The 72,089-nt window shown below is 40.5% G+C and overlaps 2 protein-coding genes and 1 pseudogene across 2 annotated transcripts; all 3 read left to right on the forward strand.

Annotated features, from left to right (window-relative positions):
• Positions 1-16,190: 16,190 nt before the first annotated feature.
• Positions 16,191-16,775, forward strand: LOC113323971 (major latex protein 15-like). Its single transcript, XM_026572316.1, has 2 exons — positions 16,191-16,392; positions 16,486-16,775. Exons 1-2 carry the CDS (start codon positions 16,191-16,193, stop codon positions 16,773-16,775), a joined length of 492 nt encoding a protein of 163 aa, XP_026428101.1.
• A 1,521-nt stretch (positions 16,776-18,296) lies between these two features.
• Positions 18,297-19,203, forward strand: LOC113320281 (major latex protein 146-like). The gene is made up of 2 exons (XM_026568210.1): positions 18,297-18,547; positions 18,671-19,203. The coding sequence occupies exons 1-2, from the start codon at positions 18,346-18,348 to the stop codon at positions 18,943-18,945; spliced, it is 477 nt and encodes a 158-aa protein (XP_026423995.1). The 5' UTR covers positions 18,297-18,345; the 3' UTR covers positions 18,946-19,203.
• Positions 19,204-24,372: 5,169 nt separating this feature from the next.
• On the forward strand, positions 24,373-41,997 carry LOC113321685 (annotated as a pseudogene).
• The last annotated feature ends 30,092 nt before the right edge of the window (positions 41,998-72,089 follow it).

Consider the following 72,089-nt stretch of genomic DNA (forward strand, 5'->3'; position numbering starts at 1 on the left):
ATAGTGTAGGAAAATGTTTATAGGAAAAGGGTCATCGCCATAGGCATTAGGCAGTAAACATATAACGGTTATTCAGGCCTTGAGAACCATATGCCCGGTAAACGTGTATGATTTAGTTAATATAAGTGCCCCTCCAATCAAATAAGTACACGCAAGAACTAGTTCTTTTTTTTTTCTTTTTCTTTTATTCTTTTTTTTTTCTTTTGAAGCATAAGAACTAGTTAATTAGAGTCCAAAAATTTTATATGTTTTACTGACAATGGGGATTTTTAGTGATCACTGCATCACCAGTTGGTGATGATTTCTTCGGTGTCTAAACATCAATCAGATACCCAACACCCTAACAATTCCAATCTACACCCAAAACAACACATCTTAAATCATCGCAAGATCTTCCGCAACAAACTACCATTTTTTAAGTGGAAATGTTATAAATATCCTCCATTTTTATTGACAATGCACGAATACTTCGAGGAGTAAAAAATAATTTTTTAGAATCAATTTGAAAAAGTTTCTCAAAATCACTTTTTGGAATCAACTTGTATAAAGTTGGGTCCACTTCTGAAACAACTTGTGCTAGTTGCATCTGTTAAAATACGGGCATCCAACTCAAAACCAATTGACAATGAGTGGAAAGGTCCTAAGAAATTATAAGGCGCACGATCTTAGATTGCCCAACAATGTGGGACTAATAATCTCAACATCGTCCGCTTCTGAAAACAACTTGTGCTAGTTGCTTCTACTTTTCAGAAGGTAAAGATATTTTTAAAAATTGAATAAAGATATACATTTTAAGGTGCAAATTTTGAGGGGTATCACACGGATTAAAGTTGGCGATAGCCTTGGTGAATTTATTATAACGCCCAGAAAAGCAAGACCTACGCGTTTCCAGCTGATGAGCTTGCCCCAAGGTGGGCGTCTCATGTTGGTGCCTTGATGCTGAAATATGGCCTTTTAGCTGTTCAAATCACTGATGCCTACATCGTCAATGTTCACTGGAAAATTCTACACACGAAAACAATTAGTGCAGACCTTGTAACTGCACATCCAAAATGATAATAATCAAGATTTAAGTCATATTAAGTAATATAAACACAAAAATCTTTATTGATGAATCATTCAAAGTAACAAAGATACAAATTCTTGAATACAAGGAAATCTTAATCTCTCTCTAGGCTAAGCTCTCCCACTCTCCAAAAATCCGATCTCTCACATCTTGCCCAAGGACCTCTATTTATAGTACAACCAACCCTAATGGTGTACAGCTCACTTTACTTCGCTACGTTCTTGCAGAGGTGCCTTATATTTCCCCTAGACCATTTTCCATAAAGTTTTTCCCTTTCTTTCGCAATCCTCACATGGTTTTGTCGGGACACCTGTCTCTTCCTTGCTCCATAATTTATCTATCTCGTGGCTTGTCTTTTTAGCCAAGTAATCTTACTTCGTCCCTTACTACTTTGTCCTTGATATCTTGTAGGATCTTCAACTTGGTGGGAGGCTCCTCGCTTCCGCACGCACTCTCTTTGTACTTCGCAAGGGAAATCGACGACGAGATAATTCTGACATTTGAATCGACAAGTCTCTGACTGGAATCTTTTAGTGAGATTTTCTATCCCCGTTTTTTCCCTTTATGTACAACACATGGCAAACCTATTTCGTGTACTTACATTTTGCCTTTTCTTATTCTATTCTTGTCACACGAGAATGGAATAAGAACCGCTTCAGATTCCTTAGCCGCCGCGTTCTCCACTTCCCTGCCTCCACGTGACCATGTTCTCTAGATAATCGTTTATTGCTGGTTAGTATACCTCGAACGTGCTGTCAACCCTTTAAGCCAGTCATCTTTTTCGTGCTATCTATATCCAACTTTGACGTAGGTCTGGGGTTTCTTCTCCCCTTTTCCTTTTCTGTATTTATCTAGTTTTTGCGCTTTCTCCTTCTTCTGCCATTGTTATTCCCTTTCTCAACCCTCTATTCTTCTGCCATTGTTATTCCCAAGGAGGTTTCCAAAACTACTTTACTCAAATCCCTTGAGAATTTCCAAGAAGATTTTCAAAAGATGGGCTTAACCCTAACTCCTGTTGTTGATTCTTATGTGAGTCCACATGTTACTGCTACTCAGGACATGGAACTTAACTATAGGTGGATTCAGTTGGATACTTGGACGGCCGACAAGATGATCATCACTGTTGGTCAGTTGAGCGCTGGATTATCTTTCCCACTTTACGATCCTTCCAACCCCATCTTCCTTGAGATTCTTGGAAAGCTGCAATGCGGGGTTTTTCAGCTTTCTGGTGATGCAATCCGCATCTCCAACGAGTTTAAAATTCGTTCTGGTAACGGTATTTCGCAGATTCCATTAACGGATGAAGAATTTGATTCTCGCGACTTCAACGTGGATTCCTTCGTGGCCAACTATTCAGCGAGGTTCACAAGCATGAGAGAGCACCAGGAGTGGGGCATTGAGCTTGTTCAAAAGACTGTCATGTCTCCGATCAAAGCTCTCTTGTTAGATGCGGATTCCCAACTTCGCCTTTCTGGTGATGATGATTGGGCAATGTTTCTTCTAGTGGTCGGTGGCCCTTTTGTTCGAGGTTTTGACGAAAAAGGGGTTCCTCGTCAAGGCCCTCTTCCTAAACATTGATATCTCGCTGGTTGTGGTCCCTGGATACTTCGGTGGTCGGTTCCAGCCAAAGTATGGCTTATTTCCTTACGATCCACCTTGTTTCGGGATTTATTAGTTCTCATGTTTCCCCTTTTCTTTCATTTCGTGATGCCCGCCTCTGGCCTTCTCAAAACGTGCAGGAAGAGTATCGTTATTACTGAGTCTTCACCTCTCAACCAGGTATTCACTTCACCCATTATCCTCCTTCTGTGATAACCTTAAATTATTTCTCTTTACTCCTTGTAGGACAATACTCTTCTCGTTAAGCAGTCCACTTCGGGGTCATCAAAGGGGCGAAAAAGACGTGACCACCCTACTCCACCTCCTCCTTCTTATCGGGTGTTTTTATTTCGTCGTCATTATTTCCTCTCTTGTTTCAACCTTTTAGTTATTATTTTTTATGCTAGTCTTATTATTTCGCAGACGGGTGCCCTTTCTTCTGGCGATCCCAAAAGGAAACGAAAGGTCTTGGATCTGGCTGTTTTGGCCGCAATTCCGAAAGCTGCCATTCTTACCAATCTCACTACTCCTTCCAAGATTCAACCCTCTCATTCTCGCACAACTACCTCTGTCAAAGTAGTTGACCCTCATGTTCGTCCTGAGGTTGAGCGCCCCGACGAGCCCACTGAGGATCCTTCAGCCGACAAGAAGAAGAAGCAAGTAGCTCCGTCGGTGATGTCTAACCTTATTTACGATCCTGATATGAAGTTTCTACATGAATTCTATGACAAAGATCGCGAAGATCCATCCCTGAGGTCTCGTTCCTTAGAATCCTTGGTGACTCTTAGCGTTGGTGACTTTCTTTCCCAAGATTCTTTTGTGTTGCTAAACATCTCCATGAACTTGTATTTCAGGCAACATTCCGCCTTAATGTGTCAGGTGAATCCTTTGTATCTCGTCAGTGCAGCCTTCCTCTTGCTCTGAGGCTTACCTCTAACTTTTGGTTATTTGACTTACAGGAGGTCAATCGTCATATGGCCAGTCTCGTAGAAATTAGATTAGTCCGCGAAAAGTCCAAGAAGGAAGGAGCTCAAATCAAGAATTTTACAAAAGAGCTTAAAGAGGAAAAAGAACATTCCAGCAAGCAAAGTCAAAAAATAGAGAAACTTCTGAGTAAGTTCCTTCCCTTTGCAGATTTGTTCTTTGCCTTTGCTTTTACTTCTGTTATTTTCTTATTTCGTATTTTGTTAAGTTCGATGCATACAACGCCAAGAGAATGCCTCCGAATCATCCGCCCTGCTAGGAGATATTCGCGCTGAGAATCTGAACCTCCTGACCCATAATGATTGCTATGTGTCTGAGAATCATATTTTGAATGAGAAGGTTGAAACCTTTTTTTCGCAAGTGGATCGTCTGTTTGTCGATGGTTCTCGTAGCGAAGAACTGGATTATCATCTTCATGATGAGAATGAGCGCTTGAAGCTAGAACTTCAACGAATCAACAATTCCCTCCTTACTTCCCGGAAACTTCATTCCTCGTCACTAACTTCCTACGAGCGCATCATCACTAACAAAAATAAGGTTGTGATTGATCTTCGTAAGTCTCGGAATAAGGTAGTTGGTCTAAACGAAGAGATTGAGTGTCTGAAAAGGAAAGTGGAGCTCCTTCAGTCTCATCTAGATAACTCCTCTCGCCCAAAGTCCATCAAATCTTCCACTCAAGCTAAGTCCGCAGATCCTCGTCAAAACAAGGGTGCTCTTATCATTCATTTTGATAAAGATACTTCGAAGTCTGGCCACGGTAAAGGTTGGGACAATTCATATCATGAGTTGTGTGTCCGACTCCAAGAATCGGATCCAACGATCTCCAGGCTGGATCATTTGTATATCAACGTCCAAGGAACCTTGAATACCACTATTTTGCAGATAGAAGGTAGATTTTGGTGCAGTGCGAAATACTATTGGTAATATTAAACTTCTAGTTTATGACGAAGTTTTGTTTGTTTTTTGTTTTTGCAGAATCCGAAGAGCGCCATAAGAACCAAGTCCTTCGCCTTTCCCATGAAAGGTATGAATTTCGCTCGGAGGTTTCTCGCCTCAAGGATGAGGTCGATGATTTGAACGTTGATATGGATGAGATGATTGAGACTTCTGGGAAGGTGGCGAAGAAAGATCGCAAGAATACTCAAAACTACCTGGTTTCTCTCTTTGGCAACTTCTGCCACGAGCAAGGTCTTCCTTAACCTATTTTTCCTCTGGAGGTGTTCTCTGATGACGAGCAACCAAAGGATGATAGGTTCATCTCGGGCGAAGAAGATAGATCCTCTGAAGATGGCAAGGAGCGGAAGATTGATGACAAGAAAGTTGAGGAGGAGGAGTCCAAGGGTTCCTTTGCTAATACTGGTGCTGGTCTTGCTGGAATGGGTGATGAAATCCTTGAGACAACAGTTACTGACGACGTCCTTCCTCAGCAACAGTCTTAGTTTTCTTTTTTTATACTTTGGTTTTATGCTTGACTACTCTGGACACAGTTTATCTTTTTGGGCGCTCCCAAGCTTGGGGGGCAAAACATCTTAACTTTTTTGGGTAAAACTTTGATTGAATTTCATGTCAATGATTTTTATTTCGCCAAGTATGTCAAGATCATGATTTTTTTTATTTCGTCAAGTATATACTTACCGAGGGAATACTCAAAAGAATAATGAAATTAAAAGTATATACTTGCATCTTATTCTTTTGTGTTTCCGAGGCATAGTATATAGTTAATCAATTCCTTACCAACTTTGCTTCAACCTTGCTGAATCCTTTACAAAGTATCTCGCCGCATCTTATCTTGTATTTCACCTCCATCTTTCATGTCATCTCCATCTTCATCTTTCTTGTTTCGTTTGCTCTTGTCTTTGCCTCTTGGCTTTGCCTTCACTTTTCTCGACGGGGTGAAACGTTAAGTTTTTCCAGGATAATGCTTCTTTTCTTTTGAAATCCATGAAGCATCTCGTCTTATTTAGTTTATATTCACTTTCTGACTGTTATATGTTACTTTATACAAGGTCTTAGCGCGCCTCCTAATTAAGTTCTTATTTTGCCTCATCCTTTTTGAAGAATTTCAATTCGACGAAGTCTCAGGCGCTTATTACTCTTTCAAATAATAATCCATCAACCTCGTCTTAACATTTTCTTTGTCCCCATCTCGCGACAATACGACAGTCTAGCCATTCCCATGAATGTTAGCCCCATGACATTGCCGTCTTTTTTGGTCACACAACTCCCTAATCTGGAGGGTGCCATCCCTTTATATTCCCCTTGATTGCCCGTTCAAGGAGGCTAATCCTAACATGCATGTTGGTCTCCTCCCATCCAGTTATTACGACATTCAGTTGTTTTCGTGGCTTCTTATCACCTTCGCCGATACGTCTTGGGGTTACGAAGACATACTCTAAGTGAGGTTTCTTTGGGATCGAGTGCATCGTAGCCAAGACTTTCCATACGGACATGGACGGTAACGCTCGAGACGTCCCATGCACCCGCAACTCAACCGAATAAGTTGGCGCCTTGGTCATATTTCTGCACCCCTTACTAAAGGCCATCATAAAAAGGGACCCTCAGCGGATAGGTCTTATCATTTCCCCTAGCTCATCTCTCTGAGAGTTGTTCACGACATGCGTTCGGTCTTGCCTCTTGCACTTTCATGCGAACTAGGGTGCATGCAATGGATTCTTATCCTTCCTAGGCGAAGGTTTTAAGTTTTCCTAGAAACTGCTTATTTCATGAATCTTATTTTCCTCCTAATGTGAGGTCTTACCTTGCTCTTGTGAAATTCATATTTATGATACGATTTATCAAAATTCATAAAAATTTCATTGTTATCCTTTTGAAATTTGATACATTATCAATTGATAGATTGAATTAAGTACATTCATCTGGTTTCTATCACTCTTCCTCGATCATCAGTGTTCTTCTTCCATGCGAATGTGCTCAGACTGATATATTTTCAATTCCTTCATCTTTACTTCATTTCTGATCTTAAACAACGTCGTGAATAATGGCTTCCTATTTAACAACGCATAGATGAATGAGCGCACTAAATCTTCCTCTGAAATCCTTCCTTTTAGTTCTCTGCAAATCGCGTCCCATCTTGCCACTAGACTTCGCAGATTTTTCATTTTCTATTTTCCTTAACGAGAACAGTGCTGATATTTCTGGTTTTCATGGTTCGTTATTTGCACATTTGTTCGTCAGTTTGGGTTGCAGCCCGGTTGCCTTTTCTATTATTTGGGTACTGTTTCCTCTCTTGTCGGCCATCATCGATTGCTTCATTAGATACTCTCTTTCTATGAATTCCCTCATGCTATTCTTTATGGATCTCTTTAGGTCTTCTCGTTCGTTTTGTTCCTCTCGCCCCTTGCTATCTCGCCGATAGTCGCCACATCCTTCAGCTATCCTTTTCGGAGCATATTCTCCTCTTTGTGCACTACTCCCCTCTTACTTTCTTTTTAAATGATTGTTCTTAATTATAATCTTCTCATTTTGTCTTTCCAACCTTATGTGTTCCTTCACTAAGTCTTCCTTATTTCGTCTTTCTTGGTAGAGTTCCTCCTTCAATCGCTCCATTTCTTCTTCCTCATAAGACTTTTTCCCTTTACCTATAGAATCATGCAATTCAACGCTTTCATCAGCCTCTTGTTTCAACGCCTTTTTACGCTTAGAAGTGTTTATCTTTGATCCTCCTCGCGGGGTTCGTTTTTCTTTAATGGTAGGGGTTTCTATCTCACTTCTCGATGCCTCGCTTCTTTCAGTCGTTTTTCCTTTCTTTGCCTTTCCACTTTGCTTTACCTCAGCTTGACTTCCCTTTTATGGAGTCATCTCTCGTTCCTTCTCACCATCACTCGTCATTTTTACCTCCTCGTCTAAGTCCCTCTGTGTTGCGTCCAACTCTTTACATGTCCCGATTGTGAATACCATCAGTTGCTCCGCTCTTATCTCTTCGCACGCCTTCTTCCTTTGCTCGATTTTCTTTCTTTGTTTCTCCTCATAGTTATGGACATCCTTCTTGACGCAATCTTGCGTGTCCAGGAGATATCCTCTTATCTCGCGAATCGCACTTGGCATGGGAAATTGTATTGCCTGATGATATGTAGATGCAATCCCGTTTATCCCGTGTATCGATGGTCTCCCTATGAGAGCATTGTAAGGTGAGTCTATGTCTATCACGCAGATTGTGACTTTCTTTTCCAGCTCGCCAGCGAAATTTTTTACAACTAATTCTCCTTTCGGCTTAGATGCAACTCCATTAAACTCATATATGTTGTACGTTGATGGCACGAGATGCGAGTCCTTGTACCCCATGGTTCTAAAGGTATGATAAAAGAGTATATCGACCGATCTCCCCGTATCTACCAAGATTCTGTCAATTGCCCAGATTTCCTTCTTTTCGGCTTGATCTTCTTCCCACTTTGAGTATTTCTCAAAATTCAGGGTTACAACCAAGGGTTTGTGTGAGAATTTCCTCCTTCGGGTGCATCCTTTGCTGAGAACGTTATTTCCCTTTTCTTCCATTCCTCAAATGGCTCTCTTGTTGTAACGCTGAATATTTCGTTTCCCTCGAAGTCCCTCTTATGTACTCTTTTAAGTATCTTGTCATGGAAATTTTGGATGCTCTTCGCTGCATGTATTATCGTATTAATATTTGGCTTTTGTACTCCCCGATCTATTTCAATTCGGTGTATCTGCTGATTGTCACGAAGTGGTGGTGGTGGTGGCACATAGCCTTCCATAAAATGTGCGAGTTTTCCCTGCTCTATCAGACAAAGTATAATTCGTCGAATGTTTTGACAGTCCTTTGTGTGGTTCCCATGAAAACGATGATATCTGCAGAATTCATGACTCCTGGTCCCTGGGGGTGGATCTCTTCCCAAATTGGGTGGTGGTGGTATCTTCTCTGTTAATACTATTTCCTCCCACACCTTTTCCACATTTGTGTTAAGCCTGGGGAGCTTCAAATCCTCGAAATCTGGTGCATCAGGTCTCTGCTCTCCGAATCTAGGTCCTTGATTATTCCTTTGTTGATACCTTGTATTGTAACTTCGTGGATCGTAATTCCTTCGCCTTGACTCCTCATACCTTTATTGATCGATCCATTCTTGATATCCAATTGATACAGCTACAAGCTTCGCCGGGACTGGAGTTGAAGGATCTCCCTTTTCATATTTCGAATCATTCTCCACGACATGCACTGTCCTTGGTAATAGCCTTGAATTTCCTTCTTTCGCTGGAATCGGTGCCACTTTGCTAACTTGCCTCTGCTTTTCTTCCAAGGCTATGTACTCCTCTTGGTACTCTCTTAATTCATTCATCGTCAAAGAATTTCGAATAATGAATATTTGAGTGTATAGCAGGTCAGTTGGGATTAAAGCGTTCACGAAAGCTAAGATGAAAATTTTCTCGTCAACTCTCCCTGCAAGTTCGCTGCATACCGTTCTCCACCTCGTCACTAATCCTCGCAAGATTTCTGTTGGTCTCCTTCTCAAATTGAATAGAGTCTCAATTCCTGGACTCAACATGTTGTTAGTTATATAAGTGGTCAGAAATATCCTCTGTAAGTCTTTGAACGACGAAATCGATCTTTCTGGTATCCCATCAAACAATGCCAACGCTTCCCCGGAAAAGCTCGCGGGGAAATATCGACAAAGTACCGTATAATTTCGTCCTCATTGCATCAAAGAAAGTGTGTATTGTTTCAAGTGTTGCACAACACTTTCAGATCCGCTGAATATGCTTGGTAGCGTTGGTAGCACGCATTTCTCTGGGATGCCCGCGTACATTATCTCATAGGTAAATGGAGATTTATCGGCCTCTTCTATTGCCTCCACCAGCTGCACTCTGCTGCCTCTTCACGAATTGTTTATCAGTGCTATCATATCTCGCAGCTCATCCAAGACTTCCTGGTTCAGGTTCCCTCTGTTTCTCTCCCAACGGTCTCCCCTCATCACACTGAGCCTTCCTTCACCATGTCTCCTTTCTTCCTCATCCTTCCGGTTGAATTCGCGCTATCTTTCATCTTCTCTTCTCCTCTCATTTTCCTCGTGCCTCTGCTCTTCTTCATATCTTCGCCTTTGATATTCTAAGCTTATTATTTCCAGTGCTCTTCTTAGTCTTCTCTCTTTACTATTTTCTCTTCGTCGCTTCCTTCCTTGCTCTCCTTCGTCGTCCTCGCGGGTGTATCTCCTTTGTCGTAACTCTTCTTCTCCTGATGATATCATGTTCACCTATGAGTCTGTGGCGTCAGCTGCCTTTTCTTCGTTCAGTTAGAAATTCTGCAACATTAACCTGGCATTTTTCCTCGTCAATCGGGGATGCTGCTCCGCTAGATCCCTGTCTCGTTCCCTTTCAATACAGAGTGTTTCCCTCAGCTGATCCAACGTCATGTCTTCTTCACTGATATTCTCCTTCAATTCATCACGAGTTGTTTCTTCTTCTATGATGGTGTCCGTGTTAGAAGTGTGTGCAGAACCCTCTCGAAAATGATCTTTGTTGGCCTCTTCAGTCTGCCGCTGGTTCACGCGTTGTCTTTCTCCTGCAACTTATGTTCCTCTTTTTTCCATTCTTCCTCCTCGTTTGGCCTCTAGTCGCTTGATTCTCCTCGTTGCTACCATGTGCATCCCGATCTGGTGTTCAAGTCATCAACTTATCCTAATTTCAGTATTAGTCTTTCTCTAAAATCTAATCTTAAAAGGGATGTCTCGCTAAAATATCTTACTCCTACAACTTTAGCTAAGATGTAATATCTATTACTCCTAAAACTTTAGCTTCTCTCCACTCCTTAGATGAGGATGAATCCCCAATCTAAGTTCCCTGTTTCTGGATGCCAAAATGTAACTACTGGAAATCCAGTAGCACACCCAAAGTGATAGTAACCAAGATCTAAGTCATACTAAGTAATATAAACACATAAATCTTTATTGATGAATCATTCAAAATAACAAAGATACAAGTTCTTGAATACAAGGAAACCCTAATCTCTCTCTAGGCTAAGCTATCCCACTCTCCGAAAATCCCTCACATCTTTCCCAAGGACCTCTATTTATAGGCCAACCAACCCTAATGGTGTACAACTCACTTTACTTCGCTACGTTCTCGCAGAGGTGCCTTATACTTCGCCCATACCATTTTCCATAAAGTTTTTCCCCTTCTTTTGCTATCCTCACATGGTTTTTTCGGGACACCTGTCTCTTTCTTGCTCCATAATTAATCTATCTCGTGGCTTGTCTTTTCATCCAAGTAATCTTACTTCGTCCCTTATGACTTCGTCCTTGATATCTTGTTGGATACTTCAACTTGCTCTGAGTCTCCTCGATTCCGCCTGCACTCTCTTTGTACTTCGCAAGGGAGATCGACGACGAGATAATTCTGACATTTGAATTGACAAGTCTCTGACTGGAATCTTTTAATGAGATTTTCTATCCCTGTTTGTTCCCTTTATGTCCGACACATGGCGAACCTATTTCATGTACCTACATACCTATTTTGGAGATTAGAGGAGGCGGAGGTGGGAATTTTGGGGTCGTCTTATCATGGAATCTTACGTTGGTTCGTTTACCAGCTACTGTAACAGCTGTAAGGTCCAAAAATCACTAGGAAAGAGTGCAAGAGACCTTGTAAATAAATAACTCAATTTCAGCGGTGTCCAAAAACAATATTAACTTCTCTTTGATTTTGTAATTTATTATCAGATATACACAATATTAGCTTTAAAGTTTAGCTAGTTTCCTCTGTCTGTTATATATTTGACTGACTGATATGCACAGACTAATAGTTCGATAAAACTATGATATTTGTACCCCATTATAGATTTGGCTCATAATGTGATATCTTGATATCTAATAGACCATATATTGACCATATATTTGGGTCACCGTATTTTGGGAAACTATGTCAAACATATATATCCTAGTCTATGGAATAATAAAGTTTATGGGAAAATATCTTTCCACATGGTATTAATAGCCAAAAATTGATTCATCTTATTCTTCTCTAACTACTTCAATGGCGGGTGATAAAAAAACCCTACATCCGTCCTTTACCGTCACCAACATCAAAAATCTCATACCCATATTTTTAGACATCAAACAAGATGAGTATTCTTCATGGGTTTTCTTGTTTAAACTCCATCTTCAAGCACACAACCTAATGTTTCTCATAGATGCATCAGTCCCGCCGTCGGATCTAGACGCCTCTACCGTTCTTCAACTAGATGCTCTCTGTCGCCAATGGATGTTCTCCACCATGGCCAAAGATTTGATGCTTACTGTTCTCAAATCCGGAAACACAGCGAAAGAGATTTGGGATCATCTTCAACGTCTTTTCCAAGACAACAAAGGTAGTCGTGCCGCAACCCTTGAGAGTAAGTTTGTAAATCTCAAATTTATTGATTGCAATGATGTTGATGATTACTGTGATAAGCTAAAGGCGCTTGCAAATCGATTGAGTGACCTTGATTTTCCCATGAATGATAAACGTTTGGTAATACAACTTGTGAATGGACTTCCGGAGGAGTATAATACCGTTGCCTCTTTTATTAAACAATCCATGCCATCGTTTGACGCCGCTCGGTCTCAACTACGCACTGAGGAGATCCGACGATAACAACAATCGAATTCCGGCTCCCACACTGCCCTTGCAGCTGCGAACGAATGGTCTTCACCTGCTGCAGCTGCTTCTCTTCACCAGCTGCGAACGACTGTTGGTCAGACGCCTTATTCTTCTGTACACCGTCAGGCCCAGAGCGTCACGCCTGATGACCAGCCCAGGTTCCAGCTGGGACGATAACCACCTCTCCTGCCAACCCCAGCAGGGCCAAGACGACAATACCCAACTCCTCCTCACTGGACTCCTAACTTGGCCTCTCCACCAAGCTTGTATCCGGCTGCACCAAGCCCATATCACGCTGTCCAGTCTCCACAGAGCTCGTATCCTTATTGGGCTTCACAATACCAAGTTTATGGTCGTGGCCGAGGTCGCCAAAACAGTGGGCGTGGTCGTGGTCGTGGGCGCAACACTGTGACAACCCGTTCACCACAAGCTTTCCTCACTCCCACAACTGAATACCTACAGCCGACGGACATTGCCGAAGCCTATAGTTCCATGAGTCCACACACACCGGATGATGCTTTCTACATGGACACGGGTGCATCATCACACATAACGTCCGATCCAGGTACTTTACAAAATGTCTCTCACTCTAGCAGTCTTCGTTCTATCGTGGTAGGAAACGACAATAGCATTCCAGTCTCCGCTAGCAGCTCTAAGTTTCTAAATATTCCATCCCATCCTCTTGTCCTCAAAGATACTCTTGTTGTTCCTTCCATCATCAAAAACTTAGTCATTGTTCGTAAGTTTACCAATGATAATCATGTGTCTGTTGAGTTTGATCCTTATGGTTTTTCTGTGAAGGATTTGAGTTCGAGGAAGACTATCCTACGATGTGATAGTTCTGGGGAGATCTATCCTATAACCACTTCTGTCGTTTCTACCTCATCGTCGTCATCTCGCCACCTTTCTCTTACCGTATGTTCACCTGACATTTGGCATCGTCGCCTTGGTCATCCTGGAAAGGCTGTTTTAGATGTCTTAAGATCTCAGTCTTTTATTCAATGTAATAAAGATCATTCTCCTGATCTATGCCATTCTTGTCAAGTTAGCAAACATGTTCGTCTTCCCTTTTATGACTCTCAGTCTAATAGTGTTTCCCCTTTTGATATTATTCATAGTGATTTATGGACGTCACCATTGAATATAGATACAGGATTTCGTTATTATCTTCTTTTCTTGGACGATTTTACAAATTATTTATGGGTGTTTCCTTTAAAATTAAAATCCCAGGTTTACACCAAATTTCTAGAATTTCGATCCTTTGTTCAAACACAATTTGAACGTCCCATTAAATCTTTCCAATGCGACATGGGTCGCGAATTTGACAACTCCTCTTTTCACAACTTTGCTACTCAAAATGGCTTGGTTTTCCGTTTCTCTTGTCCTCACACCTCTTCTCAAAATGGTAAGGCCGAACGCATGATTCGCCGTATCAATGACATTACTCTTACTCTGATGTCTCATGCTTCCGTTCCCCCAAAATATTGGGCTCATTCACTACTTATGGCAGTCTATCTTCACAACATTCTCCCAACTAAAATTCTCCATTTCCGCTCACCCGCATCAATTCTCTACAAACGACAACCTACATATCATCATCTTCGCACCTTTGGTTGTCTTTGCTATCCTAATCTCTCTTCCACAACACCGCACAAGCTTGCTCCTCGCTCAACTAGATGTATATTCCTTGGTTTTCCACCTAATCATCGTGGTTATCGTTGTCTTGACATTTCCACTAAGAAGTTTATTATCTCCAGACATGTCACTTTTGCTGAAAATGTCTTCCCTTTTTCCGAATCATCATCTCCAGAACTGTCCGCCTATTCCGACCAACTACAGTCTCCCATCCATCTTTTGTTGCGATAGCTGACGCAAATTTCCGCATACCCTTCTAATGCTGGTCCACCAGCCAACACCTCCATTTCCCCTCCTACGCTGTACACACCTCCTCATCGGCGTGTCAGCTCCTCTTGGGGTCCTTCGGCGCCCACTCAGTCTTCCCCGGCCTTGTCTCCAGTTCCCTCATCTCTTGTGTCCATCCAGTCTTCGCCAGCGTCAGCTGTTGCCACTCCTCCAGCTGATCCCCCGTCAACACGACCATCCACTCGTGCTTCTCGTGGCATTTTCCATCCTATCCAGCGGCTCAACCTTAATGTTCAACATACCTCTTCCATTTCTCCCCTTCCACGCTCTCACCTCCATGCCCTTAGCGATCCAAACTGGAATCCTGCCATGAAAGATGAATACACTGCTATGATTGACACACATACCTGGGATCTCGTCCCTGGTCCTCGTAACGCTCATATTATTCGATCGATGTGGTTATTTCGTCACAAATTTAATTCGGATGGCACTCTACAGCGTTACAAGGTCCGACTAGTGGCAAATGGCAAATCTCAACAGGTTAGAGTTGATTATTTTGAGACGTTTAGTCCGGTTGTTAAGCCTGCGACTATACGTACTGTACTCAGTATAGCCGTTTCACGGTCTTGGCGTATTCATCAGTTGGACGTCAAGAATGCCTTTCTTCACGGCGACTTGGTCGAAACCGTCTATATGCATCAACCACCAGGTTTTGTTGATTATGCTCATCCTGATTATCGCATTCGACGGTCCCTTTATGGCTTCAAGCAGGATCTCCGAGCATGGTTTCAGCGTTTTGCACGTTTTATTATTGGTTGTGGTTTTCGTGGCAGTGTTTGTGATCCACCTCTATTTGTTTATCACTCTGGTTCGAAGATTGCGTACTTATTACTGTACGTGGATGATATTGTGCTCACTGCTTCTACGGATGCTCTTCTGGATCGTTTCATTGCTTTGATGAAACGAGAATTTGCTATGACTGAACTCGGTCTGTTACACCAATTTCTGGGTATCACTGTCACACGCTCTGCTTCGGGATTATTTTTGTCCCAGCCTTCTTATGCACAAGATATTATTTCTCGTGCTTCTATGACAAACTGTAATCCAGTATCCACTCCAGTCGACACTCAATTCAAGCTGAGCGCTGCGTCTGGCCCTGCAATCAAGGATCCACCGTTATATAGAAGTCTGGCTGGTTCTCTTCAATACTTGACGTTCACTCGTCCTGATATCTCCTATGCAGTTCAGCAGGTTTTTTTATTTATGCATGATCCGAGAGAACCCCATATGCAGGCTCTAAAACGCATTCTCAGGTATCTTCAGGGCACTATTGACCACGGCTTATGTCTTTCGGTTTCACCTGTGACTGGTCTGACTGCATATTCTAAACGACAGGCTATTGTGTCTCGTTCTAGTGCAGAGGCGGAATACCGGGGGGTTGCTAATGCTGTTGCTGAGACCACTTGGCTACGCAACTTACTTCTCGAGCTCCACATCCCTCTCAGGCGTGCTACTATTGTTTACTGCGACAATGTCAGTGCGGTGTACATGTCTGGGGATCCTGTTCAACACCAACGCACCAAACATGTGGAGATTGACATTCATTTTGTCTGAGAACGTGTACGTATTGGTGATATTCACGTTTTGCACATTCCATCTGACAGCCAATATGCAGATATCTTCACCAAGGGTCTTCCACAAGTTTTATTTATTCGTTTTCATTCTAGTCTAAACCTTTGCTCCTCTCCCGTTTCGACTAAGGGGATGTAATAGACCATATATTGACCATATATTTGGGTCACCGTATTTTGGGAAACTATGTAAAACATATATATCCTAGTCTATGGAATAATAAAGTTTATGGGAAAAATATCTTTCCACAATATCATATCACTAATTTGATTTTCATACGAATAATCAAGTAAAAGAAATTTTACACATGTATGTACTGTTAATCCACTTATTACTCCCTCTCTATATAAACCAGTTAAACCAACATGGATTAATTCATTTTCAACTGCTCTAGTATTCCATATTTCTGTGCAAACTTTAGCAAAATTCATCAACTGTGTCGATGGGTCATCATGCTGTTTCCGGTCTAGTAGGGAAACTTATGACAGAAATAGAGGTACATTGTGGTGCAGACAAATTTTACAATATTTGGAAGTACCATGAAGAAGTTCCACAGGCAGTTCCGCATCTTTTTACTGGCGTCAAAGTTATCCAAGGAGATGGACTTGAATCCGGTTGTATCAAGGAATGGGACTACATCGTTGGTACAGATAAACTCATAAACACAACAGTGTGCGCTATATCTTGACTTTTCACTCTGTAATTTTATCTCAATACGTCTATTTTTGTACATGCAGAGGGGAAGGCGTTGAACGGTAAAGAGGTATCAACATACAATGACGAAAAAAGGACGATTCATCACCTTTCACTCGGAGGAGACTTGAAGAAGGATTATGAGAAGTTTAATTACAAGAAGATTAATTATATAATTGAAGTTAAACCGAAGCCTAGTGGAAATGGAAGTATTGTGAGTTGGTCTATTGTGTATGAGAAAGTAAATGAGGAGTCTCCAGTTCCCTTCGATTATCTAAAATTCTTCCACCAGAACATCGTAGATATGAATTCTCACATTTGCGAATCTGAATAGAATTTCGGTACTATAAAACTACATGAACACCACTTTGGTACTGGATGTACGCTTCGATTTATTTAATTGCGTCTGCCATTGGTACAGGGCGAGTTATTTGATTGATTATCTATGCTGTGTCATTACGTTTGTGTTTGTAAAAATAAAGAGAGTACTTGCAAGCTACCTATATGTATTATCTCTGATGATTCTTATTTTATATGTAAAGAGAGTATTTGCAAGCCACATGCATCGTTATGATCATGTGGTTTGAAGAGAACATTGTATTGAAGCTGAAGGCCACAATTTTCTCTTGGGAAAGAGTGTTAAGCAAGGAAATTGGATCTCCATTTGTTTCATTGGTCTTCAACTGGAATTCCCTTCTCATCTGGGATCTCCCATCTGGCGAACGATCGATCAATCAGTAAACCTGACAGACCCATTAATTAAGAACTTGTCTTCTATCAAAAAAAATTAAGAACTTGTCTGATAGCTTATCTCTATATATTAAACCCATTTAGATTTTGTTCTTTGTTAAACTTGGAAACCATTCTCATCAAAATCAAAAAAATATTTGGTCTTTTGACTTCACTGGAAATTAGTTTGATACCATGCAAACTTGTTGGGTTGAAGAGACATTTTCCATCTCAAGCAGGGAGGATTATTCAAGTTGCAGCAGTATTGGTCGGGTACTACATATGTATCCATTTAAACTTTAAAGTAAACGTAATCAGTGAAAGAGCTCGCTTTGTTTAATTCGAGTATAGTTATCATGTTCATTTTGGGTGTTTCCATTTATTTATGTAACCAGCATGTTACGCTGCTTTGACTAATCATCTGTCGAAGGAACCAAAATGCATTGTGAGCCCACATTTGCATTGAACTCTAAGTTTATCTGAAATATACACTGTATTAATCTAAAATCTGGCCCATATTCTAAAATCCACCGCTTGTTGCGTGCTCGTACTCGATCATGTGGTTCGTGCATCCGAAGAATCAAAGACCCCACAATCTTGTGCTCGAGTAATCTATTATAGGATGAATATCAGGTCCAAGAATAATAATAATCAACTCAATGACTCAACGGTGTCAAGCAGCAGCGCGGAACATGCGACTTCTGTACACTAGCTGTTCCATAAACATCATTTTTGATAAACTAATTGTCAGACATATATTAGCTTTGAACTTAATAAACTAATTCCTCGGTGTATAATTTGACTGACTGACAGATATGGATTAGTCGTTCGATCTAGCAATGATATTAGTACCCCCACTATAACAGAGTTGGCTCATAATTAATGTGCTACTTTGATACTATATTATCATTTGATTTTAAAAAGACTATTCTCTTATTCCTTATTGTTTAATCATAAAATTGGTTAAAAAGATCAAAATCAATAATTCCTTATTGTTTAATCAAATAAAAAAACTTTACACATGTATATCCTGATGGCACCACCATGGGATGTTAATCCACTTATTCCATGTCTATAAAAACCCGTTCGACCAACATGGATCAGTTCATCATCCACTTCTCCAGTATTTCATTTTCCTGTGCCTACTTAATATAGGGCGAAAATCAACTGTGTCGATGGCTCATCATGGTGTTTCAGGTTTGGTTGGGAAACTTGTAACTGAATTGGAGGTCAATTGTGATGCTGACAAATTCTATCAAATTTATAAGCAGTGTAAAGATGTTCCAAACGCAGTTTCTCATCTATTCCCTGACGCCAAAATTCTTGAAGGAGATGGACTTCGTTCCGGTTGTATCAAGCAATGGGACTATATTCTTGGTAAATATAAACACAACCTTGCAATCCTAGTTTATTTTACATAATTACTCTCTCAATTAGTATTGCCAATTGAATTATCACTTTATAAATTTAACTGACTATGTTTTATTTTTGTGCATGCAGAGGGTAAGGCAATGAGCTGTAAGGAGGAAACGACACAGAATGATGAAAAAAGGACGTTGCACCACCATGTAATCGAAGGAGACCAGATGAAGGATTACAAGAAGTTTGATGTGATAATTGAAGTTAATCCAAACCCTAATGGAGAAGGATGCACTGTGACTTGGTCTAATGTGTATGAGAAAATAAATGAGGATTCTCCGGTTCCCTTTAATTATCTAAAGTTCTTCCATCAGAACATCGTAGATATGAGTTCTCACATTTGCGCTTCTGGATAAGATATCGGTACGGTAAGTACATGAACACGACTTTAGTGTTGGATGTACGCACATCTATGTGAGTGGTGGTACAAGTTGGTACAAGTATGCCTATATCTATGTGAGCAGTTGTGTGCTTTACTCTCTTGCAGTATGCCTATATCTATGTCATGTGAGTGTTGGTACAAAGTGTTGGAACAAGTGAGTTGTTTGATCTGTTATATATAATACTATGTGTGGTTTGTTCTAAAAATAAAGATTACGGGGACTTGCAAGTTACAAAGGTACCTTTCGTTTTTGCAAATTGAATTTTTTTTGATCAACAAAGCAAAATTTTCCATTATGAAAAAAGGGAGCACAAAAGAATTGTACTACCCAAAGAGAGTACAGGGAAGAAAAGAAAGAGAAAGAATAAGACAGGAGAAGAAATACAAGACGCGGAGAAAGCAAACCAAAACAGCTGCACCTAATTAAGGAGATTGAAAGTACGTCAATTTCTAGTTCTCAATGACAATTTCAAAAGAAATCTGCTGAAACTCAATAAAACATAATGTGCATGTAAAAAAACAGTATTTCGCTTTAGATATAACCCCATGAAGCTCCAATTTCTTCTCCGAGAAGACTCTAGCATTCCTTTCCAACCAATTTGACCCAGTCGCGACTTCGTCAAATCCTTCGCATGTCAGGGGCACATCAGAGTCTTCATCGAGGAAGGGAGGACAAAAGAAAATTAAAGTTCGCTCCTAAAATGGTGCCACAACCATTGAGCAGAAACACAGTGAACAAATAAATGATCCACAGTTTCGGTGTCACCATAAAACACACAACCACGAACAATTTGCATAGTTTATCCCTAAGAAAATCCTTCGTTGGAATTTTATTTTGAAGAACACATCAAATGAATAAAGCAATTCTAGGAGGATATGGCATCCCCCAAATATGCTTGAAGATCCGGCTATCAAGACATGAAATAAAATCTCGATGAATAAACTCATAACACGAGTTGACAGAAAAAATCTCGTCTTTGTTGAGTTTCCAACTAATTTCATCCTCATCAGACCAAATAAAATTCACCCTATTAAGCTTGGCCTTTATGGTCTTCTGCTGAGCTCTCGAAATAGTATCAAGTATGTTTGGGATTTCGAGATTCCAACTAGTTGGAATAGTAGACCCATTACTAACCGCAGCAATAAACTTACCTTTGAAACGAGCTTTTTTATAGATATTAGAGAATTCAGTCTTCATATATCTCTGTCCAACAGCCAACAATTTTCCCAAAATCTAACTTTGGATCCTTTATCAATCACTTTGAAAGTAATATTCTCTTTGAAGATTTAAGCTCTAGCTATAATTCCCTTCCATATTGGGACCCCATAAGAACCTTTAGGCTGCATAGAAATAAAAGGTTGTTTACTAATGCCATGCTTCTCATTTATAATCTTCCTCCAAAGTATGTCACCCTCTAATGCAAATCTCATAACCATTTCACTAACAGAGCATCATTCATATGCCTTAAACTCTTAATCCCAAGCCCCCTATTGCTTTTTTTTTCTTAGTTAATTGGGACCACTTCACTGCAAGGATTTTCTTCTTATTATGTTTCCCATCCCACAGAAAATTTCTCACTATTTTCTCAATCTTATTAGCCATAGAAACAGGAATATCAGATAAAGACATGAAGTATATAGGTAAACTAGCTAACACACTTTTGATTAAAATAATTTTGCCAACCCTAGAATTTCGATTTATTCCAATAAGATAAACGTTGAGTGCACTTATCTATGACTCGGTTCCATTTCCTTGTACCTTTATACCTATTACCAAGAGATAATCCCAAATAAGAAATAGGAAGAGAATCGCTAAGACAACTCAAAATAGAAGAAAAGTGACTCATATCAGCATTCAAAGCCACGCCAGATAACTTACTTTTCGCGAAGTTGAATTTAAGACGAGATAACAACTCAAAACCTATCAAAATCATTCTCAAATGTTTCAACTGATCTTCATTTGCATCTAGAAAAAACAAAGAATCGTCTACGAATTGTAGATGCGTAATTGAAGTCCCATTATTTTTGACATTAAAACCGTTAATATAACCTTCCTCTTTAACTTTTAACATTATCAAGGAAAGAATTTCAATGACAATAAAAAATGAAAAGGGAGAGAGAGGATCATCTTGACAAATTCCTCTTTTACTAGTGAGGTAAAATTAATCATGCTTTTAGTGAAACTTGTGATGAAATTTACTTGGAAAAAGAAAAATAGAATATTTTACCTTTTAGCTAGGCTTCATTCTGGTCCAAACTTTCTCACGTGACCTGAAAATGTGTTGTGGTCAAAAGTCGATATTAAATTGCTTTGTGACTCGAAATGAGGCTCATCACCTAAAATAATTATCCAGCCTAAAATATCTAGTGTGACTTAAAATTTGCATTGTGATCACCGATCAAAAGTTGTTTGGCCACCCAACTTTAACCTTATAACCCTAAAATTTCATCATGTATGACATAAGCTTGATGTGTGATCCAACGTTTGATTTCCGACTAAAATGGACCATCTCCCTGCGACTCTACCTCTGTGACCCATAATTTGCAATTTGACCAAACTCTCCTCATGACCCAAAATTTGTCATGTGGTGCGACCTCAAATTTGCCTTTGATATAAAATTGAGTATGAATCTGTCAGCCAAATTAAGTTTCTTATAATATTCTAAAATCTACCATTAATTAAAACCTAGAATCTAGCAGGGTCTTACAATCTGACTTGTGGCTCAGAATTTGTTCGGGGACCCAATATACATCATGGTGTGAGACTCTACGAGATTCCTAGTGATCCAAAATCTTCCTAGACACAAAACGTGCCATGTGAACTAACATAAGAAACCTGTTTTGACTTGAGCCATACTTTTTTCTTTTTTTTTTTTTTTTTTTTTTTTTTTTTTTTTGAGGCATACCTAATGGTGCCAAAATAGAGTCATTAGATAAAAATACCATCATCACCCCTTATCCACTTATTTTGATAATGACATAACTATCCTTACTTAATTAGAGTAAATGATTATGATTAGATTTAATGACAATGATTAAATAGTAGTGTGAATGATTGATTAAATTAAGTTTTTAGTGTTACATTAGTAGAAAAATCAGATCTTTGTTAGAGAGTTGGTTTTTTTGACGGAAAGAAGAAGTGAAAAAAAATCCTAGATTTTTGAGATTATTGAAATTTAATATGGGTGATTCAAATGACGAAGGAGAATCTTCATCTTGTAAACAGAATATAACATATAATTATGTTTAAGGTCTTTTTTATAAGTTAAATTCCTCAAAAAACTCATCTTTCAGATGCAAGTTCGGTGAACCAAAAAGAGGTTCGGCTGATAACTGATACGATACATAGATGAACAGTTCGATTCATTCGAAAAATAATACTTGTTAGCCGACTTCTATCTTTAGAAAAAAAACACAAGCATATAAATTGAATAATGAATCAGCCGAACCATTTTTAAATAACAAGTTTGGCTTATAAACTAAATTATCAGCCGAACCTTATATACATATATAAACATCTTAAGAAATTAGTCACAAGGTTCGCCGAATAAATCAAATTTTTCGAATCAGTCGAACCTGGAAAAAACACATCTCTTACCTTATTGTATGGTTCATCTATATTTTCATATTATCTAATCAGCCGAACATGCAGTTCACTAAATATATTAAATTATATTTGGTTGATAACTGAGATAAACATATAAGACGAATTGTTCGTAATCACCTTTAGGGTGACAGACATAGTGAAGTTCGGCTGCTAATTCGTCTTAATTATAAGCCGAACTTCACTCCGTAGTCGCAAAAAACTAGGATTTTTTATTTATTTTTATGATTAGACCCATTCTAGCAATCAAAAACAACAAAATAAGAAACATGTTATAGAAATATCTTTTAATACTCATTTCAGGAGTCGGTTTTTCACTCGGTTAAATTTCTTATTGAATTTCAGTTTCAACACCTCAACTTTTTCTTGTTCTCTAGATCTTCATTAGACGGATTAGAAGAAGAATTTAAGAGCCTACCTAGTGTTTGTTTATTTGTGCAAGTCAATTTTTATCTATGTTTAATCGACGATCAAATTTTTATGAATCGATGATTAATTGCGGCAATTAAGAAAATGTCAATTTTGATTCGGAAAATGGGTCATTTGTCCAAATATTTTTAAAACATGGTTCAAATGAACGCGTAAAAATTATTATGGGTGAAATGGACACCAAAAATAGCAAGGATGAAACTAGATTCATCCTGACTTAAACTTAAATAATAGCATGGATGAAACTGGATGCATCTTGACGTAAATTAAAAATAAGAAAAAGTATTCGAAAATGGGTAGGATGAAACTGTTTACATCTTGGCTATTTTTACATTTTTGTCCATTTAAACAGTATCAAAATCTAAATGTCTTTTTCACCCAAGAATTGTTGATTTTGGTCTTTTTAACAAATTTTGTGATTTTGATTTTAAATCTAGAGAAGAAGAGAATATGTTTAAGTTTAAGTGTGGTTTTGATTTTTTATTTAAGGTTTTAAGCGTAAGGGTACTTCAGAAATTTAAATCATTTAAGGATATATAGGTAATTGCACGACCCTTTAGACACCACTTATAAACCCACCCAAGATGGGATAATGATATCTCCAAGGTCCAAAACTTGCTTCCTGGCCCAGAAAATTGGTTCACGACTCAAAGTGCGTTATGAAAAGCATGAATTCCACTGTCACGATGGCAAATTCATTAGCCAAAGCAGAAATTTTTGTATGAGAAACAGAAATGGCTGACCATATACTTAAACCACCCTCCAGTCCTGTGATCGTAATCACCTGCAGACGATCTCATAAAAGAGAGATCACTTACATTTGCAGTATATTTGTGCCTTTTGATCCTAAGTTTCATTTAACTTAAAGGATTGAACATGTAACAACTCCGGTAGCTGTATATCGTGAGTGGTGCTCGACCACTCTTCTGCTACACAATAACATGGAAAATTCACATTGAAATACAGAATTTATCTGCCATTAGCTGTGGCGAACTAAAATCTAAAAAGATTGCTACTAACTAATCAATTACGAAGCATGGACCCATGATTATTGCTAAGGCATGGAGCAAAGATAAACTATCACTCCTCTGTACCAGCCTAATTTCCATTAATTGCTCCTTCACGCGGCCACTAATAGCACTGCCTTATGCCATAAATGAGTTTGAAGATATAGCATAATTGGTCTGTGAACAATATCTGTAAATATTGTCTCCCATAACCAATAATCTTAGCATTGTCTCCATAATCAATCAATCAACAGTAAAGTTTGGTACCGTCATCATGAGCTGTTAATCCACTTCTTCAATGTCTACATAAACTCGTTCAAGTAACATGGATACAATATCAGTTTTTCTATTTCCCCATAGTTCCATATACTTTTGTGCATGATTTAAGGCAACAAGCGTCAACTAGCTATCAATGGCTCATCATGGTGTTTCAGGCCTAGTTGGGAAGCTTGTAACTGAATTGGAGGTCAATTGCGAGGCTGACAAATACTATAAAATTTGGAAGCACCATGAAGACACAGGCTGTCTCTCATCTATTCACTGGCGTCAAAGTCATCCAAGGAGATGGACTTCTTTCCGGTTGTATTAAGGAATGGGATTATATTTTTGGTATATAAAAACACAATGTTGCAACAAATTGATCCCTTTTTATTCTGCATGATTATTTTCTGTATGAATTGATCTAAAACTTCGTAATTTAATTTACCTCAATATGTTTATTTTTGTGAATGCAGAGGGTAAGGCGATGAACGCTAAGGAGGAAACTACACATGGCGATGAAGCAAGGACTTTACATCACCGTCTTTTTGACGGAGAGTTGATGAAGGATTACCAGAAGTTTGATTCGATAATTGAAGTTAATCCAAAGCCTAATTATTAAGAGATACGTAGTGTTGGGCTCAAGAATATGTCTTGAGACCATGTTTTGAGACCACCTTGGACAGTCCATCTAGATGGACTGATTTGGACAGTCTATGTAGAGAGTCCGTTTCCGTACGTAGCAATCTTGAGACCCAAGTAATCGGTCTCAATTCGGTAGGTTTAGGGTTTGTATCTTGGAACCCAAGATGAGTCTTGTATAAATTGAAACGTGATGAATGAATGAAACAGAGGGAATTACCAAACTTAACATGGCATCACGAGCCGGTTAAGAACCCTAACAGAAAACAATGGAGGGTGAAACAGGATCATCCAAAGGGAAAAATATAGAGTATGATATACAGAAGAAGAACCCAGTCTACCATCTAGGATCAAGTGATGGTCCAGGTATCATCATCACGCCGATTGTTCTAAAGGGGAGTAACTATGAAGAATGGGCTAGAGCCATAAGAAGATCATTGATAGCTAAAAGAAAGTTTGGTTTTGTTGATGGAACAATCACGAAACCTGAAGATAGTGACCAGTTGGAAGAGTGGATTGTTGTCCAGTCGATGCTTGTTTCATGGATTAGCAACACGTTAGACTCATCAATTAGATCGAGCTTGGGAGACTATGATGATGCAAACTTGCTGTGGACACAGTTGAAGAGAAGGTACTGTGTTGTGAGCGGAACAAGAATCTGTCAGTTGAAAACTTCGTTAAGTGAGTGCAAACAAAAGAAAGCGGAAGGTGTAGCTGAGTACTTTGGGAGACTCAACAAGATATGGGATGAGATGATGACATACATGAAGGTACCTCAGTGCAAGTGTGGTTATTTGATGAGTGCCAAATATTGTATATATTTATCCCTTTTTGTTGGCATTTTAACTCATCTTTTATGCGTTAATTCTACATTTTATCCCATATTCTGTATTTTCATTGTTTTCATGAATAAATATTTTTATTAATTAATTTTGTATTTTTTAGGTAATAAATAAAGTTCGGATGAGTCGCGGAGCGAAAAGAGCAGAAAAGTAGTGAAAAGCCGGGAGAAATTACGCAAGGAAGCCGCGAAGAATGGTGCGCACAACCTCATTTTCTACACACAAAAGCGCCTCCGTTCTCAGCCATCAGATCATTTCTCAGAAGCATCCGACGGTCGCTCCTTGCTGAGCATCAAAATCTGATGTCTCTGCCAAGCACCACAGCGCTGAAATTCCAAGCCTTCAGATTAGATGGTAGTTGAATCCAACGGTCGCTCCCTTGCTGCGCATCGAAGTTTGATATACCCGCCTAACACTACAGTACCTAACTCCATCAAGTACCATTCATTTTGTTGTATCATACAATCCAACGGTCGCTCATCGCTTGCCTCCACATCACCGTCCGATCTACCTACCAGCTTCGCATCCAATGACTCAGCGTCACAGAACATCATAACTAGATACACCCGCCTCACACCCTAGTGACCGAACCCATACCACCTACCCAAACAACCACCTTCTCCCAAACAATCGAGCCATCACCTACACCACCCCCCCCCCCCCCCCTGCAGAGCCACCTCCTGCAACTGCCGCACCACCATCATCACCACCAACTCACTGCCACCACCATTTCTTCTCAAATCATCATACAACCTAAACCCATCACGTACCATCCCTTTAATCATCATTTACAACATCAATTTCTCATCTCTCTGCCTAAAACCCTAGGTGAGAAATTGGTGATATATATGATGATTAAAGCATCAATTGGAGCAGGGGGAGGAAGGAGAAGGAGCAGGAGAAGATTGGGTTGATGAGATGGAGCGAGAATTTCATCAATAGTAGGTAAATTATTTTTTTTACCAAAAACCTAATTCTACTGACTTTGGAAGAATTTGGGGAAAAAGTTATTTTTGTGTAATGAATATAAATTGATGCTTTGGGAAGCATTAGGGGGACACTATTTACCTCTCTGGACTAGCCAGTAGAGATTTGAACAAAATTTTTATGAACTGAAAACTTTAGCACTTGTATGTTTACTGATGCAATTTGCTTATGTGCTGTAGTCATTTGTTATGATGCTATCTGTGTTTAACTTATCTCATTCAGTGTATGCTTGTTGTCACAACATGGTTAGCATGAGCTAATCATCTTCAGGCCAAGGCTCAGTGAAGCCTTGTGCACTGTCAAGTGTGAATGAACTAGAGAGTTGCTTCCTGTTGCTGTGTTGTGAAGGTGTATTTGAGAGAGGCCAATGCTTATAGAGCCTGTGATTGGCTGTACTGTCAAAAGACAGCCAATGCTAGGGGTAGCCTAGCAAGCAAGTTGGTGTTCTCTCATTTCTAGTTGTATGCTTAGGAAAGAACTTAACCTAGACCATGTTACTTGATTAGGATACAAGGTGGATCATATGCTTTGGCTTGCCCACCACTTCTCTTTTAATCAATCTTAATTTCAGTCACTTTTTCAAGTTCTGTGTTTTTGCATTTCAGCTTTATTTTCATGCCTTTTATGTTCCTGCATCTTGTAGCTACTGTGCACTGAAGGCAGTGCACAATCTTGCCTCTTGCCCTTGGCTGCCAAGCCTTGGTAGTTTGTTGCTTTTTCTTAACTGCTCCTTTGTTGCCTTACCCTGCATTTTTGGTTCTTGCTTATCTTTCCTTGCTTTGGTTCTTAACCTGCTTCTCTTTTGCCTTACTTTATGTTCTTGTTTCTCTGCCTGCAACCTTGCCTGCCCTTAGCTTATTACACATCTTAGTTAGGAAAACTTCTCATAAGCTCCCCTCCCTGTGGACAAACCCCTATTCACTCTTTTACTACAAATATTGACCTTGTATACTTGCAAGCATATTGTCTGCATCTTAGAATTCACACCAAGTTTTTGGCGCCGCTGCCGGGGAGCTGGCTGCCTTATCTGTGAAGTTTTCAAGGTCTGCTGTTGGTGTGCAAGTGTTGGTGATTCTGCTGCTGGTGCTGTTGCAGTGCTGCTGGTGCTGCTGGTGCTGTTGCTGTGCTGCTGGTGCTGGTGCTGTTGCTGCCAACTTGCAACTGCTGCCAACTGCTGCTGCTGATCTGCTGGTGCTGTTGCTGCCAAGCTGTTGCACTTGCCAAGCTTGCTGCCAGCACTTGCCAAGCTTGCTGCCAACTGCTGCCAGGCCTGCTGCCAACCTCTGCTGTTGGGCTTGTGCAATTTCTTCTGAACTGGGCTTGTGCCAACTGAGCTGGGCTCAGTAACCTCAACTTCTGCTGGGCTTGTGCAACTTCTGCTCTTGGGCTTGCAACTTCTGCTGGGCTCCGTTGCTGCTGCTGCTGGGCTCTGCTACACTTGTTGCTGCTGGGCTTGAACTGAGCTGCTAGGACGATCCTAAAGCCCAACTGGGCCTTGCAACTAAAAAGGGGATTAAAAGCCTATTTTTGGGCTTCCCTCCAAAAACAAGTAAGCCTAACCCATGAGTTAACCCACTTGGGTCTCATTTAAATTCAAATTTGGGCTTGTAATAATTTTTATAATTATTCATTTGGGATTGTAATAATTTTTATTTTCTTTTTCTTTTTTTATTTGGGATTGTAATAATTTTTTTATTATTTTCTTTTTGTTTTTCTTTGTTTTTCTTTTATTTTCCTTTTTCTTTTATGGGTGTGTTTAAATTATTATTATTGTTTTTATGAGTTGTGATAATTTGTGATAGGTTTAGTTCAAAAAATTTTCAAAAACCCAAAATTTTTAAACCAAAAAAAAAAAAAAAAACAAAATCCCTTCTTCAAACCAAAACCCATACAAAACCAAATCTTCATAACCCTTGGGCCGAATTGTTTCCGATTGCTCTGTCTGACCAACATGTTAGTTAAGGTACCTACTAGGACATGATTGTGACCTACAGAGACCAGACAAACAGACTTGTTAGAATTAACCCAGACGAACCTATCGAAATTCTAAGTTCTGAGGGAGACAGTCCAGATCAACCAGAAACAATGGGAGAACCACGTACCCTCAAGGATTACATGTACCCAACTAGAGCCAGTCAACCATCCTGTATTTTGCTGCCCGAGGCTAATGGCCATTATGAGCTGAAATCTAGCACAATACAGATGCTTCCAATTTTTAGAGGTGTTGAGAATGAAAACCCTTACCACCACGTGAGAGAATTCGAGGAAATTTGTGGAACTCTGCGTTTCACTCAAATGACCGACGAAACCCTGAAGTTAAGGCTTTTTCCTTTTTCCCTGAAAGATAAGGCAAAGGCATGGCTCTATGCTTTACAGCCTCAATCCATCATGACATGGGATGATCTCACAAAGGAGTTTTTCAAAAAGTTTTTCCCGAACCACAAGACTGCGACAATTCGTCAAAGTCTGAATAGCTTTGTGCAATTAGAAGGTGAGACCTTAGCTAGATACCTGGAGAGATTCAATGAATTATTGCTCCAATGTCCCCATCATGGTTTTGAAAAATGGAGACTTGTGCAAATCTTGTATGAAGGTCTAGATGTGTCCACCCGAACAACGGTTGAGTCGATGTGTAATGGTCTATTCGTAGATAAAACTGCTGACGCGTCTTGGGACTTCTTGATTGAAGTAGCTGAAAAGACGCAACAGTGGGAATCCATCCGTGAAACCAGAAAGACTACATCTGAAGCAAAGGCTTTTAGGATTGAAGAGGATTTTGAGGGTAGAACAAACATGGCATCAATAGTTAGGAGATTAGAAGAGTTAGAACTACATAAAAATTCAAAACCTTCCACCACTACTCTCCGAGAACATGTCGCTTCATCTATTTGTGCTGCTTGTAACGACCCCAACCATCAATTCCAAAATTGTCCAGATTTGCTAGCGGTCCAGGAGTCTAGACTTGAACAGGCACATGCCATGTTTCAGAAACCAGAGCATAACCCTTACTCTCAGACCTACAATCCAGGATGGAGAAACCACCCTAACTTTTCATGGTCAAAAGGGCCCACTCAAGGAGGACCATCTCAACCCAATCAGAGCTATCAGAACAATCAAGGATATCAGAACAATCAAGGTTATCAACACCCGAGAAACCCCCAACAACAATCAAACTCCCAACAACAATCAAACTCTCAACAACAATCATATCCTCAGCACAATACAGACAAGAGATTATCCACCTTAGAGGAAATGTTTCAGAGTTTGATGCAAAGTCAGAAAAATATAGATCAGAAGATGGATCAAATATGTGAGAGAGAAAAGGGTAAACTTCCGAGCCAACCCCAACAAAATCCAAAGAGGATATTTCAAACAGGCACAACATCCTGCACTGAAACCTCATCTGATCAAATCCATGCCATTACCACCCTCCGAAGTGGTAAAGTCATTGAGAACAACGTAGGCGAACCTAATGAGTCTGATACCAATTCCACGTTGTCTCCACAACCCCAGAGAACCAAAGAGTCTGAGCAAGTTGGAAAATCTGACAATTCTACTGCTGTGAATGTCCCTTTGCCAACTCATCTTCCTGTTGCTCCATTTCCTCAGAGATTGATCTATCAACAGAGAAATACCCATTACAATGAGATGTTAGATCTGTTCAAGAGAGTTAACATCAACATTCCTTTTCTTGAAGCAATCAAACAAATCCCTGCTTATGCCAAATTTCTCAAAGACTTGTGCACTCAAAAGCGCAAGCTCAATGTGCAAAAACGTGCTTTCTTAGCTGAGCAGGTGAGTTCCATCATTCTGAACAGAACTCCACCTAAGTTTAGGGATCCAGGATGTCCGACAATTTCTTGCACTATAGGAGAACACACGGTCAATAAAGCGTTATTAGACCTAGGTGCGAGTGTTAACCTACTGCCATATTCTGTTTATGAGCAGTTAGGTCTTGGGGAGCTGAAACCAACACCTATCACTCTACAACTGGCAGACCGATCTGTCAAGATTCCTCGTGGAGTGGTGGAAGATGTTTTGATCAAGGTTGACAAATTCTATTTTCCTGTAGACTTCATTGTCTTAGACACTCAACCTGTACAAAACCCAGACTGTCACATTCCTGTCATCTTAGGACGTCCTTTCTTGGCTACGTCCAACGCGATCATCAACTGTCGGAATGGAGTGTTCGATATTAGTCAACAACCTGTGAATCTTGATGATGATGATGTACACGAAGTTAATATGATCGAAGGATTAATGCAAAATTCGTTGACTAACATTCTATCCGTTGACCCCTTTCAAGCCTGTATGGAGAACTTCAACCCTGATTTCTATGATGATGCATACTGTAGTGACGTCCTATCTCTGCTCGAATCTGTACCTCAAATGGACGTCACGGAAAGGAAATATGAAGTGGAACAACCCCTATTCTCTGATTCCGAGCCTCCTCCATCCATTGTTGAGCCACCCAAGCTAGAATTGAAGACATTGCCAAGTACGTTGAAGTACGCATTCCTAGGTTCTTCTGATACTTTACCTGTCATTATTTCATCATGTTTAGACACGGAACAGGAAAGTAAGCTTTTAGAAGTACTTAAGGAACACAAAGAGGCCTTAGGATGGACCATCTCAGATCTCAAAGGAATTAGTCCCACCATTTGCATGCACCACATTAACCTTGAAGAGAATGCCAAACCATCGAGGGAAATCAAAGGAGACTCAACCCTAACATGAGAGAAGTAGTCAAAGGAGAGATCCTGAAACTACTTGATGCAGGTATCATATACCCAATTCCCGATAGCAAATGGGTTAGTCCCATTCAAGTTGTGCCTAAGAAGTCAGGCATTACTGTTGTTCAGAACGACAAGAATGAATTATTCCCTACTCGTACAATCACAGGATGGCGAGTATGCATAGACTACAGGAAGTTGAACACAGTAACAAGGAAGGATCACTTCCCGCTCCCTTTCATCGACCAAATGCTAGAACGTGTGTCTGAACACAGTCACTACTGTTTTCTAGATGGCTTTTCCGGTTATAACCAAATTCACATTGCTCCGGAAGATCAGGAAAAAACTACATTCACGTGTCCATTTGGGACGTTTGCTTATAGACGTATGCCCTTCGGGTTGTGTAATGCACCTGCTACTTTTCAGCGTTGTATGATGAGCATTTTTTCTGACATGATAGATAGTTTTCTCGAGATCTTTATGGATGATTTCTCTGTTTTTGGTTCTTCGTTTGACGAATGTTTGAAGCATCTTGCCCTCGTGATATCCAGATGTAAAGAAAAGAACCTTGTTCTCAATTGGGAAAAATGCCATTTTATGGTGAATTCAGGAATAGTTCTAGGACACATCATCTCAGAAAAAGGAATTGAAGTGGATAAAGCTAAAGTTGACCTCATTCAACATCTACCACAACCTTGCTCTGTGAAGGAGATCAGATCATTTCTAGGTCATGCTGGTTTTTACCGGCGATTCATCAAAGATTTCAGCAAAATTCCAGACCTCTGTGCAGTCTTCTCTCCAAAGATGTTGCCTTCAATTTCGATGCTGCTGTGAAGGCATGGGAGGAATTAAAAACCCTTCTCACCACCGCTCCTATAGTCCGACCACCCGATTGGAAGCTTCCGTTCGAACTTATGTGTGATGCCTCTGATTATGCTGTTGGTGCTGTTTTAGGACAGCGAGTTGATAGACTACCTATGTGATATACTATGCTAGCAAAACCCTTAATGATGCCCAACTCAATTATTCAACTACCGAGAAGGAATTGCTTGCCGTCGTTTTCGCATTAGACAAGTTTAGATCTTATCTGATAGGGTCTAAGATCATCATATACACAGACCATGCGGCTTTGAAGTATCTTCTTTCCAAGAAGGATGCTAAAGCTCGCCTTATTCGATGGATACTCTTATTACAGGAATTCGATCTCGAAATCCGTGATAAGAAAGGTTGTGAGAATGTGGTTGCTGATCATTTGTCTAGATTAACTTTAGAGTCTATTGATGATTGTGAGCTGATTAGAGAATCATTCCCAGATGAACAGCTGATGTCTATCTCAGACCTTCCTTGGTTTGCTGATATTGTTAACTACCTCGCTACAGGTAGATGCCCTCACGTTGGTCAGACAAGACCGCTCTAAATTCCTGGCTGAAGTCAAACATTTCCTTTGGGATGACCCATATTTGTTCAAGTACTGTCCAGACCAAATCATTAGGAGATGTGTCCCCAACACTGAACAGAAAGATGTGATATCTTTCTGTCATGACCAAGCATGTGGAGGCCATTTCAGTGCCAAGAAAACTGCTGCAAAGATCTTGCAGTGTGGATTCTATTGGCCATCATTGTTCAAGGATTGCCATGATTATTGTGTTGCTTGTGAACGCTGTCAAAGCTAGGAAGCATTTCGAGGAGAAACATGATGCCATTGAACCCCATTTTGATTGTGGAGATTTTTGATGTTTGGGGGATAGACTTCATGGGTCCATTTCCCATGTCTGACAGCAAGTTGTACATCCTAGTCGCAGTTGATTACGTTTCTAAGTGGGTAGAAGCCATAGCAACCAGAACAAATGACCACAAGGTGGTACTTTCATTTCTAAAAGAAAATATTTGCACGTTTTGGTACCCCTAGAGCTATCATCAGTGACGGCGGTTCACATTTTCGTAACAAGTACTTTGAGTCTTTAGTACGCAAGTATGGCATAACTCACAAGGTTGCTACTCCACCGTACCACCTCAGACTAGTGGACAAGTGGAAGTGTCTAATAGGGAAATCAAGCACATTCTGGAGAAGACGGTCAACCCGTCCAGGAAAGATTGGTCATTAAGATTGAATGATGCTTTATGGGCCTATAGAACAGCTTATAAGACACCAATTGGCATGTCCCCCTATCGTCTAGTGTATGGAAAGCCGTGCCATCTACCTGTGGAATTAGAACATCGTGCCTACTGGGCAATCAAGAGCTGAACTTTTCTCTGGACGAAGCTGGAATTCAAAGGAAACTTCAACTCAACGAGTTGGAAGAATTGAGAAATGAGGCTTATGACAGTGCCAAGCTGTACAAGCAGAAGATGAAGATGTTTCATGATAAGCGTATTCTGCGCAAATCCTTCACTCCTGGTCAGAAAGTCTTGCTGTATGACTCCCGATTACATCTTTTTCCAGGAAAACTGCGTTCCAGATGGAAGGGTCCGTACCTAGTACGCACAGTTTTTCCTCATGGAGCTGTAGAGTTGGAGGATGTCTCCAACAAGAACGTTTTCAAAGTCAACGGCAGAGATTAAAGCCATTCCTTGAGCCATTTCCACCCGACATTGAAACAACCGACCTGGAGGACCCAGTCTATGTGGACTAAACTGGTCCACTCTTTCCCTAAATAACCAAAAGTTTTCCAAATGTTTCCCTAAAAACCAAAATTTTTCTTTTCCCATCAAAACCAAATTTGTCTTTTTCCCAACAAAACCAAATTTTCCAAAAGTCCAATCCCATTAAAAACCAAATTTTCTTGTAGATAATGTGTTAGTTAAATTTCCTTTTGTGTATATTTTGTGCTCATCCATTGTGACTGCTAATATGTTGGATTTTTGCCTTGAATAACGGAGTTTTAATTCTGCTTTCGCCGAAATCGGGTATTCTCTCTCCTTTTACTCTACTCAGCATGTCCCTTTCCATATGTTGCATTTTAATTCTTTCCATATTTTGAAACATTGAGGACAATGTTTAGTTTAGGTTTGGGGGTATAGAGTAGATACCATGATAATTTGCCATAATTGAAAACGAACTCCTTCTTCTTTTTGAAAAAATTGAAAAATTCCAAAAAAAATTGAAAAATCAAAATTCAAAAAAATTAAAAAAATTAAAAAAAAAAATCATAAAAAATGGAGCTCATTTACCTTGAAATGTTGACTCTTGTGCAAATATGTATTTTTATTAGGAGTCTTAGTCTAGATATTTAGGCACCCTGATTCTAGCACAATTCACATAGTGATAAGAAATTTGCACGCGCACGATCTACCAATACATGTATGGCCTCGATCTTCAAGGTGTTTGATAGGAAGTTACGATTGCCAATCACTTTAGAATACTGAACGAAACTTGACTAGCTTGTTCTTTGGTTGGTTGGGATAGAAGGTGGAGGTTACATTAAGAAAGACAACCATCGAATTTAACTGGGTGCATCAAAAAGGGCTACCTCTTGCAAAGTGTCATGTAATCTTTTGTTTCCTTTTGTACATGTATCAAAAGTGTTTCCAAAAAAATCAAGTATTTATCAATTCCATCATCTCTTGTTCCAAAAATAAAAAGAGAATAGTCAATGTAAATAAGAGTCATGTAAAGAGTCATTTTGTTGTTTCATTGTAATAAGCAAGGAGGGTGTATGCCATTGATGTACAACGCGAGTAATTGTGAAATACATCCAACTCATTCACAATTCTCGTAAAGTCCGGACAGCTAGCTAGATTTCGACCTCAGTTCTTAGCCTGAGAAACTATCTCTTGGTGATTAGTAGTCATAACTTCAGATCTTTCTTTACACATGTGTAGATACACTTTACACTCTTATCACATGTCCTTAATTGTTATCAGTGCTAGGATTGTGCCTTCGATAGCTAGATTGACATCTCCATTTTGCTGTGAGCTTAAACTGTTTTGCACATGTCACGTTTGATGGAATCTGAGCTTATATTTTGACCTAGAACTTTGTAGGTACGTTCTAAGCAAACCTTCACGAGACTTCAACTCGTCCACTAGGGACACTTAGTGGTTTAAAAGGCTTAGTGCATGCGCTAAATGCATTCGAGAGACCAGCGACAGTGGTATAGTTAGGATTTCCTTAGTTTTGTTTTACTTGAGGACAAGTAAAATTCAGGTTTGGGGGTATTTGATGAGTGCCAAATATTGTATATATTTATCCCTTTTTGTTAGCATTTTAACTCATCTTTTATGCAGTAATTCTACATTTTATCCCATATTCTGTATTTTCATTGTTTTCAAGAATAAATATTTTTATTAATTAATTTTGCATTTTTAGGTAGTAAATAAAGTTCGGATGAGTCGCGGAGCGAAAAGAGCAGAAAAGTAGTGAAAAGCCGGGAGAAATTACGCAAGGAAGCCGCGAAGAATGGTGCGCACAACCTCATTTTCTACACACAAAAGCGCCTCCGTTCTCAGCCATCAGATCATTTCTCAGAAGCATCCGACGGTCGCTCCTTGCTGAGCATCAAAATCTGATGTCTCTGCCAAGCACCACAGCGCTGAAATTCCAAGCCTTCAGATTAGATGGTAGTTGAATCCAACGGTCGCTCCCTTGCTGCGCATCGAAGTTTGATATACCCGCCTAACACTACAGTACCTAACTCCATCAAGTACCATTCATTTTGTTGTATCATACAATCCAACGGTCGCTCATCGCTTGCCTCCACATCACCGTCCGATCTACCTACCAGCTTCGCATCCAATGACTCAGCGTCACAGAACATCATAACTAGATACACCCGCCTCACACCCTAGTGACCGAACCCATACCACCTACCCAAACAACCACCTTCTCCCAAACAATCGAGCCATCACCTACACCACCCCCCCCCCCCCCCCTGCAGAGCCACCTCCTGCAACTGCCGCACCACCATCATCACCACCAACTCACTGCCACCACCATTTCTTCTCAAATCATCATACAACCTAAACCCATCACGTACCATCCCTTTAATCATCATTTACAACATCAATTTCTCATCTCTCTGCCTAAAACCCTAGGTGAGAAATTGGTGATATATATGATGATTAAAGCATCAATTGGAGCAGGGGGAGGAAGGAGAAGGAGCAGGAGAAGATTGGGTTGATGAGATGGAGCGAGAATTTCATCAATAGTAGGTAAATTATTTTTTTTACCAAAAACCTAATTCTACTGACTTTGGAAGAATTTGGGGAAAAAGTTATTTTTGTGTAATGAATATAAATTGATGCTTTGGGAAGCATTAGGGGGACACTATTTACCTCTCTGGACTAGCCAGTAGAGATTTGAACAAAAATTTTATGAACTGAAAACTTTAGCACTTGTATGTTTACTGATGCAATTTGCTTATGTGTTGTAGTCATTTGTTATGATGCTATCTGTGTTTAACTTATCTCATTCAGTGTATGCTTGTTGTCACAACATGGTTAGCATGAGCTAATCATCTTCAGGCCAGGGCTCAGTGAAGCCTTGTGCACTGTCAAGTGTGAATGAACTAGAGAGTTGCTTCCTGTTGCTGTGTTGTGAAGGTGTATTTGAGAGAGGCCAATGCTTATAGAGCCTGTGATTGGTTGTACTGTCAAAAGACAGCCAATGCTTGGGGGTAGCCTAGCAAGCAAGTTGGTGTTCTCTCATTTCTAGTTGTATGCTTAGGAAAGAACTTAACCTAGACCATGTTACTTGATTAGGATACAAGGTGGATCATATGCTTTGGCTTGCCCACCACTTCTCTTTTAATCAATCTTAATTTCAGTCACTTTTTCAAGTTCTGTGTTTTTGCATTTCAGCTTTATTTTCATGCCTTTTATGTTCCTGCATATTGTAGCTACTGTGCACTGAAGGCAGTGCACAATCTTGCCTCTTGCCCTTGGCTGCCAAGCCTTGGTAGTTTGTTGCTTTTTCTTAACTGCTCCTTTGTTGCCTTACCCTGCATTTTTGGTTCTTGCTTATCTTTCCTTGCTTTGGTTCTTAACCTGCTTCTCTTTTGCCTTACTTTATGTTCTTGTTTCTCTGCCTGCAACCTTGCCTGCCCTTAGCTTATTACACATCTTAGTTAGGAAAACTTCTCATAAGCTCCCCTCCCTGTGGACAAACCCCTATTCACTCTTTTACTACAAATATTGACCTTGTATACTTGCAAGCATATTGTGTGCATCTTAGAATTCACACCATTATTGCACTTGTAATATCGCATCACAAGTAAGTACGTTGAGAGAAGAAGACTTTTTGCACTATTTTTTGATTGGATTAGACTCTGTGTATAGTTCCGTGCGAGAACAGCTGTTGGCTAGAGACCCGTTGCCATCAACAGATGTAGCATACCAGACAATGGTCAACTCGGAGCGTCTGCGCATAGGAGAAGTAGCTATATCCACGGAGGTACATGACAATGTGATGGCATTGAGAGTGCAATCTGATCAACGTCAGTTTAACAATACATATGATCCTAACAAGCATTGCAAGTACTGTAACAGAGATGGACACTCAGAGGATGGGTGCTTTCAACGTATTGGATATCCAGAATGGTGGGGAGACAGACCTAGAGGTGGAAGAGGATCTGGTAGAGGTGGCAGAACCAATGGCAGAGGGCGTGGTGGCACTAACTTTACCAGTGGTAGAGGAGGTAGAGGACAAGGTGCAGGCAACCAGGTTCGGGCACACAACCTCAACATATCAGATGCAAGGCAGTCAGGTGGAGCATCCTCATCAGAAGCGTCAGGTCTGACTGGAGTCACAACAACACAGCTTCAACAGGTGCTTGAGTTTTTAAACTCCAAGAAATCCACGCCTCAACTCCAAGGTAAGAAGAATAAAACTGTGTGGATTGTAGACACGGGGGCAACAAATCATGTTACATATAAAAAGGATGACATGATAGAGATAAAAGATATAAAGGCATGTAATATTGGACTTCCAGATGGGAAGTCTGCATTGTCTAAGAAGATAGGAACTGTTATTCTACCTGGGGGATTGAGACTAGAGAATGTGCTTTATGTGCCTCAGATAACTTGTAACTTAATATCGGTTACACAATTTATTAATGAGAAAAGATGTATTATCCAATGTACTAACAGTTTATGTCTTATACAGGACCGGTTGACGAGGAGGATGATTGGAGTGGCTGAGAGACAAGGTGGACTGTATATTTTCTGTGGTGTGCCTCAAGTTGAAGTTATGGCTGTTACTGGAGATACGTATGAGCTATGGCATCGGCGTATGGGACATCCGTCAGAGAAAGTGCTACAAAAGTTACAAGGAATGAGTAGGTTAATAATGAAGAATAATGATGCTTGTGATATCTGTCCACGAGCAAAACATCATAGGAGTAGTTTTGCTAGTAGTTTCAGTAAATCCAGTTGTATTTTTGAGTTGGTTCATATAGATTTGTGGGGTCCGTATAAGACTCAGTCATCATGTGGAGCACATTATTTTTTGACAATAGTAGATGATTTCTCAAGAGGTGTGTGGATTTATTTGCTTCGAACCAAAACTGAAGTTGAACAGACATTTCTTAACTTCATTGCTCTTGTGAAGCGTCAGTTTGATAAAGAAATCAAAATTGTCAGAAGTGATAATGGAACTGAGTTCAATGCATTGCGTGGATACTTTCGAACCAATGGGATAGTGTTTGAGACATCCTGTGTCGGTACACCACAACAGAATGGAAGAGTTGAGAGAAAACATCAACATATAATGAATGTGGCAAGGGCTTTGAGATTTCAAGCCAATTTGCCAATAAGGTTTTGGGGGGAATGTGCATTGACAGCTGCGTATTTAATCAATCGCACGCCTACACCTATTTTAGATCATAAAACTCCGTATGAGCGTTTATTTGGAAAACATCCCCCATATCATCAGTTGAAGGTATTTGGATGCCTGTGCTATGTGCATGATCAAAGTGGTAGAGGGGATAAGTTTGCGAGTAGAGGAAGAAGGTGTGTCTTCCTTGGGTATCCGTTTGGTAAAAAGGCGTGGCAAGTATATGATTTAGACACGAAACAATTTAGGGTGTCAAGATATGTAGTCTTTTTTGAACATCAATTTCCATTTAAGACTGAGATGATGCAGTCGAGATTTAAGACTTCATCTGTGACTGATCCACACGGTGTATTGGCTGAGAAGCTTCAGTACAGTCCTGAGGAGTACTGGAGTGATGATGAAAGCAAAGAAGAAGTTGTATTAGCTCCTCAAGGTGGGGATACAACTGAGACGGACAACGTTGGAGTTTCAACTGAGACAGGCAGCACTGATGGTTCAGCTGAGACCGAGGATGCTGCTCCTTCTACCAAGACTGAGGGTGCAGGTGTTTCAGCTGCGTCCGAGAATAAGCAGCATGCAGAAAATGTTGCTTCTCGCAATAATGTTGTTGATGGTGAGATGGGTAAAGGGAAGCGTCAGAAGCTCCCTTCTAGCAGACTAAAAGGATTTGTGACGCACACCATTCGAGAAAACAGTCTACCTCATCCTCATTCTACACAATCATCATCCTCAGGTACGCCTTATCCTTTGACATATTATGTTAGTTGTGATAAATTTTCTGCTGTGCATAAGAAATATCTTGCAGCTATAACAACTGGATCTGCACCACGCAACTTTAAAGAAGCCATGAAGCATCCAGGGTGGAGGAAAGCCATGGAAGCAGAAATCCAAGCTTTGGAAGAACAAGGTACCTGGGAATTGCAAGAATTACCGACGGGGAAGAGAGCACTAGGAAGTAAATGGATTTACACGGAGAAGTACGATGAAAATGGGAAGTTGGTACGATTAAAAGCACGCTTGGTGATCTTTGGGAATCATCAGGTTGAAGGATTGGATTATAAAGAGACTTTTGCACCAGTTGCAAAAATGGCAACGGTACGTACTTTTTTAGCTGTCGCAGCAGTTAAACACTGGGAAGTACATCAGATGGATGTACATAATGCATTTCTTCATGGAGACTTGGAGGATGAGGTGTATATGAAGATACCACCTGGATTTGCTAAGGGTCAGACAAATATGGTGTGTAAAATGAAGAAATCATTATATGGTTTAAGACAGGCTCCTCGTTGTTGGTTTGCCAAACTATCAACAGCCTTGAAGAAATACGGCTTTAGGCAAGCATACTCGGACTATTCTCTTTTTACTATGACCAAGGGAGACATACAGCTTAATGTCTTGGTCTATGTAGATGATTTGATTATTACGGGGAATAATCTAGTGGAGATTCATACATTTAAATCATACTTGGGACAATGTTTCAAGATTAAAGATTTGGGAAAATTGAAATATTTTCTCGGCTTGGAGATAGCTTGAAATATTTGCATATGCCAGAGGAAATATGCATTGGATATTATCATGGAAACGGGCTTATTAGGAGCTAGACCTGCTGAGTTTCCAATGGAGACTAATCATCGTCTGGCTTTGGCGCAGGGAGATTTGTTTGTTGATGTTGAAAAATATAGACGACTAATTGGTAGACTGATTTATTTGGCCGTGACTAGACCTGATCTTACATACTCGGTGCATACACTGTCTCAGTTTATGCAACAACCAAGAATCGAACATTGGGAGGCTGCACTTCGAGTGGTTCGATACTTGAAGAAGAATCCTGGGCAAGGCATTTTGTTGCGCTCTGATAGTAACCTGAGTTTACAAGGGTGGTGTGACTCAGATTGGGCAAGTTTCCCTTTGACTAGACGTTCATTGACAGGATGGTTTGTTCGTCTTGGGCATTCCCCGGTGTCTTGGAAAACAAAGAAGCAACCAACTGTTTCGCGTAGCTCAGCTGAAGCAGAATATCGATCCATGGCAGCAGCAACATGTGAGTTGAAGTGGTTGAAACAATTACTTGGTGATTTGGGGGTTCGTCATCCACATGGAATGCAGCTCCTGTGTGATAGTCAATCAGCATTATACATCGCTCAGAATCCAGTTTTTCATGAACGAACCAAACATATAGAGGTGGACTGTCATGTTGTTCGAGATGCTATAGTACAGAAGATTATATCCCCTTCTTACACTCCTACGGCGGTGCAATTGGCAGATATCTTCACCAAATCATTAGGGAAAGCTCAATTTCAAGGTCTTTTGTCCAAGATGGGCATTTGTGACCTACATGCTCCGTCTTGAGGGGGGGTATTAAGAGATACGTAGTGTTGGGATCAAGAATATGTCTTTAGACCATGTTTTGAGACCACCTTGGACAGTCCATTTAGATGGACTGATTTGGACAGTCTATGTAGAGAGTCCGTTTCCGTACGTAACAATTTTGAGACCCAAGTAATCGGTCTCAAGTCGGTAGGTTTAGGGTTTGTATCTTGGAACCCAAAATGAGTCTTGTATAAATTGAAACGTGATGAATGAATGAAACAGAGGGAATTACCAAACTTAACACTAATGGACATGGATGCATCGTGACTTGGTCTATTGTTTATGAGAAAATGAAGGAAGATTCTCCAGTTCCCTTTGGTTATCTAGCTTTCTTCCATCAGAACATCGTAGACATTAATTCTCACCTCTGCGTTTCTGAATAGAATGTCGATACCATGGTACATGAACACGACTTTAGTGTTGGGTTTTGTGTACACGGAAATATTGTTGTTATAATTTGTTGCGTTCTTGCAATATGCCTAGACTTAGGCACTCAATTCCACCGTTGGTACAAGTGAGTTGTTTGATTGCTTCTTATCTAAAGCATGTATGTTAATTTGTTTACCGAGCAAAAATAAATAAATAAAGGATATTCCTATTCCACTAATCATCATGTCTTTTGCCAAATATAATTCCCACTAGTTTACAAACTATGGTTATATCAAATGAAATAAACCTATCTTTCCGAAACCGAGAGCGGGAGAGTACTACAGTGCAGTCGTTATGTTTGGTTTGCAGATCAGATGGCAAGTATGTCGAGATTAGTGCAAGTAAAGGATGGAGGATATTTTCCCTGGCTCCAAAGCTTCCCAAACAATAATGAAAGCTAATCGAACCAATACTATTGAAGTCTGCATAGCTCTAAAAATAGTGGAGAAAAGACACACATGCATATTCTAGTGCTCCTCATCAATATGATACTAAACAGCTGCATAGTAACATATTGAACCAAAGAAAGGAAAGAACCAGAGATTACGGAGTATGGTAGGTAGTATGGGGCTGTCCGTATCTTCTCGGGAGGATTATTTATTGAGGTGGGATCCATTGATACGGTTATACTGACACAATCTCCATTTTTAGGGTCATTTTTTTTACTGAGCCGAACTGGCAATGAATTTGAAGCAATTTTTTTATGTGACATGTTCTTTTTATAAGTCTCTACATTCCTACCAAAAATGAAAGCATTTCGAGATGTATAAAGCCATCATCTACGATTTTGAATATCAGCCGCTGAAGATTAACGGTTAAAATTAAAATTTGTATATGGTGAAGTTTCATATTTCGAAATACTTTCATTTTTGGTAAGAATGTAGAGTTTTATATGAGGAACATGTCACCAAAAAATTAGCTTCAAATTCATTGCCGGTTAAGCTCAGTAGAAAAAACAACGTTAAAATGTGAAGATTATGTCAATATAATCATGTCAACGGATCCTAACCCTTATTTAAATACCCCTTATTTTATTTTTTATGAAAATATCTCTAAATGGATAATAAAAGTGAATAATAAGTATTTTTATAGATAAAAATGAACTAGTATGTTCTTGACGCCTGAAAACTTTAGATATACTTCTTAGGGTGTTTGCGAAAATGAGGGGTATTTATTCAATTTCTCTATCTTCTATACAATCTCATATTAAATATAGAGTACGGGACAGCCTAGGTGGCACCCCCTTATATGTTCTAACATTTTTTTTTTTTTTGATACCATAGACTAGCTAGCGACACCTACACTACTTCCAAACTCGTTAAGAGTGGACGCTGGCAATTACCGGATTTGAACCCCTACCTTTTCGGTACGAAAAAGTATGGGAACTATCAAACCACACGATGGTTCTCACATTTTCTAACATTTACACGAACAAAAAACTTTATGGACCGTTTAGCTAGACTAGATAAAAGCTGTTCCTCACAATTTTTTAAATGTGGGGCCCAAAAATAACCCCATGATAATCCCATGTGGGCGGAGCCCATGCCCATGCATATGGGCACTGCTAGACTTTCTCGGGGATTTCACTAATCTAACAGGTAGGGGGCATCCTTTGTAGCATCTGGATACGTGCATAGGAAAGTGGATTCCCTACTTCTCTCGCTCCAACACACAAATGCTATTTTGAACTCAATTTCACATATAAAACTAGTTTGAATTATGCATCCATCAAGTTCAAATCAATCGGAGATGAAAAATATCACAAATACAAATGTTTTATACCACAATAATACTGAAATACTCATATTTTGATTCAATAAAGTAATTCTCTTTTTTGTTGTCTTCGTCGTAAAAATGTAGATTTACAGAATGTTGGTATAAATCGTCATTTTTAACCCGTTTGAAATGGTCGTAGCAACTGAAAAAAATGCCAAAAGTTCATGATAAACCTCTAACGGCTATAGAAAATCGAAAATGCTATGATAACAACTTATTATAACAGCAGAATGCCCGCATGCTGGCGTGGCACCCATTGAAAGAGAGAGCAGAGATTTTATTGTATCCACGTCATCAGCTATATTTCCAGCCGTTTGTTTTGTCTTCTTCCTACTTCTTTTTTTGGATCGTAGTTCCTTTGTTCATCTGCTTCCGGTTACAGATAGAGCTTTGAACTAAAGAAACGAAACAAATTTCTGTGCAATTTATAAATGATGAATTGTTCATCTAGATCACAAAATACGACTTTTTAAAGATCGACCTATGAAACTGTTCGGGAGGTAAAAGATGTTAAATTTTTGGTGAAGTTTTCGGATGAAAAATATAAATATTGAGAACAAGGAAACTTCAAACTTTATATCCCAAAATCATGCTAGTTAGAGCTAAAAATATTTTTCCTAAATCATCAATCAACTCAACTCGTCATTCTCGTCCACTGTGACATATTGCATCAATTCTGAAAGTTTCAAAACTCAAGATAATGACGCGTTTTACCGAGGATGACAAGATAATCAGATAGAAACAAATTTGTGCCTTTTGTGAATGCATTTAGTGGCCACGTATCGTGAATATTTTCCATTTTCTATGCCACAGGGATCACACATCACCTTGCGGCAATTAGCCATTACTATAAGCCGTTAATGTAGCAAGATTGATAGAAAATACAATATTCGACAATTGGCTGAAAATGATAAAAATTCATAAAGAAAGAAATATGTAAATCGCTTATGAATTTAGCCATTGTTTTATTTAAACCTAAATTTCAAATATTTGTCTTCAAATCAGCCTGGAAAATAATTCAGATACTGTACCAATAATAGAAAAATTAGAGACTGAAGATTTGAGTTGTAGAAAAGTTTTCGGAATAGGAAAAAGAAGTTTGATTTGGACCATTACAGGAGGTGTTTCAAACAGCTTCCCAAACATTTTACAGCCAGCATACAACGCGCCATCACAAGAACGTGTCAGGAGGCATGGACGGTTAGTGATGATGGGAGAAGTGGGCAAAGACTGATCATGTGACACTAACACGACCCCACTATTCCATCACTCCACTTCCTCCACTTCCCACGAGAGACGAGGGTTATGCTCAATGGCTTGTATAAATAGGTTCTCCTCCCTATTTCCAAAACAGACAGAAATCAAGTGTTGATACAACGTATCCAAACACCCAGAGCTGATTGCTTACATTATTGCAAGACAGTTCGATATTCTGATACAAGTCATAAACAACCAACACCTTTACAATCTCAACACCTTCTTCGCTTCCCTCCCTAAGATCAACCCCATCTCCTTCACTTTGTGACCGAAGCAAGTCTGGAACGGCCATTTCTTGGTTTAGGCCATAATTCTATAGATTGATCCTTGAATCAGAAAGCACTCCCGTGCAGTGCATTTGATTAGGGTTTAGATTCGTTTCTCATCCACACATAACCAAATTTACCAAAAACCGCAGAAACAGTTTTCACCCATAAACAAGTAAACATATTTACTTGATAGTAATCCTATTGTGTTTGCTTAAGTCTGAAACATTTATCAAGTAAACATACTTCGTTGTTGTATTGTATTGATCTCGTATCCATAGACGATCACACGAACTGTGAACCGATTAGTTGTATTCTCTCGACTCAGTCCATAGACAATCACTTTCGGAGAAAGGACTTATATGTGAAAAAGTTTTAGATTGACGTATATTTGGGTACCCTCGTCTTTTCATAGTTCTCAACCTAAACAATGGGCCAAGTGGTTTACCTGGGAAGAATATTGTTATAACACAAGCTGGTATAAAACAATCGGCCGCACTCCGTTTGAGGTGGTCTATGGTCGTCGACATCCTACTTTTTTAACTTATTTTACAGGAACCGCGAAGGTGGAGTCCGCAGGGTAAGAACTCGTGGCTAGAGAATCAATGGTAAGAGAAATAAAAGATAAAACCAAGGAAGCTCAAGCCAGGATGAAGAAAGTTTATGATTCAAAGCATAAAGAAAGGGAATTTTCTGTAGGTGACATGATTTATTTGAAATTATAACATATATGCAACTTTCTGTGTCTTTGAAGAGAAAGGATACATTGCCGGCAAAGTAATGTGGTCCTTTCCAGGTTTTGGAATTTATAGATGTAAACTTGAGCTGCCAGTAAGCTCACGAATTCACTGTCTTCCATGTATCTTCGGTCAAGCATAAAGTTGGTACAAATCCTAGTGTGCAACCTGATGTACCCAAGGCCAACGTGGACGATGAGGTGATTGCTATTCATTGTCAGGGTTTATCCCCAAGTGAAGCTACATGGGAAGAAGAGGCGGCTTTAAAAGTGCAATATCCTGACATAACCCTTGAGGAGGGAGCTGTTACAGTCATGATATTGTTATTTCAGTTTGAATAGCGTTTTCTTGGTCGTAGTAATTGTGGAAACCCACATGGGTTATTATGGAATCCCAATTCGGTTTAGCTTATTATAGATGCCTAAAAGACTTATTTTGAAAGTCATTTTGAGATAGACACAAATCTTGGGAGATAGATAAGAATATTCCAAGATATATACAGATCTTGTGAAGATATACATGGATCTTTCAAGATTGACTCAAATCATGTGAAGATATGTAAGAATCTTTCAAGATAGACATGAATCTTCAAAGATAGACACAAATATGTGGAAGATAGACATGGATCTTCAAGGATAAGTACAAGTCTAGGTGGTTATTTTGGATAACTACAAACCAAGATTTTACTACAACTAGGTTTGGTTTTTGCCTATAAAGAGAGGCCAAAATCCAACTCAAAGGATATGGAATTCTAGTTTTCCTAAACTTTCAAGAGTTATTGTAATAATCATATCAATAAAATAAGATCTCTCCCTACGGGATTCCATCCATGGATGTAGGCACAACTTGTCGAACAACGTTAAATTCTCTGTCTCCTTTTACTTTTCTTCAATTTTTTTTCTAACCCTAATTTCGCATCATCAACATCAAATAAATCGTGTTTTGTGCCTAAAAGTAATTTTGGGTACAAACATTGGCACCGAGTAAGGGGAAAATCCACACAACAAGCTGGCCAAGGCCACAAAAGGTTATCCGAAAAACGACATATGGTGAATTTGAACGAGCCGCGAAGGTTAGTTCTTCTTTTGAATTTCTTAATCCGTCGACAAGTTGATAATTAAGAGGGGGAGATGTTTGTACCCCATTAATGGTGCATGTGCATGCCGCACAAGCTATTGCATAACGGTGAAATATAGTTTATTGGAGAAACTCGTTTTGATTTATCATAGAAAACCTTCAGTTTATTAAGGAAACCCTTTGGTTTATTAAAGAAACTCATATGGCTTATTATAGAAGCCCATCTGGCTTATTGAGGAAGCCCAACCAGAGTTATTAAGGAAGCCCGGTGTTCTATTAAAGAAACCAACTCTGGCTTATTGAGGAAGCCCGGTGATTTATTAAAGAACCAACTCTCGCTTATTGATGAAGTCCAACCGGACTTATTAAGGAAGCGCGGTGGTTTCTTCCGGTGGTTTATTAAAGAAACCAAATCTTGCGTATTGAGGAAGCCCAACCGGACTTATTAAGGAAGCCCGATGGTTTATTAAAGAAACCAACTAATGGCTTATTATGGAAGCCCAATTTGGTTTATTGTAGAAACCGGCGGGTTTATTGTGGAAACTCACATGGCTTATTATGGAATCCCAGTTAGGTTTAGCTTGTTATAGAAGCCCAAAAGACTTATTTTGGAAGTCATTTTGAGATAGACACAAATCCTGGGAGATAGATAAAAATATTCCAAGATAGATACAAATCTTGTGAAGATATAAAAGGATCTTTCAAGATTGACTCAAATCATGTGAAGATATGCAAGAATCTTTCAAGATAGACATGGATCTTCAAAGATAGATACCAATATGTGGAAGATAAACATGGATCTTCAAGGATAAGTAAAAATCTAGATGGTTATTTTGGATAACTACAAATCTAGGTTTTACTACAACTTGGTTTGGTTTTTGCCTATAAATAGAGGCCAAAATCCAACTCAAAGGATATGGAATTCTAGGTTTGCTAACCTTTCAAGAATTATTGTAATCATCATATCAATATAATCTCTCCCTACGAGATCCATCCGTGGATGTAGGCACAACTTGTCGAACCACGTTAAATTCTTTGTTTTCTTTTACTTTTCTTCAATTCTTTTTCTAACCCTAATCTTGCATAATCAATATCAAATCAATCGTGTTTTGTGCCTAAAAGTAATTTTGGGTACAAACACATATATATGCGTTAAGCATACCATATCACCATATCGGCTGCCACCCTCAACTTGTCATTTTACTCTGCCCAACCAAAGAGGTCCCAAATGTGATCTCCAAAATGTTTCACTCTCCAAAATTCTCCATTATCCATCACAAACCTTCATCCTTTTTAGTGTCTAGATCCCTAAGATTCCTTAGCCAATCCTATTTCCTTTCCTTCCGTTCCTTCCATCGTGCCTTCAGAACACATATTTGTCACAATTGATAGAATTTTTTTTAGATTTTCCTGTAAACAACTCATTCCTTCCTCTCCCATTATCCTCTATGATTTCTATTCCTCAGGATCCACCTCTGGCTCTTTCCCGTTATCTCTAGCCAAGCATCTGCACTTTATCTTATTTGAAATTTCCAAAAATGGAGATGCTGGTATACGGATCTGGAAATATGAAGCAAATCAAGTTTGGTTTTGGTCCAAAAAGCAATCCAACAATAAAGGATTGTACCTTCATATTTTATTCTCCAAACCCAATCCCAAAGAAGATCTTGTCTCATTTTACATTCCTACTGGTAATTGTTTTGAAGGTTGGTTTGCCATGGCCTCAGCTCTAGAATAAATCCTGCTTTGGACATACAACCTAAGTTAGAACAAGTTAGAACTGTCACGTACTGTCTTTTCCTTCTCTTTTTTCTGATCGGTCACGTACTATACGGATAGTTGGAAATAAACGTTATCAAGATAGATCAATTATAGACGCTCACAGTCACTGTACATGACCATGATTGTGTTTTTTTTATCAGTAAATAAGAGATTTTATAGATCAAAAAGACGAGGGTATAAAATGCTTGTACCACCCGCGAAGAGAACAAAAAAAACCCAAAGGAAGAAGGATAATAGAATCTAGGTGCGAAAGGAAAAATAGTCCCACATCGCTATAATCCGCTTAATTAACTTAAAATATAATATTGAAGGGCCGCTCCACTCATTGCCAATTGGTTTTGAGTTGGATGCCCGTATACTTTAACATGGTATTAGAGCTAAGCCCCAAACCTAGACCTGCGTACGCCGGGTGTAGGCCGAGTTACTGGCCGAAGTGTTTGTAAGTACATAATCTGGCACTAACCATGTGTTATGAAGAATACATGTGTGTGGTCTAGAAACAAGGGGGACAGAAGAAAGGGATACCGCGACGCACTATAACTAACCTAAAAGGTAGCCATTGATCATCTCGAGGGAGATCCGCCTCGAATGGATGGGAGCAAAGCTAGCAGACACGCACATCAACAGCTGTCAAGAGTGTGCAGACAACCCCCAACCACCCGCATTAAATTTCCTAGACTTAGGACACGTGTCAAACATCTTGTGGAGAAGGAGAAGGTTCGTCTTTGTCAGAATAACGGATCGTTGAGGAACGTTGAGCCAAATACGAAGAGGTCGTCGGAATGGAACCGAAATCGAGAGGATAAGGATATCAGTCTCCTAAGTGGGGGACCCATCTGTAAACTCTATAAAAAAAACCTCCATTATAAGAGAAGGGGGTGGACCAATTGGTAACTAGAGGGAGAAAAAAGAGAAGTAATTAGGGTAAGTAAGGATATAAAAATGTGAGAATCCCACCTTCGTTTTCTACTCAGAGTCTTCGAACTAGCCATGTAACCTCCTTATCATAGTGAAACAACTATCCCCGTGGATGTAAGCCTTAGTGTTGAACTACTAATTAATTGTCTCATATACTTTCCTGCACTTACTCTACGTATTTCGTCTATGTTTCTCATATTTCGAACTATATCCACGTCTCCTTAATGGTACGAGACGATGAAGAACCTAACGGCTCCGAGTCTTCTTTATGAACTTGCATAATCAACCATATTTCTGTCTCCATCTGCATTTTTTTATTACAATGCGAATACTGTTTGTGGACATGTTAGTACCATCATTATTTTCGTGTTCACAGTGTTTAACCGATTTTGTCACTTGTACATCCGGGGTGTAGGCCAGCGCCGATACTGGCCGAGATGTTACCCCCTGATTTAGTCACTCACCTGTGTACATGTGTTACCGATGGACTGGTAACTCGTACGTAGATCCACGTCTGAGACCCAGTGACTGGCCTTACACGTGAGGGGCGTGTGAAAGGACAAATAGTCCCACATCGCTATAATCCGCTTAATTAACTTAAAATATAATATGGAAGGGTCGCTCCACTCATTGCCAATTGGTTTTGAGTTGGATGCTCTTTAGACTTTAACACTAGGGAATTTTAAAAAAATGCCCATATGAGGAAAGGCTTTTAAGAAAATATCCACGTTTTTTTCATTATGTATTTAATGCCCATATTGTTGGTAATTCCCTTATGTATAACTTACTTGCTATTTTTGCATTGATTGGTCAGAGGTCTCATTAGTCGAAGAAGACCCTGGCCAACCCGCGTGGCCTGCTTGACGAACGTCAGCGACGGATACATCGTAAATCGGTCAGCGTACATCGCTATCAGTCCTATATTCTATTACAGGTGCCGCGACAACTTTTCTAAAGTCTGAACGATTGTCGACCACCAGATTCTTTGGTCTGCTATATTCACCCTAGCCCACAAGCACAAAATCTCGGCGATGTTTCTTCGTTAAGTGTGAAATGTGGGGTTATGAACTTATTATCTGAAGATGGAGTTGATTCCATGATTATAAGTTCATTCCATATCGGACCAGATCGGAATAGGCTTATGTACATTCGGATCAAACTCTGTTTTTGACTATGATTGTAGGTTGAAGTGGTATAAAACCTAGCGACCATCCATTACAGAGTGGGTGAATTCTCTTTAACAGCCCAGGAACAACAGCTGAAAAGGGCTGCTAATAGCTGAGGAGCAAAAGGAGGAATAAATAGGAAGAAGGATCCATAGAAGAAAACCCTTCCCCTCCCCTTTGTTGGCACCTAATTAAGTATAGATATCTATGATCATGCTTCCTCTTGAGCCACCTCACAGCGGTACTAGTTGGGAAAACTTCTCAAGCGAGTGATTTCTCTTTTTCTTGGACATGTCAATCGGATTAGCTAGACGTTTTTAATATTGAAATTACATTATCAACCCTCCCCCAGTTTAATAAGAATCTCTTCCCTTTCTCTTTCCCTAATTCTTTCTGCCTCCTCCTTTTTCCGTCTAATTTCTCCTCTGTCTAATAATCAAGAGAAGCTGGTGTCACGTTTAATCAGATAGTTGGAACCCAAGCCAACTATTACATCTCTAAGTACGGTGATCGTGCCGCCTGTAGAAATGTTGACATCCAACTAAAACCATCATTGGTCTGGAGGTTTTCATCAAGCTAGCTCTATGTTGGAACTGACATGATAAATCACAATAAGCTCCTTTAGTTCCTTTGTTTTTTGTCTAAGAAGTGTTGATACTTTTGTCATCTAATACTTGTCTATGTTGGAATTAATTTAATACTTGTCTACTGCAATTCTTATAAAAATTTAATTTCTTATTAGAGTTTAATTCTTGTCCAAGAGTATAAGTGTTGATACTCTTGTCATCTAACTAATGTAAATTTCTTAATCTCCATGCTGTGGCTGAAAACACTCATTTATCGTGTTCTTCAATGGCACTAACATCAATTCCTAAGTTTGGGTTATGTGATTTTTTTGGTATTTCAAGCCAGTAGCATAGCAGTAGTTCTTCATAACCTTTGTTCGTTAATTATGGCTGAATAGAGATAATTGATTGTGATTTTAAGGCTTGTACCGGTTTAGAATTGATGGGTATTTATTAGATTCGAAGTTGCAGGTAAAGAAGAAGCTACCAATTGAGGCGCAAACACCAACAGTTTTCACCTCTCCATCTCCAGAAAAACGCTTGAAAGGTGTTGGGCATAATTCCCAAACCAGTGCTCTTTGCTCACCCAACTCCAACTGTTTGCAATGCCTACTAATTCATACCTACAAGCCACCAGAATTCTCAAATCAGAAGATGGACTTTTGAATGGTGAAAGTTTGATCAAATTTAAGGTGTCAATTAAGTTGGTTTAGTTACTTGATTCGTATCATTCTGGTTTTCATTTCCAATGAAAGTAATCATCCACAAGCAAGAGATTTGAATAGTGTTGAAGGGGATGGTGGTGTTGGTACTGTTCTTGAATTTGAATTGATTTGTATGTTTATATTGGAACTTCTTTGGGTAACGTATGTGTAAGCTGTGGTAAATTGGAAAGTGCACATAACGTGCTTGTTCGAATGCCTGAAGATAGATTTCATATCTACATTGTTAAGGGTTGGATAATATTGATCAGGAAGGAATAGTTGACTCATGAGAGGACGATGAGTATATATACTCGAGACTCTAAAGACTCATTCAGCACTCACCTCTTACGTGCCCATGATACATACAATGACTCTTACATTCATACGGGACAAGCCATACAGTCACTCACACTATTAGCCCCCTCAAGGTCAAGGTGCCTTGCAGAGGGACATTGAGCTTGCACACAAGAAAAGCCATACAATCACTCACACTACAAAAAGAAATACAATAACAATAGAGAAAACCAAGAGAGAGTTAATTGTTGGCGAGCTGACAGGTGATAATAAAGACGGGAGCTCAAATGATGATGGTGTTGCCGCTGATATTGCTAGCAAATAAGTCTTGCCAATATGAAGTATTAAAAGAAATAAAATCTCGTACACAGCAGCACATACGAAAGAGATATTAGTGTTAAGTAGGTTGTAGTGGAATACCATGAGTAATGCAAAAATTGAGTGGCTGTAACTCGCAGTTGGTATTGCAGTGGGAGTTGCTCAGACAGAAGTTGTACTTGTACCCTGTATTGCAGATAGAAATTGAAAACCAGCGGGTGGACTGGCACCAGTATACATACTTTGGAAAATAAGAACTCAAAAACGACCTGTAGTTGAAGAAGTTAATCCTCTCAAGCAAGAAATCATCTCCAAGAACGACCATGGACTGAAGGAAGCACCGCAAGTACATAAAAGCATAGTCAACAACATTATCTAAGTATGTATACGATGATAAAGAACCAGAATAGATAAGGAGGTGCAAGACTGTAGCTTTTATTTCATAGAGGTAGCAGGCCAGAAGCAAGAGTTGCAGGGTAAGAATTCTCATTAAGAAGTAGCAGGCTAGTAAATTGGTGTAGAAACATTGAAGCACAACAACCACCATGGTTGTATACACACAACTTCAGAAGCATTCAGCACTAGGAATTATTAGAAGTAATAATAAATTTCCATACAACAACTGAACTCTAGCAACATAGTTGGTGACAGCACCCTTAACTCTAGCAATCACCAACTTGGATATGAAAATTTGTCGTATCTTGACAATATAACCATCAACTTCTAAGAGATAAGCTTGCAAATATAACTACTCAGTGAGATCTCCTCAACATTATTCAAAGTACTTATTAAAGCACAAGTGTTATTTAGCAAACATAAAGACCTAACTAAGATAGAGAGTGAACAATAGGTTGCATATTCCAAGCATATGTAAACTTAGCAACAGGTTGCATACAAAATCATAAGCAAACTCAACGAACATAACTTCAATCCAAAATCGAATCCGCAGATTATACCCATAATCAAAACTCAACTTCAAAACTTCATAAGTAACTCTATCATCTCACACGCTCAGAAGAAATCAACACCATCTAATCGGTGAGGACTTTGAAGACATAAAGAATATGAATGAAACTGAATAAAGCAATTTTAAGAAACTTTAGTGCATCAAATATTCAGTAACAGAGGCCTTGGATGTTCAACTGCACAATTTAAGAATGTTCCTCTAACTCTTTGATAGTAGAAACACACACGAACAGCGTAACATCAACCGATTTTCAGCAACAGTGAACTTCAAATCCAAAAAACAAACTTAGAATGCTTCCTCTAACCACTTAGGCAGCATAAGCAAAACTAATAGATGATGAAAATCTATGATGAAGATGAAATTGAAACTTTGAAGATGAATTGATTTTGAACTGAACACATGAAATAGAGCTGAAGTAATCAAAAAATTGACATAGAGATTACAAGCGTCGTCGTCGTCATCCAATTAAGCTGTGAAACCAACCGAAATCCAAATCGGAGAAAATAAATCTCCATGAACACGATTGAGGAGACCAAAATTCAGATCTAGAACATGCTTGATTATGTTGTTGTAGAGGTATCAGATTCGAAACATAAACCCTAATCCTTACCTAAAAGCACCATTAATGGAAGAAGATGATGATGATTTCCATTGTTGAAGAAGCAGATAACTCAGATCTATGAATTTGGTCTTTTAAGAGAAAAACTCGGATCAAATTTAAATGAATCCTTTTCATTTCCGAATCAACATTTTAAATCTCTGAATTATAATAGGAGAAGAAGTTGATGATGGTGGTGGTTGGGATGATTAATGATGATGAAATAATGGTGGTGTTGGTGAAGAAATCACAGGCTAGGATCGATTATCCTCAGAAATTGAAATTTCTGAGTCTGATACAAAGATAGATTTCTTATATCTACATTGTTAAGGGTCGGATAATATTGATTAGGAAAGAATAGTTGACACATTACAGGACAGTGAGTATATATACTCAGACTCTAAAGACTCATTCAGCACTCACCTCTTACGTGCTCATGGCACATACAATAACTCTTACATTCACACAGGACAAGCCATACAGTCACTCACACTATTACCTGAAAGAAGAAGAGGTAGAGTAGCGAGTTAGGTCGAGTTGACTCGTTCATTATCAGATGATTTGGAGGGGTTTTACGTCTTTTTACAGGATAGAATGATTGCCACCTAGGAACTAAACTATGTTAACCGTTTTCTTAAGAAAACGGGGTGGAAAAAGTCAAAGTAGGGGTATTAAATTATATAATGAAAAAATGTAGACATTTTCTTAAATGCATTTCTTCACATGGATATGTTATTAAGAACCCCTGGAAACTATCCTAGGTATAGGCAAAGAACAAGAGAGACAAAACTCAAAACACTGAATAGACTGAGTGCTGAAGTACGCTGTGTACCAACTCTCAATTACATCCATAAAAGACAATTCCTAAAAGTCTTTAAAGACTAGACACCAAGTAAACAATATATATTGAGCCTTCCTGATTACCGTCCCCACCAAATGTACCTTCCCCTGAAAGACTCTAGAGTTCATCTCTTTTCATAAACTCGGAAGGATGACAGCCGGAATGATATTCCACACCTGCTTAGCAAGGTCGTTTTAATATGACCATGATTGTTAAAGCGACCATGAAAATCTTTGTCTTACGGCTATTCTTCTGTGTATACATATATCTCACCATCAGACACGTGTATATAGAAAAATACGTGGAAAGCATGCAGGCCAGGACATCAAAATACGATGCACTACGGAACACCAAATAAACCCCAAGGAGTTACTTTATCTCATCCCCAAAAGAAGATAAGATCAACGGTGGAGAGAAAGTTAGCTGACACGGACGTGACAGAGGAAGAAGACACTTGTCTGACACGAGCAGGCATCTCAACTACCCTCATTAAACACTCTGAGCAGTATACGTGTCGATCAACCCGTGGGACGAGTGAGGATGTCTCTGCGTGATCAAGTGGCAAACGCAGACCTCTGCGTGGTGGACACAAGACACTAGAAGATAAGGTTTCAACGGCCCCCAGAGATGGGTCCCACAATCTAACCCTATAAATACCCCCTCTCCACCAAGAGGAAGGGGGATCGGAAAAATCAGGAAGGGAAAGAGAGAGAGATTGCAAGTGTAAGGTAATCCTTTAGAGGAGAAACATGTAAACCCAAAAGTCATTCGACTACTCTTGTAACCGTGAAGAAGATAGTGAAACAACAAATCCCGTGGACGTAGGCCTTAGTGCTGAACCACGTAAACCTCGGTCTTGTTTACATTTCAGCACTTTATACTTGTCTTTACTTGTACGTTTTGCTTTCTTTGTTTTTACCTATATCTCGTGCGCAAACGCCTTGCATGGAGTTATTAGATGAGGCTATGATAAACCCGAAGGTTTTGAGCCAAGGAATCAACACTAGGATATCATCATCACAAATCACTCTAGATTACGATGAGTGGTTGTGAGCATTCGGATGCCTTCGTGATTCTTGTGCTCACAATTTGGCGCTAGAAACAGGGACTTCGTCCCGGTAAAATATTTATCTTGTCCTGTGATTTCATTTTAAATTGGCATATGATTGCTCTGATTTATTAGCTCGGACCGTATAGACCATTTGTTAACTTTATTATATTCAAAAACTCACCTATTATCTTCGATAAGATTTATTGTTTTGATCCGTGGATTTACGTTTTTCTTTAGATCTCGTGCGAACCCATCTCTCGGGGGGGGGGGGGGGGGGGGGGTGGGGGGGGGTAAAACTTTAACCCGTGTATTATAACTCGTATGTATTAATCCTCTCCTGGAAGAAGATATTTCGCCAACTAACCCGATTCACGCGGATATTCCCGTTTTTCGTTGTTTGAAATTCCTTGTGCAGAAAGAACGTATTGTGAGTAAAGAAGGCGAGTTTCTGCGAGATTTCATTGTCGACAAAAGGACCCGTGATGGAAAAGACGCAGAGAAGGAAAATCCAAAGCTTTGTCAAAGGAAACACCCAGGACAACCCCGGTCATCACCCGAAGCAAGCAGAAAGGAGACAAAGCTAAAATGACCAGTCAAAGGCAAGATACTGCGGAAATCACTTCACCTATGAACGCTAATTCAGTTGCAGCAGCGGCTCTCAGAGCAGGGCGACAAAGTACGGTGCGGGCGGTAGTCCCGAAGGCTGCAGAGGCTAGCAAAACTTGCGCTATGAATCAACTTCATCAACCAAGAGAAAGGGTGGATGAATCCAGAACATTCCAACCCGTGCACCTTCCAACTTTTGGAATGCCACCAACAAATGATCAAAATCAAACCATACCGGCGGCTCTAGCACCGCAGAGGGGCACTCACCCCGATATTGGAAATGCCAGCAACCGAAGCTGAACCTCTGCCACCTTTAGTGCAGACCGTAGAGGAAGGCGGCACCATGGCCGTAGTGGCAGCGCTGGGACTCCCAATCAGGGTCCAACCAATCACATCGACTGATGGCTGAGCTTGAGAATGAAGAAGAGCCAGCAGGTTTACGCAGATGTGTAGCCCTGTTGGCCAGAGAAAATCAAGATTTAAAGGAGCGGATTGCTCTAAGCACGAAGACCAGCCAACAACTTGAAGCAAATTCCAAAGCACCAGAGCCAAACCGAGACCGTAGAGTCGTCATAGCGGCTAATGGAGACGCGACTAGGGGAAGTAGCGTATCCGACCCGGATTATGACGACGGAGAATCAGACGGTAACGAGCAGAAGAACTTAGGGCACCACCGCGCGATGGAAGAGCTACGAGATGAGATGATGGCCGAGATCAGGCAATTAAAAAATAGACAAGGCGGGGGGAGGTTAGAAGAGGTCATGAGAGAAGCTAACTCTACGCCCTTAACATCGCTTGGCCAACACCCCTATTCCACTGAAATGCCCTGTCCCAACGTTCGAATGCTATGATGGATCCAGCGACCCTGCTGCACATATTCGGTATACAACCGTGTCTTAGCTAGATGGGGTCAGAACGACGCCGTACTCTGCAGATACTTCCCGTCAAGCCTGAAGGGATCGGCATTATCATGGTTTGATAATCTGCCACCAACTCCATCCACTCATACGACCAACTCGCAGAGAAATTCTTAAGAACATACATGTACAACAAGACTGTAAACACCGGAATGGATAAGCTCTTTTCACTAGCGATTGGCTACAAGGAAACCACGAGGGAATACACTAACAGATGGCACAAGATCTGCCAAGCCATAGGGAGCGTGGACCCAGTGGTAAGCATCAATTGCTACAAATGGGGATTAGACCGAATGAGTCCCCTATTTGTTGATTCATGGAAGCGTGCCTAAGACAGAGGGAGATCTTCGAATAATTATCGAAAAGCACGCTCGACTTGAAGAAATTCAACGGGAAAACCCGAGGGCATATCCGCAGAGATCTCACCGCACCAATTCAGCGGAACAAACCAATGGGGCCAAAAGGAGTTGCTCATGGAGAGACCTCACGAAGATAGGAAGGAACGAAGGGATGAACGAAGAACAGGTGACCGAAAATTCGAAGATCAAGTTTACACGAAACTCAACGCTAGCTATGCTCGTATCCTACGAGAGATCAAAGGGAGGGAAAACCTGGAGTGGCCATGGTCTAAGGGAAAGCAGCCCCCGAGATCCGAGAAGTCTAAAGATTACTGTGAATATCATTGTTTCAACGGACACCAGACCGAAAAGTGCAAGAACCTTAAAATAATGATCCAAAAATTAATTGATGCGGGAGAGCTCAAACATTACGTACGAAAGGATGTTACCGAGGATAGATCCAAGCGAACCAAACCAGTCCAACTTCCGGAAGGAAACCGACAATCAACACCATCTCGTGTTCCGAAGCCACAGGGCCCTCACTTACAGCGCAGATAGGAAAGAGGTTACGGAAGCAATTCGAAGACCGCTGCGAATTGTATAAGGTCGATGGGATAGTGGACGAGCACGAAGAGTGGATGGAATCTCCTATCATCTTCGATGCCGAGATATCGAAGAAGATATGGAAGACCATAACGATCCCTTGGTCCTAACACTACCAGTAGCTGGATGTAACCTCAAAAAGATCCTCATAGACGGGGGAAGCTCCGTAAACGTCCTATTTTACGATGCATTCAAACGGATGAAGCTCCATGATGAACAGTTAATGACCTCTTATTACACCATCTACGGATTCAATGGAGCACCACGAAGCCCTTGGGAGACATCGTGTTGCAGGTTAACGCAGGGCCCATGAAACTAGAAACCCGATTCAGTGTGGTGGACACCCCTCCCCCTACAACGCCATTATTGGACGAAAATGGATACATAAACTCAAAGGAGTTGCGGCAACGTACCACCAATATCTCAGATTCCAACACCTGAGGGAGTAATGGAAATCAAGGGAGATCGGGTCACTACGAGAGAGTGCCAGGCCACTCAGGATCATATCAACAACGAGCAAGAAGAGCAGCGAAAAATCCGAAGAGTAAAAAATAAAGAAACCGCGAAAGAGAAGGCCATAGACCTGTTCCTCAAGGAAACTACAGGGAAGGGCTTGACGAAAGATGATAATGTCCTAAGCACAGAAACAAGTACTTCAACAACCAGCGAAGAACAGAAACACGCTAAATAGCAATTAAAGAACGTCCCAGTCCTCGGAAATCCGAAGCCTGTGTTCACACCAGTGGAGCCCGTAAAAGAAATCAACATAGGAACGGAAGAAAACCCGAAGATGATCAAAATAGGGACCATAATGGACGAAGGAAGGGAAGATTCTTTAACCAAATTACTTAAGGAATACGCGGATGTGTTCGCCTGGAAGCTAGGAGATATGCCGGGGATTGACCCAAAAGTAATCCAACACGAGCTACGCATCAAACCGGGCACGCCCCCGTTCAGGCAGAAAATACGAAAAGTAGCTCCAGAGTATCATGAGGCAGTAGAAACAGAACTTCGGAAACTACTAGACGCAGGATTTATCAAGGAAGTCAAGTACCTACCTGGATCTCCAACATGGTCATTGTTCCTAAGAAAAATGGAGGGGTTAGAATATGCATCGACTTTACTAATCTCAACAAGGCATGTCCAAAGGACAGCTATCCCCTGCCGAGCATAGACAGCTGGTAGAAGCAGTAGAAGGATATGAAGAACTGTCATTCATGGATGGACATTCTGGCTACAACCAAGTGGCCCTGGCAGAAGAAGATCAGCCACACACAGCGTTCTACACCCCACATGGCCTTTATTGCTACACTAGAATGCCCTTCGGACTTCGAAACGCAGGGGCAAATACCAAAGGATGGTCGATGCTATCTTCAAGCCATGGATTGGAGGAACCTTAGAAGTCTACGTTGACGACATGCTCGTCAAAAGCAAGCTGCGTAAAGATCACCACCAGGATCTGAGGAATATCTTCGAAGCAATGAGAAAACATCACATGAAAGTGAATCCGGAGAAATGTACTTTCGGTGTCACCTCGGGGAAATTCCTCGGGTATCTGGTAACAAAAAGGGGCATCGAGGTAGACCCAGCAAAGATTCAGCCATAGTAGAGATGCCGTCCCCAAGAATTTAAAGGAAGTACAGAAACTCAATGGATCCATAGCAGCTTTGGGCAGATTTATTGCCCGTCCTCGGACAAATGCAAACATTTCTTCAATATTCTCAAAAAAGGGAGCAGGTTCGAATGGACCGTGAATGCGAGGAAGCATTCCAAAAAATCAAAGAACACCTAGCCTCAATCCCGATCCTGCAGAAGCCAGATCCTGATGAGGTTTTGGCATGTACATAGCAGCAACAGAAGACGCAGTCAGCGCAGGTGGTCAAAACCAATACAAAGATAGAACAACCTATCTATTACGTCAGCAAGACCCTCAATTCTGCGGAAAGGAACTATACTAAGATTGAACAGCATCCTCGCATTGGTATGGGCTACTCAAAAACTGAGAACCTACTTCCTAACTCACCTCGTCAGGGTCCCATGCAAAGCACCATTGGAAGCAGTCCTCAAAAGCACGGGAAAAGTGGGCCGAATAGCCAAATGGAACACCCATCTGGACCAATTCAACATCATTCATGAAATTCAACATTCTCGGAAGTCCCAAGTTCTGGCGGATTTCTTAGCAGACCTCCCCCTTGACAACGACGAAGAGATTAAGGGAATACCAGAAGCCGAGGAAGAAAACAAGGATCCAATGGATATCCTCGAACCTGCGAGTCAAAGACAATGGGAAGTCTTCGTCGACGGATCCAAAAATAAGGAAGGAGCAGGAATAGGCATTGTCATTATCACCCCAACCGGAGAAAGGATTATACAGGCACTTAGGTTAATTCAAAGAGCATACCAACAACATTGAATACGAAGCTGTCGTACATGCCCTCCGTATAATAATAGAGATGGGGGTAACCGATGTAAGGCTGACAAGTGATTCGCAGCTTGTCATACGGCAAATAGGGCTCGAGTATAATGTGTACGATGACACCCTCTCAGCTTACATGGCCTTGGTCCAAACATTGGCATCACAAATCCCGAACATTAAGTTCCGGCACTTATGCAGAAGGGACCTCAGGCACGCGGATGCCCTAGCATATATATCATCCATGCTGAGGGATAAAAACGTCGAAGCTATTAAAATAGCAAGGGTATACGAGCCTTCGATTGCATCTCAATTCTCCTTCGCTACCAATCAAGATACAGTGGAAGAAAATATCGAAGACCAGGTAGGAGAAGACATCCATAACGACTTTGACGAAGAAGATATCCTGTCAAGAGCAAATCAAGACGAAGACTTCAGCAACGAAGATGACTGGAGAGTGATGATCCATGCCTTTCTCGAAAAGGGAAGCTTACCTGCGGATCAGAAACAAGCTAGGAAGATACTCTCCAAAGTAGGAAGATATGATCTTCGGGATGGGGTCCTGTACAAGAAATCCTTCCTTGGACCATTACTACGTTGCTTGTCCCGGAAAGAGGGGCATCGAATTCTAAATGATATCCATTATGGTGACGCGGGGAATCATAGCGGCATGAGATCACTAGCTGACAAAGCAAAAACGCAAGGATATTACTGGCCGACAATGATACAGGATGCCGCGAGGATGTCCCGACGTGTGAAGAATGTCAGCGCTTCGCCAAAAAGATCCACGCGCCGGCAACAATGTTAAACTCCGTCGATAGCCCGTGGCCATTTGCAAAATGGGGCGTAGACATCGTCGGGCCTTTCATCGAAGGATCAGGGAAAAGACGATTTTTGATAGTAGCCACGGACTACTTCAGTAAATGGGTGGAGGCTAAGGCCTTGGCCAGGATCAGAGACGTGGATGTGTTTACTTTCATATTCCAGAACATCATTTGCAGATTCGGTATACCCGCTGAAATTGTATCTGATAATGGTAAACAATTACAGGGGAAAAATATAGACATGCTCTTCGATACTTTCAAGATAAGAAAGAACAAGTCCACCCCCATATACCCTCAAAGCAACGGAAAGCGGAAGCTACCAACAAGACCCTCGCCCTTATACTCAAAAAACAATTAGACGAGCATAAAGGGAGATGGTGTGAACAGCTGCACAATGTGTTATGGGCATACAGGACAACGCGAAGATCCGCCACGGGGAATCCCCGTTTCTTCTCACTTATGGAGCTGAAGCAGTCATCCTACAGAGATACTCATGCCAACCACAAAGACCGAAGCGTGGGAGAAAAATCTCACAACAGATGATGTTAGAGATTGGACGACCTAGAAGAAAGAAGGGAAGCCACAGAAATGGAAAATTACCAACGAAGACTTGCAAGGGAGTACAACAAAAAGGTAAAGCTCGGAATTTTGTAGAGGGCAGTATGTGTTGAAACAATCCCACAGTATCAACGAGAAGAGATGGGGAAAGTTAGCACCTACGTGGGGAGGACCTTTTATACATGATATTGCGGGAAGCGGTTCCTACTACCTTCGTAATCTGAAAGGCGAAGTCCTCCGACATCCTTGGAATGCTAAGTGGCTCAAACCATACTTCCCATAGGGCAACGCAGCCTTGCAATGCGTGAAGGGTACCAGAAGAAGAAGGGAGTGACCTCTACATGTTTCTATCTCTGGACGAGGAATTGCAGGCCTCAACCTATCAATCAAACAAGCTTTCTATGTATCCACTAAACCTATCGACAATATTGGGGAAAGTAGTTAATCTACAATCTCTCAGGGCTCCCCCGTCAGTGTCCATAAGTGTAAGACCAGGGGGAAGGCACCCAGCAGAAAGAGATACCCAACCAATCTTAAGGCAACGGGTCGACGGAATGGGTGTATGTAAATTTTTAACCCCATATCCTAGAACGTTGCCTCGGCCCCCACCGTCTGGGAATCCTCTGGCCAGGGTTCGCCAGCGGGGTGACAGGTCTCAAGCGATCACGAAGGTACCTCCCTTCGGGATCGCACCCAAACACTTAAAATCCTTTTTTATTTTTAGAGTCTTTCACACAATGCTTAAAATAAAAACAAACCAACATTGCAGGTATATCAAGAAAAGGATCCATTTCATAAAGGATGATTACAAAAAGTGAAGGCCAATTCAAGGAAGATACACATCAAAAAATATTCCTTTTACATGATACTAGCAAAAAATATTCTTTTACATGATTACAAAAAGGGAAGGATAATGATGCCGGTCTCTACAAAATGCTGCGGTCTCTACCTAGATGATGCCGCCCCATCAGCAGGATTGTTCCGAAGACTTGAAGGGACGCTCCCACCAGATGAGGGTCCCGAGGAGCCAGGCAAGGCAGCAGGAACTGGACGACGCGGATAGTTCTTCACAAGACCATGCTCGTTCTTTAGGCCAAGTTCTATCTTCCTAGCATCTTGTTCGTCTCCGCCAATTGACACCGAGCCTTGTGCTTAATAACTGTCGTCCGCTGTTGGGCTTGGGATAACAATGAAGATAGACGATCACTTCTTAGAAGCAGCACCGACGGCCTCTCGCGGGATGCCGCAAACTCTTAAAATGAGTTGTTCTTCCTGCTGCGCTAAGGAAGATTGAGCCTTTTCAAGTTTTTCATTTGCAACGCGAAGTTGTCCCTCGAGTTCTGAAAAAGACAACACCAGGGAGTTAGCACAGAAAAGACACAATCACACTCGATGGAATAGGGTTATACCTTCGACACAAGCCGAAGCTCTTCATACTCATTAACAACCGCATCTCGCGCTTCATCAAGATGATCATATTCCGCGGATAATTTCTTATAATCTAGTTGAAGGTTGGTGAGAGTAAATTGACTGGCATCTAATTCTACCTGCTTCATCGAATCCATGTGACGAAGGTGGTCGACTTCTTTGTTTATCTCTGATACCCCTTGCTCAATCTGTACATACACACTTCAAGATTCCTCTCAGACTCAGCCTGACGAGCTACTTCAACGCGGGACGCGGCAAGGGCCTTGCTTAGAGCATGGCTTCGGCACGGGCATTGTCCCTTTCTCTGATAAGACACCGCGCACTATCCTCAACTCCTGGAAAAGGGAGGGATCGAGCCTTTTGTAATTCCTCTTCCAGAAGTTGTATCCTAGACTCCAACAAGAAGTACGCTCACGGGATTCCCGCAGACTATCACGTGTCCACAGCAGCGTACCATTAAATAAAGCACGGTCATGGTTATACAGATTTTGCATGTCGACCATCTGAACATGCCTTGCGCGCCATACCTCAGCCCGAGCATCCCATTTCTTGGCTTCACTTTTAATTTTCTGAACAAGTCTTTAATACGAGATTTTGCCGTGCCCTTTCGTTTCGAAGCCATATCAGCTCGGGGACACCACCCACTGGAGATAGGGTGGGGAGACTCAGACAGAACAACTAAGAAATAGAGGAATGACGACACACTGCGAGGGAAAAAGAGAAAAAAGAACCAAACCTGTGAAAGCTGAAACTTGGCCGCGAGTTTGCTCTAACTCAGCGCGAACAAACAAGCTCTGAACGAAGACTGGCCTCCGCTTCACCCAGCTTTTCTTTCTCCTTGAGGCTTTTCTTCAGCTCTTCTATTTCCACCTCAGCCGCAGATAATTCCTTTTCTCTGTGACGAAGCTTAGCCTCGAGCTTCAGAGATTTCGCTTTGAAGAACTGATACACGTGGTTACAATGCTCACTCCTCATCATCTACACATCAAGACGAAAAACATTATTTCACCGAAGAATTGGATCGTCACGTAGAAGTACGTACGAAAATTTACCTCCAAGACACGCTGCTGAGGAAAGCCATATTGATACCCGTCGGCTATGGCCCATATCTGCAACGGAAGTAGGAGGCTCCGACACAAGGGTAGCTTCGGGAACACTCAAATTTCTTCCCCAGGCCTCAGACACCCGCGCCTTGGAAGACATTTCCATCATACGACGGGTATACGCATCAGAATCCTTTTCACCAGCAACAACAGGGGCGGGATGAGGGACAAATAGCAGATTCTTTTCTTGAGCCAATCCATTATGGCGTCCTCACCCTCAGATGTCGGCGAATGAGGGAGATCCGCAGCAGGCGAATCAATCACCGACTTCCCCTTTTCTGACACGGCCCCATCAGCACAAATGTCGGCACCACATGCGCACCATGCTCCTCCGCGCCACCATCTTGAACCAGCGTCTCCGTTACTAGCACCCCCGAGGACATCCCAATCATCATTGGGGGACAGTAGAGAGAAGTCCTCAGGAAAATCGAGGGCATCATCCATAAACTCCCCTGTAGAATACAGCCGATCAAAAGAAAACTCTTGAGAAAGGGTGGGGAGAGTCTCCGTGGCATCCCCAACAGGGACAGAAATATCACCAATAACACGGCGTTGTTTCTCCCTTCATCACCATCTTGACCCACACAGACCTCTTCTTCGACATTGATAGGGGAAGTACCAGTACGTTCCTCCCCATCTGTAATCTCCTTCCTCAGCAAACTCTTCGTTCACCGGACTTGTAACTTCTTCATGGGCCTCAGCCTCACCCATCACAATGGTAGAAGACTGCTTCGGCTTAATCTTTTTCTTCTTCGACACCTGAAAACCAAAAGAATTATTTTTCCCGAACAGTTGAATTTCTAAAAGAGAAGCGCAGCTAGAATCCGCGTACCTGAGCAGTCGAGGCACTCCTCGGTGGAAGTATAGCACCAGAACCTTCCTCTCGTCTCCTCAACAACGTCAAGGGCATAAGGAAAATTCATACCTGCGAAGTTTAAACGCCAGGGACAGAAATCTCCATAACGAGCAGGAGGAGATTCACGCGGCTTGCTACTCTCAGTAGGACGCCAACCGCGGGGACCAGGAATCCAACCGTACGCCCATGGACCAACCACTTCGATAACGGTAGCGTGCCACTCGTAGTCATGGTCGCGCTTGATCCTCTCGCGGGCCGGGAAAAGTTTCCGCTGACTAGACCCCTCCGTGCCGGGAACATACTTCAGCTTGGCATCGCTGACCTCATTTAACAAACGAATTTCGCCCCGAGGAGCAGCGAGATTCCGGAGGCTGACACTCCACGGCTTACGGTTCCTACTGTTGACGTAATCACCGAAGGAGTTATTGAAATTCTCAGGAGTATACCATTCCTTCTCCGCGGGATTGGGAACGTAACAAGTCATTGTCGTTTCCCCCTTACTCCGCAGATAGCATTCCTTCAGGGCGTGGAGATAATTCCCCGATAGTTGCGATACAGAACGGATGTGAGTATTGGTGGAAGAGCCTTCACGACTAGCAAGCACATCATAGTAGAAGGAATCACCTGACTTGTACAACGGCAGCATAAGACCGGCTTCGAACGCACCAACCGTGGTCAACAAATGAAATTCATCGAACTCATACTTTGAGATAAGCTCATAAGTAATATCATCCTCAGGGGCATAGAAACGAACTTCGAAGGCTTGAAGATCATGCATTTCCTTGAAAATCTCGAGATCAATGTGCTTGAACGTTACTTTTTTCTTACTGACCGAAACGCTGCGTATCAATGGGGAAGCCTCATCCTCCTCGGCGGGGCCGGATGAACCAATGAAAGCCTCGGAAGCCTTCCTCTTCAAAGAAGGAATCTTTGAAGACTCAACCGTCGGAACACTACCTTTGGTATTCTTCCCTTTAAATGAACTTATAGGAGGGGGCGGCAGACGCTCGGGCTCTACAGAACGTAAGGGAGGAACATCAAAACAGACAGCACGGGTCGGTGACTGCGTACTCCTAATACCATCCCGCGGACGAGACACCGCGCGATCAACAACCCTTCGAGACCCAGAAGGATTGGTCAAAGGAACCTCTTCCCTAGAATATGAGGCCTTCGCCCCAGAAGAAACTCGAATTCTACGAACATCGTCTTGAGACTCTCTACGCGGAGGAGATCTCGATAGACCAGAACCAAGAGTCTGATAAGGAATCCGCGGACGGTCAGACATGGCTGCGAAAATATTAATCATAAACAAGTCAAAAACAAACTAAAAGGACATTACCAACGATCAAAAAACCACATAAATAGAAACCCACACACGATAACGCAGAAACCCTAAAATTAGCATACATGATCAAAATTCCATAAAATCCCTACCCTAACAATGGCCTCCTTGATTTAAGACGAAGAACAGGGGCAAACTAGCATGCAAGCATTGAAAGAACTTCTTCATCACAAACAAGGAACAACAGTAGCAGAAAGAACAAATCAGAAATAAAGAGGAGGCAAGCGTGATTAATGCTCAATGGAAAGAATTTAAGGGCTGAAGAATGAAGACTGACAGAGAATTTAAGGGCTGAAGAATGAAGACTGACAGAGAATTTAAGGGATGAAGAATGAAGACTGACAGAGAATTTAAGGGCTGAAGAACGAAGAACTAAAATTGAAAGAATGTTTAGGAAGAATGAAATTAATTCTCTCTCCTTAATATATCCGAAAGAAAGAGAAGGAAATTAATGAAGGAATGGGAAACGTGCCCGTTACATGAGAAGTTAATGCACAAATAAAAGACGTGCCCAAGTATCTAGGAAAATTTATTAGGAGAGATAGAAGAATATGCAATGACTGTTTTCTTCGGGGCACCCATTAAACATTCAAGCCCGAAGAAAAGGGGCAAATTGTGTATACATATATCTCACCATCAGACACATGTATATAGAAAAATACGTGGAAAGCATGCAGGCCAGGACATCAAAATACGATGCACTACGGAACACCAAATAAACCCCAAGGAGTTACTTTATCTCATCCCCAAAAGAAGATAAGATCAACGGTGGAGAGAAAGTTAGCTGACACGGACGTGACAGGGGCAGAAGACACTTGTCTGACACGAGCAGGCATCTCAACTACCCTCATTAAACACTCTGAGCAGTATACGTGTCGATCAACCCGTGGGACGAGCGAGGATGTCTCTGCGTGATCAAGTGGCAAACGCAGACCTCTGCGTGGTGGACACAAGACACTAGAAGATAAGGTTTCAACGGCCCCCAGAGATGGGTCCCACAATCTAACCCTATAAATACCCCCTCTCCACCAAGAGGAAGGGGGGTCGGAAAAATCAGGAAGGGAAAGAGAGAAAGATTGCAAGTGTAAGGTAATCCTTTAAAGTAGAAACATGTAAACCCAAAAGTCATTCGACTACTCTTGTAACCGTGAAGAAGATAGTGAAACAACAAATCCCGTGGACGTAGACCTTAGTGCTGAACCACGTAAACCTCGGTCTTGTTTACATTTCAACACTTTATACTTGTCTTTACTTGTACGTTTTGCTTTCTTTGTTTTTACCTATATCTCGTGCGCAAACGCCTTGCATGGAGTTATTAGATGAAGCTATGATAAACCCGAAGATTTTGAGCCAAGAAATCAACACTAGGATATCATCATCATAAATCACTCTACATTACGATGAGTGGTTGTGAGAATTCGGATGTCTTCGTGATTCGTGTGCTCACATCTTCAAAACTTGATTAGTAACCACTTACTATTTCTTAGATCACAAGTAACACTCGCAGCCGCTTTGGTCGGTATGTATGACTGTGAGCGTCTATATCTGCCCAAAGTGGCCGTTATCTTTTTTCTCAAGCCGTTAAAACGGTAAACGCTATCATGGACAGTCGACCCATATCCAGATTCCAAAGTCCGAACACGTTTTTTCCTACCTTGCTAGCAATACATCTACTGGAACAAAAAAAAAACTACAACGTGTGGAAGAAAGAATCGCTGTTGATTTTTTTTGATTTTTTTTGTATAATCAAATACGGTTGAACAGCCGACATCTCCATATGATATCTCCAAGGGTGATTTTGTCGATCCATCAAATCAATTAAATTATTCGATTAGATTTAATCAGCTGTTGAGCTGTTGTCGTGACCTGTATGTTTTATCGTTGCCGTATATACCCACTCTGTTGCACGTTTTCATAGTCAATGACCTAGGTGCCGGTGTTCTGTCAGTGTAAACCTATCGTTTGATTAGTTTACACAAGCATGGAGAGGCTTGGTACACTAAAGTTGTCCACCATTAGCTTTTCCGATTTAATTACGCTAACACATGATATACTAGCCTTTTATTTTAACTTTGTTATGGCGGAGACTTTTATTTAAAAAAAATAAATAAATAACTTCAACCCATATCTACAATTTTGAAGAATTTTTTATCCATCTCACGTACGGGTACCCAAAGGTTATATACATTACAATTGGAGCAAGCCATGATTTTCATTTATGCTTTCTGGTACACAGTATATATCTTGAGCAATTCTAGCAGAAATCAAGAACATAAAACAAAGCATGGACAACTTAGACAAGTTAAAGAGTGGTCAAGATTTGTTCTCCTATAAAAGCTAAATCTATTATTGTTAGGATCCTAAGAGAAAACTATTAAAGCAAATATATTTGGATGGCCAAATCTTTTAAAGTTCTGAAACGCTTCTTCCTGTTCGAGCACCAAAGAAAGAGAGGCTCAACCTTAGCAATAACAAACCTCAGAAGAATTAAAGAATCAAAGCCCCGTCTTTGAATCAAGGAGGAGGTAATTATTCCCCCTACTACCAATTGTATGCCAGGTATAAAATTGACACTTCAGGCTATGAATTTATAACTACTTATGAACTGTGATTGTCCATTCTCACTTTCAACGATGAACTAAATTCAATCAGAACTGTGGTTGATTCCAAGAACTTTTTTTTACACCTGCATATGTTGTGACACAATTATGTAGAAACCCTATAATCTATTCATTTTCGAAGGACGAAGATCGGTGTATTTTTGAATGGAAACCTCTCTCACTTCCCCTCGGCATTTCTAAGGTTATATTTCCTCTACATGCATATTTCAATTTTCTATCAATATCTTTTGCATTGTATTATTATCTGAATTCCTTCAAATCAGAGAGACCATTCCTTTGATCTATTTAGGTTTCTTTTTTAAGTATAAGGTCATTGTTCTGATTATTTTTCAAGGAAGGAACTAACACTTCTGAAAGAACCAAATTCAATCATTTTCTCTTTCTTGGATTCGTAATAGACCCAAACTTTGTGTAAGTAATCTCTCATCTTTTCTCTTTTTCTATTGATATTTATTATGATAAATTTTGAAAAAAATAGATCCACAAATCATTATCTTGGTCACTCACACTATTAGCCCCCTAAAGGATAAGGTGCCTTGCATAGGGACATTGAGATTGCACACGAGACAAGCCATACAATCACTCACACTACAAAAAGAAATAGAATAACAGTAGAGAAAACCAAGAGAGAGTCGATTGTTGGCGAGCTGACATGTGATAATAAAGGCGGGAGCTCAAATGATGATGGTGTTGCCGCTGATATTGTTGGCGAATAAGTCTTGCCAATATGAAGTATTAAAAGAAATAAAATCTCGTACACAGCAGCACATACGAAAGAGATATTAGTGTTGAGTAGGTTGTAGTGGAATACCATGAGTAATGCAAAAATTGAATGGTTGTAGCTCGCAGTTGGTATTGCAGTGGGAGTTGCTCAGACAGAAGTTGTACTTGTACCCTGTATTGCAGATAGAAATTGAAAACCAGCGGGTGGACTGGCACTAGTATACATACTCTGGAAAACAAGAACTCAAAAACTACCTGTAATTGAAGAAGTTAATCCTCTCAAGCAAGAAATCATCTCCAAGAACGACCATGGACTGAAGGAAGCACCGCAAGTACATAAAAGCATAGTCAACAACATTATCTAAGTATGTATACGATGATAAAGAACCAGAATAGATAAGAAGGTGCAGGACTGTAGCTTTTCTTTCATAGAGGTAGCAGGCCAGAAGCAAGAGTTGCAGGGTAAGAATTGTCATTAAGAAGTAGCATGCTAGTAAATTGGTGTAGAAACATTGAAGCACAACAACCACCATAGTTGTATACACACAACTTCAGAAGCATTCAACACTAGGAATTATGAGAAGTAATGATAAATTTCCATACAACAACTAAACTCTAGCAACATAGTTGGTGACAGCACCCTTAACTCTAGCAATCACCAACTTGGATATGCAAATTTGTCGTCTCTTGACAATATAACCATCAACTTCTAAGAGATAAGCTTGCAAATATAACTACTCAGTGAGATCTCCTCAACATTATTCAAAGTACTTATTAAAGCACCAGTGTTATTTAGCAAACATAAAGACCTAACTAAGATAGAGAGTGAACAATAGGTTACATATTCCAAGCATATGTAAACTTAGCAACAGGTTGCATACAAAATCATAAGAAAACTCAACGAACATAACTTCAATCCAAAATCGAATCTGCAGATTATACCCCAGATCAAAACTCAACTTCAAAACTTCATAAGTAGCTCTATCATCTCACACGCTCAGAAGAAATCAACACCATCTAATCGGTGAGGATTGTGAAGACATAAAGAATATGAATGAAACTGAATAAAGCAATTTTAAGAAACTTTAGTGCATCAAATATTCAGTAACAGAGGCCTTGGATGTTCAACTGCACAATTTAAAAATGTTCCTCTAACTCTTTGATAGTAGAAACACACACGAACAACGTAACATCAACCAATTTTCAGCAACAGTGAACTTCAAATCCAAAAAACAAACTTAGAATGCTTCCTCTAACCACTTAGGCAACATAAGCAAAACTAATTGATGATGAAAATCTAAGATGAAGATGAAATTGAAACTTTGAAGATGAATTGATTTTCAACTGAACACATGAAATAAAGCTGAAGTAATCAAAAATTGACATAGAGATTACC

The sequence above is a fragment of the Papaver somniferum genome, chromosome 11, assembly GCF_003573695.1.
Source record: "Papaver somniferum cultivar HN1 chromosome 11, ASM357369v1, whole genome shotgun sequence".
NCBI lineage: Eukaryota > Viridiplantae > Streptophyta > Magnoliopsida > Ranunculales > Papaveraceae > Papaver > Papaver somniferum.

What these genes read in the sequence shown, in the direction of transcription:
- LOC113323971 (XM_026572316.1), top strand. Translation starts at nt 16,191, where the DNA reads ATGGGTCATCATGCTGTTTCCGGTCTAGTAGGGAAACTTATGACAGAA. An exon ending in GGAATGGGACTACATCGTTG is followed by an intron (nt 16,393 to 16,485) that starts GTACAGATAAAC and finishes TTGTACATGCAG; the next exon opens with AGGGGAAGGCGTTGAACGGT.
- LOC113320281 (XM_026568210.1), top strand. Translation starts at nt 18,346, where the DNA reads ATGGCTCATCATGGTGTTTCAGGTTTGGTTGGGAAACTTGTAACTGAA. An exon ending in GCAATGGGACTATATTCTTG is followed by an intron (nt 18,548 to 18,670) that starts GTAAATATAAAC and finishes TTGTGCATGCAG; the next exon opens with AGGGTAAGGCAATGAGCTGT.